This window comes from Elaeis guineensis, chromosome 3 (genome assembly GCF_000442705.2).
Source record: "Elaeis guineensis isolate ETL-2024a chromosome 3, EG11, whole genome shotgun sequence".
NCBI lineage: Eukaryota > Viridiplantae > Streptophyta > Magnoliopsida > Arecales > Arecaceae > Elaeis > Elaeis guineensis.
In genome coordinates this window covers 128,327,175-128,387,179 of record NC_025995.2, presented here as the reverse complement: position 1 = coordinate 128,387,179, position 60,005 = coordinate 128,327,175, and the positions used below count along the sequence as shown (strand labels likewise).

The following is a 60,005-nucleotide window of genomic DNA, read 5'->3' as shown; positions in this document are numbered from 1 at the left end:
ATCAATACCAAATCTTTTATTTTCTGATTTATAAATAAATATGATATGTTATAGATCTTAATTGTAGGGTTTAGTAATTTGATTACATATATTTATAGATTAAATTATTTAATTTACATATTTGTGGTTATATTTCAAAAAAGTTTTGAAATTCATGCATGAAACCCTGCACCTTTTCCAACAGACTTATCCCTGGGACTTCCTAGATATGTTTGTCCGTGTGAAGTATGCTTACATAAAAGAGGTTTTCATAAAAGGCACCCATGTCAGTTTTGTTGCGGCAGGTTAGAATAAAGAGCGCTCTCTAAAGAAAAAGGAGAGAATCTATCAGCACTCCCGATCCCCATTTCAGAGGTAGAAAAATGGGGGCTGAAATCGTCAGTCTCGGAGTCCTCAGAGAAAGAATTAACAACCCTCACCTCCAAGGCATTATACTAACTATACACCTTTAAATATTTTCAGGGGGAGGTATTGATGGAGTTCGAGCCGAGCTACCTCAGCCTCTGAGGATGTGGATGAAGCCAGAGCACCGTCGCGATTCGAATAGATACTGCTTCTACCATCGTGATTATGTTCATGATACTGAAGATCGTATCCAATTCTAAGATGAGATTGAGAGGCTCATCAGGCAAAGAAGGTTGAATCACTTTATCCAGAGGGGAGCACCTTAACGTCGACCTCCGAAAGCTCAGCAGCTATCTCCTTTGCCTCTGCAACCATTCTCCTTGCCTCAGCCACAACCAGCATCGATGCAGCATGAGAGACAGGAAATAGGGGGACAGGTGACAGTAGAAGACTGATCCATATGCAAGAAATCCACATGATAATCGAAGTATCATTCGGAACGACAGAGCTTTCGAAGGTGAAGAGGTCGAGGCTCGAGGATGCTATTGTCTTCACCGAATAGGATGCAGAGGGTGTGGTGACCCCACACAATGATGCGGTGGTTGTAATAGTGAATATCATTGATTTCAATGTATACCATGTATTTATTGATAATGAAAGCTCTATTGACATTTTGTATTACTCTGTCTTCTCCCAAATGGGATTTATCCTAGATCAGCTAAGCAGATTTGATATCCAATTCAGAGTTTCTTTGGAAGCTCAGTAATTTCGGAGGGAGTGATTAGGCTACCCATCATAGTGGGTGCTCCACCTCAACGAACGACAATCTAAGTCAATTTTCTGGTAGTTAAACTCCCTTCAACCTGCAATACAATTTTGGCCATCGAGCTTGTGGATTTTAAAGGCTGTAGTGTCAAGCTACCACTTGATGGTGAAGTTTTCAACCAAGAAGAGAGTAGGGCAAATCAGAGGCAACTAGGCCATAGCTAGATAGTGTTTTGCTACTAAGCTCAAAGTAGAAGGCTAGCCATCCCAAGCAGAGGCCCAATTCGAACTTCCAATAGGATTGGATGCCCGAGATGATCTGGTGGAAAAGCATGCCCAGCCATCTGAAGATCTCTGGAGATCCCGTGAGGAAAGAAAATCCCAAGCAAATAGTAAAGATCGGCTCACACCTAAATAAGATAACAAAAGGTTGACTAGCTGCTCTTTTGTAGAACAATACGGATCTCTTTATCTGGTCGGTCATGGACATGCCTGGCATAGACCCAGAGGTGGTGCCCCACTACTTGAAGGTAGATCTAACTCACCATCCGGTGAAGCAAAAGAAGCGAAGCTTCATCCTAAACCATCAGAAGGCTATGGCCGAGGAGGTGGACAAACTGATCAAGATTGCTTCATCAGAGAAATAATGTACCCAGACTAGTTGGCGAATATTGTCCTAATCAAGAAAGCAAATGAAAAGTGGCGTATGTGCATCGACTTCATCGATCTAAATAAAGTCTGTTCAAGGACAGTTATCCATTATCTCGATTCGATCAGCTGATAGATACAACTTCTGACATGAGCTCTTCAGCTTCATGAATATCTTTTTTGGTTATAATCAGATCCAGATGGTGTCTAAAGATAAGAAAAAAATAGCCTTTATAACTGACCGTGGGCCTTTTGTTACAAGGTGATGCCCTTGGCTTGAGAAATATAGGGGCTACCTATCAGCGGCTAGTAGAGAAGATCTTTAAAGATCAACTTAACCGTAATATAGAGGCATATGTAGATGATATGCTGGTCAAGAGCTGAGCTATTTCAGACCACATTGCTGACCTCCAGGAGACTTTCAACACCTTTCATTGATTCCAGATGAGGCTAAATCCAGTAAAATGTGCCTTTGGAGTTATCACCGGGTAAATTCTTCGGATTCATGATCTTGCGAAGAGTTATCAAGGCAAATTTCGAGAAGATCAGAGCGATCTTTGAGATAACTCCATCAAGAACTGTCGAAGAGGTGCAACATCTCACCGACAGGGATGCTTCACTTAACCGCTTTATCTCTAGATCGATTGAGAGGTATCTTCTTTGATTCCAGACCCTCAAGCAGCCAAAAGACTTTCGATGGACTGTTGAGTACCAGAAGGCATTTGAGTTGAAGCAATACCTCGGCTCTCCATCATTGCTCACAAAGCCTCAGTCTGGTGAGGAATTGCTGCTGTATCTCATCGTTTCTCCAGTGGCGATTAGCTCAATTCTTATTCATGAAGAAGGATGGGTTCAGAAGTCCATATACTACACCAACAAAATTCTTCATGACACAGAAATCAAGTACTCCAAAATGGAGAAGCTGATTTTTGCACAGGTCGTCATAGTGAGGAAACTTCGAACTTATTTCAAGCTCACATCATAGTACTACAATTGATCAGCCAATCAAAGCCATTCTCCATGGTCCGAATATCTCAGAATGGATTGCAAAGTGGACTCTTGAACTCGTGAGTTGGATGTGCAGTACCATCCGAGGCCTTCCATCAAAGCCCAAATACTGACAGACTTCATCCTGAAATGCATCATTTCGAATGGATAAAGCTCACAGGATGGAGAAGGCTTAAAAGCTGGCAAGAGCTCAAAAGCTGGAGAAAGCTTGAGAAGTGAGGAGGCAGATGCAAGATCGACTTTAAGGAGCTATGGACACTACATGTCGATGGCTCATCAAATGCATCAAGAGCAAGGGTCAGGCTCATCTTAATCGATACTGAGGAAGATGTGGCAGAATATGCTTTGCACTTCGAGTTTTCGGCTACCAACACTGAGGAAGAATATAAGCTCTGATTGTTGGTCTCAGAGTTGTGAGAGAGGCAGGAGCTCAATATCTGAAGGTCTTCAGCGACTCCAATTAGTCATTGGACAAATCAAGGAAGGATATGAGGTCCGAGAGGAAAATATGAAGAGGTATCTTCAAAAGATAAAAAGATTTCACCTAAATCTTTTTGGGTTTTGACATTCAATAGGTTCCCAGAATGAAAAATATTGAGACAGATGCATTATCAAAGTTAGTAGCCTTGTTGCCCGTCGACTTAGAAAAAGGGACCTACTTCGAGGTATTAAAGACCTTGAGCCTCGAGGAGCCTCTTATTGTCCAGCAGGTTGATGAAGAATCCTATTGGATTAATTCCCTACTAAAATATTTAAGGTCGTGTGAATTACCATCTGATCGTAAAAAAATTTGAAAAATAAGAAAGTAGGCTGCTCGCTATATCTTATATGACGACAGATTGTATAAGTGGTCATTTTTCCTGCCTCTACAGAAGTGCTTACATCCATCCGAGGTTGATTATGTGCTGTGGGAGGTCCATGAAAGAATCTATGGGAGCCACTTGGAGGGCAGATCCTTCTTCTACAAAATTCTTCTACAAGGCTATTACTGGCCCACTATGCAATAAGATGCAGACAGCTTCATCAGGAAGTATGATCGGTGCCAAAGAATTTTCAACATTCAGCATCAGTCGGCGGTACTTTAACTCCTATCAGCACCTCATGGCCATTTGCTCAGAGCGGAATGGATATTTTTGATCCTTTTTCTTGCACGTCAGCATAAGTTTCTCCTAGTGACCATCAACTATTTTACAAAATTGATCGAAGCCGAACCTCTTGTCCACATAATCGAGGCAAAAGTAAAAGATTTTATTTGAAAATCTATCATCTGCTGCTATGGTCTTCTCAAAGTACTGATTACAGATAATGACAGACAATTCAGTGATGCTTGACTCCGTAAATTCTGTAAAGAATATGGAATAGAGTACCACTTCATCTCGGTGGGCCACCCACAGGAAAATGGAGAGATGGAGATGACCAACAGAACTCTCCTATAGGGTTTAAAAGCCAGGTTAGACCGGACAGGGAGGTCTTTAGTAGACGAGCTTCATCATGTACTGTGGGCTTATCGGACTACTCAGAGGATCCCAACTAACGAGGTTCCTTTCAATCTTGCATTTGGGACGAAGAAGTCATTCTTGTGGAGTTTGGACTCCCTTCCCTTAGTGTCGAGGAGTACAATAAAGACACCAATCTGATGTGGCTCTAAGCCAACCTCAATCTAATCGAAAAAAGTAGGGAGAGTGCCACTGTGAGAATGGTTGTTTATCGCTAGAGGGTGGCTAGATACTACAACGCTCGAGTCAAAGCCAAGGAGTTTTGAGCTGGCGACCTAGTATTGTAACGAGCTACGTTTCACAGCCCACTGAGTAGGAGAAACTATCACCTAACTAGAAAGTCCTTATCAAATGGATGAGGTGGTGTGCTCTGGGACCTACTGGTTTAAGCAATTCGATGGGACTCCACTTTCTAGCCATGAAATTCGGCCAATCTACATACGTATTATCAGTGATGTTATAACATCATGTTGTTATATATATATATATATATATATATATATTATATTATATATATATATATAATTTTTATATTCATCAACTCTTGCTTATGCATAGAAATGACATAAAAAATAGAAACTTCTGTCCGATGAGCTTTACAAGAGCTCCTCTGATCAAAACTAACTTTTCAAAATTTTTTTGATCGAAATCGTACTTAATGAACGAAGGCTAATCTAAAAGAACCTTCGAAGGGCTAACCAAAAAGACCCTCAGCCTACAATAATCGACCTCTGATCGGTCTATAACTGAAAATGAGTAGAGCAAAGATGCCGCTCGTGTAACGATCAGAGCAAGGATGCCGCTCACATAACGAGCAAGCAAAATGCTGCTCATGATCACCCTTGGATAATGCCTACGATCGGCCCTGGCAAATGGCTTCTGACCGGCCTAACTTCTCAAGTTTCTTTGCTCGGAACCTAAGTTTCTTTGATTGAAACTGTATCGATTGAGGTTTTTTTGGTCGAAACCAGTCTTATTGGGGCTCGTTTGTCCAAACTAAGGCTCCTTCGATCGCAACTATTTCTATTGAAGTTCTTTTGTTCGAAATAGTTCTACTTCTTATGTTCGGAACTAAATCCCTAGCGAAACTCTAGTCCCTCAAGACATAATGGATTCATCTAAATTCTTAAGATCGAAATTGGATTAGATATCATACTGGTTAGGACAATGCCCAGTTCCCTAAATCGGAGCTAGTTCCTGTGTGCTGAATCAAAATATGCAAAGCATAAATGAAAACACAGAAAACATGAAATGGTGCAAACCTCATTCATTCATTTTCTTTAAAGTTTTTTTTGCAATGGCTTTAAAAAAGAAAAAAGGAAGAAGAAAAATAGAAGAAAAGATGAGGGGGCTCAGTCCTTATTTGACAAGAAGGTCTCCACCTCGTCATCGCTGTTTCTGACTGGAGGCCATGGAGTTTCAGGTATGACATTATCTGCAACAGGCGAGCCTTACAATCCTCAAAACTGAGAATAAAGAAGCGACAGCGATATCGATAGCCTCCCTCTCGAACTCCAAGAAGGTCTGAAACTCTTGAATACATACACTCGGACATTGAGAGGAATCCACTCTAACTGGGAGGTACGTTCATCCCCAGAAGATGATGAGGATCGAGAAGTGGAGGCATCCTACAGAGGACGGACCAGCACGCTTGGCTCTTTTTTGGACCGCTCTTACGAAGGCCTTTCTCTCCTTCACTCTGGCCTTGATCATCGACAAAGCTAGCAAAGTTGGTGCCATGGCGACAGAGGAGAGAAAAAATTTTTACAAAGGGAAGAAAGATGAAAGGTGGGGTTCAACTGACTTTTGGCCTTATTTAAAAGCGCCAGTGCCCCATCACTCGCCAATTGATCACTCGAAAGAATATAGCTATCCATTGGGCAATAAATGGCATGTCTTCCCACCATCAGAAATAAATCCAAGCAATGCTTTGTGAGTCAAATATTGTCGCGTGGCCAGCCCCTACAAGCTCGACATTCTTCCCAAGCGTTGCTCCATCAATAGCCTTCAATCGGCTCTAATTCAATAGCCTTGGATCGGCCTAGCTAACACAGAGATTTCTTTGATCAAAATCATCTCTATCCAAATTCCTCAGGTCAGAGCTAACCTCTACATGCTGAATGAAAGTATGCAAGCAAGAATAAAAATACAGATGATATGAAGAAAAGTAAATTTTATTCATTTCTTTCAAAATTTTTACAATGAAAGTTTTATGACCTTAAAAGGTCCGAGTACAAAAAGAGGAGAAACAGAGAAGTCTAAGAGGTAGCATCTAGAGCCAAGGCAACCACTGTGGGTGTGTTGGTTGCAGTGGGATCTCAGACTTCATCTAAAAAATTTAGATTTAATTTTGGATACTTGTAGCGACCCTGTCCCTAACCGACTGCTTCCCAGTGACATAAGCATCAATGAAAAATTTGATCCTCTCATCTTGGTACTTCTCTGACACTCGAAAGTCCTCAACGACCTCTATTGTGGTCTTTGCTACTTTCTTCTCTACTGCCTCAGCCATGGCTTTGCTCCCCTCCAAGAGAGCTTCAAGCTCCTTTATTTTCACTTCCCAAGCTTCTTGGATGCCTAGCAACTGGAAATTTTCTGCAACAGCCCCTCTCAAGGCCACTTGGTGTCTTCAGCCCTGCTAATGGCAGTGTCGGCCCTCATAGAGGCCTCTCCAGCCTCCTTCATAGTATTATCCTTCGTCACTTTGAGCATTTTGGCATCAGTCTTGTACTTTCTTGCCTCTGTTGAAAGCTCATGGGAGCTCTCCATATACCCATTCAAATAATGGGTAAGCTGTCAAAAAATACCTCTTATCAGTAAGCATGATAAGCATATATCTAAAAAAAATAAAATAAAATAAAATTATGGGAGCATCAGCTTATCTAGATGAAGCATTCCATAGTTGCTTTTTTCACCTCCCTACGCGGCTCGGCCAGCAGCTTATTTGTGTCAGCTGGGAGGAGCATCCCAGTAAACAGCTCATGTGCCAGTTTGTAATCTTCTAAGGCTGAAGCCTTGAGCTTCAGACCAGCTAGTGTAGTCCCGGAAGCCCCAGTTACCTAGCTGGCACCTCCTCCAAAGAAGAGTCGATGACTTGAGGGGTCGGTTGGCTCAGAATTACTTCTTTCGATAGGCTCAGAATTGCCTCTTCAGGGACTCGATCTATTTGGCTTCTTCGATCCCCATCAGAAGCCAAGGTAGCAAACAAGCCAAATTGGACCCTCACAACTCTGAAGTCATCGGAGTGAGGAGGTTTGGGTCCTTCTGACCCAGAGGCCAGCAGTGCTGGGGGACTTCCAATCTTGATGTGGGTGCTCCGGCCACCCACAAGCTTTGTCGTTTTTTTTTGATGGACCTTCTTCTCCAATTTCTTTGGCAAATTTGGGTCTATCTCTGCAACCAAAGCAGCCAAGTCGTTAGCATAAAAGAAAAATGGAGAACATAAGGCTCTGAGGCAGATGATCTGTGCGTACCTTGAGGGACGGCCTGGCTGATGCCGATGTTGAACAGCGTCTGGACCGATAGCAGCTCTTTAAAATCTGGGACCTTGAAGCTATGCAGAGTTTTCACTTTTTGCCTCAGAAGCTGATCTAGTGTGGGCTCTTTCAATATAACCTTTTGAGGTTCATCCTAGGCGACGAGCCTCCAATCTTTGCTTGATGTCAGGGAGACGAATAGAAAGCACTCCTTCCAACTGTGGATAGTGGTCGGAGTGTCTTGGATCAGTGGGCTGACATTCTTCTTTCTTCATGGCATCACGTACCACCACCAGCGAGAATCAGGATGCCTCTTGAGATTGAAAAAAGAAAAAAAAAGTGCGATATTGGGATCAATCCCAACCAACACGCACACTATGATAAAATCGCAGATATGCCACCATGAATTTGGGACTACCAAATACGGTAACATCTCAGGATGTTGGAGGAGAGATATAAAGAAGGGGTGGAGAGGAAGCCTCAGTCCAGTCCAGAAGCACTCCTCATAGAGGCTCATCTGGCCTGGGGGAGGATGGCAAATCCGATCGTTTGTTCCCAAAATTTTCAGTTGGAATGTCGGAAGAATCTGAAACTGCTCATGAATAGCATCACATCCCTCTCCATCAACGAATCGAAATCCCAACGAGGCGAAGTCAGAGTCTCCAGAAGCCATTTTTCTTCATAGGAAAAGAAGAATCTGAAGTAGAAGACGAAGGAGGAAGAACCTATGGCAAAAGAAAGCAGAGGCGAAGGAAGAAAATTATAAAACCCTAGAAGCCCGCATCTAGTCTCATCTGGAGTCTTAAATAGATCCAGAGTTCAAATCATCTCCAAACAATACTTCTTTTCAGAGCATTGATTATTGGAAGCATAAACCGACGGAGCACAAACAGATGCTTGATGCATAGCAACCATTGATAGGATATAACTCTTTCCGTCGATATGGTAGTTAATGCCACGATAGGCAAATCATGCCCTACACTACTTTCGAAGAGACATGCAGGGACATGTGACGATACCTGCCGCGTGGAAGCGATTTGAATTTTAATTCTTTTAAAATCTACACAACAGGTATGAGTTATATGGCTCAGATTATAGTTCAAATTATAATTTGGATCATACTTTGCTTGAGTTATGGCTCGGATCATACCTTATAATCCTAATTACAGTTAAACTCTTAGTTTATCTCGGGTTCAGCTAACTTGGCTCGGAATATGATCCACATCAAATCAAACACAATGAACATTAGCAATAAAAATGAATTTTATTCATTTGCATGAAATTTGTTACATTTATTTGATTACAAAAAGAAAAGAAAAAGAAATACATTATCACCTTGGAGCACCATCAGCGTGATTTGTCTCGGAACTGTCTTCCTTAGCGCCAACAGCCTCTTCTGTCTGGGTGGCTGCATCATTTTTGCTCACCTCTGTAAGACTAAGACACTGAGATATTTTTACAAATCTTCCTATGCTATCTTTTGTCTCAGCCTTCAAACTCTTGTCTGGGAAGTTTATTTGTAGAGGCTCGATATTGTCAGTAGGAAGATGCGGCTGAGCCAACACCTTGCACCTCTCGAAGCCCGTGAAGAATGCTGTCTTACAGGCCTGATTTATAATCTCGGTGCCTCTTTTTGCCAACCAATCTATTCTTCTAAGAGCACTTGTAGTCAGAAGCTCCTGATCTATGAGTCAGTGATGGAGAAAAGCCCGACCTTCCCTTTTTTCTTCAGCTTCTCCTTCAGAAACTCCACTTCTGACAAAGCCTCATGAAGTTTGTACTGAGGTGCTGACGGTTTCTGGGTCACCTGAACCCTCCTAGAAGAGTAGCCTTCACCCCTATGACTTGATCTGTCCGAAGTTGTAGCTCTCTTGGCTGAACTCCTGTCTGATTTCCTGCTGGGGCTCCTTCGAGAGTGAGCCTCGAAGGGGGTAGAATCTCAACCCCTCTTTCCTTCAAGCATCATCCTTAGATGCTCAATATCGTCGCAGGCTTGGTGACAATCTCTCTCAGCCCCGCATTTCCATCTCTCGAGGTCCTCGATCCTCTTCTCAGTCCTCATTAACTCATCATCTCAGCGGTCAATCATTTCTCAAGCTTCTTGGAGGGCTTTTCAGAAGAATTGACTTCTTTGGTCGGCTCGGAGTTAGTCTTCTCAGCCTATTCCAGAAGATATTTCAGCCTACTTATTTCTTTCCTCACTGTCGTAAACTCCAACATTGAAGCCTTAGAAGTAGAGCCTACGAAGCTGTCAGGTAATGCTCAATCTACACAAAATTTACACAGCTAGTAAACACCGCAAACTGCAGGAGATCAAAAGAAAAATCCAAAAACTCTTCACCTAGGCAAGAGACTTAAGGGCACCCATCATCCGTTGTTGGATACCTTTTTCATCCACGAACTACTTCTAGTAGGAGAAAGAAAATTGCTCAAAAACTCTGTTATAGTCTTGAGATTCTCCACCGCAGACAAAACAAAAGCATCGATTGTGAAGGACCCGCCTGATAAACAACGGGGGAAGGCACTGATAGGCACCGCCTTCTTCAGAGGATTCTCAACTTCTGTCGCCATCATTGGAACTTCTTTCGGATGATCGACCGTCTCCATCGCCTATATATCCTCCATTGGAGTCTCTTTCATCAAGATCTCCTCTATCGGGCTCCCATCGCATCCTCTAATGGTGGAAATGTGGATTCGATGATTGAAGGGAGATTTTCATCTCCCACGATCACAAGAGTCTATCTGGTGGTCAGGACCTTGACGTTGCCACCCACCAGATCTAAAGGACCAAAGGACGGAGCTTTGGCCTGCCTTTTTTGGGCCGACACCAGTTCAAGCTTTCTCAAGGACTCTGGATTCATCCTGTCACTGGGAGTCTCGACAAGAGTCTGGAATAAAAAGAGCTTGCAATCATCTTCTCAGTGCACCCAAAAGGCGATTTAAAAGAGGACGAAAGAGAAGACAGAGAGCCACGCTGGAGAAATTAAGTCCTTGAGAAAACCACCAATTGAGTGGTTCCATCAATCACGATCGTTCATGACAGTTGTCTGTCAGGCTGACATCATTAACTTTAAATATTAGGAGCATATATGGAAGCATGAGAGCATGTACCCCCAGATCTGAGGTATAACTTTCGGAATACTTCTTTCGCCTGATTCTTAGACTCAGGAGTAGGAAGATAGTGTTACGGTGGTACCGTAAATACCTCGAATCTTGTGTGTTTGTACTGAGAATGCCTTGAATCCTATGTGTTATCACTGATACCTTATATGCCAGCGAGCTATCTCCATGATTGTCGATCCAAACATTGAACTGAGGTACATGGAGTTGATCTATTTGTATCCAGTATATTGTGCGACCTATCTGGCATGTGGGCTCCCTCTGTTTCTCGGTCCGCTGGCTGTCCACCCCAAGTGGATAAGCTCGGACGGAACTAACTCTTCATATCTTGCGGGAGCAGATAAGGACTAGAATATTTCATCCATATCAGTACGTAGCAATACGTCCAACAATCTGATAACCTCAAAACTATACATTCCCATATTTACTCAACCACATCTTTTATAAATAACTAAAGCTCCAAGGACTCAGATAAGTAATCCCACTCAGAGAATCAGTAGTTGTTCTATTGTTCTTTGATTTTTGACTTGAGCATCGAAGGATAATCGTCGGAACGAAAATCTCCGTTCGAATTTATTTTATAGGTCATTCCAGCACCACCGCACAAGATTTGATCGCATATGTTCTAATCTCAGTCGAAACAAGCAACATCTTGCATATTTTCTGAGAACCTATCTTCTCGTCTGACATATCATAAATCATCTATATTCGTTCGACGATGCATGCAGCCAAATCTTTTATATATATATATATATATATATATATATATATATATATATATATATATATATATATATATATATATATATATATATATATATATATAAAAGATTTGGCTGCATGCATCATCGAACGAATATAGATGATTTATGATATGTCATACAAGAATATATATATATATATATAAGCGGTGGTGCATCCAAAGTTGTGATGTTCATCAGAAATATATTTGTCATAGAAATTTCTAAATGCTTAATAATTCACCTCCGCATTACGTTCACAAATATTGCTGGAAATGTGTAAAGATAGAATTCCACATCTAAAATTTGCGTGGAGTGGAATTCATGCGATTGGGCTATCCACATTAACGTCATCTGGTGAGAAAACCAAGAAGATGAAAAGCCCATGAATAAAAAAAAAAATGGTGGATGCGAAATGCTTGTATGGATAGTGCTCGTCCCTATTCTCATGTGTCCCGTTCAGCGGACAAATTCTCGAGCACTTACAAGTTTATTTGCTCCACTTTATCATGATTAGCCTCGTCTTAATCTTTGAAAGGATACAAAAGTAATATAATAAGCAAAATTATTCAATATCTAGTCAACCCTGTCATGCGGGCTTAATTCTCCAGGATAGAGACTCCCAGTCCTATGAACCACCACCCACTGCCACAGGCGGGACCCTTAATTTGTCAGCTTCTAGGTGGTAAAATGACCCCCGAAGACCCGCGTACGAAAAAATTCCTATTTTGAACCTAAAACTTAAGAGGCAGGTTGCTGGACCGAGTCACAGCTTGGAAGCTACACGGATCTGATGCAAGAACACTAGATGCCTATGTATCGTTATCTCATTGCTGGAGTCCCCCATTTCTGAAATCGTTTCTGGACACGTAGGCTGTGTAACTTTGCTGTGTGAGGTTGTGCCGTCGCACCGGCACAGCATAGAGTCCGAAGAAGAAGATGAGTCCTCAAATAATTCACCGACAGAACAGATGGCGCTGTCAAAACGAGAGCGAGGAAAGGCGGGCGACGAAGATGCGTCTATTGACGTTTTGGATGCGACGTATCTCGGTGGTGGGAAAGTGGTTCCGATACAATGATATCGACACGTGTACGGTTCAGGATATCGGCGCGGAACGTCCGGAAATTTTAATTTGTGTGCCGTGGAACAGCTCAGCAGCGCAGGGATAGTGGATTAGGCGGCGATTGTGATGACACGTGTCATCGATGGATTTGCTAGCAATGTCTGAGGGCTTGCAGCTGCAATAAAAACTATCATGCTTATCGAATGCTTTTTTTTTCTGAAAAAAAGATTTTTATCCTTCGCTCAGCTGAAAAAGTACATGAAAGTATGATTATCAAATATCAATTCACCCAAAAAAAAATCAACTCACCAAACGTGCAGGGGTGGTTCGGACTGCCTTCCAGATGTCCAAATCAATATGCCGAGCTAGCCAGCAAATTTGCAACCACGAGCAATAAACAGATGTTGGGAATATTCTCTATTTGATGCGCGATGTTTGAAGATGAACCGATGCTTGTAATCACCGCGACCCTATTACCAATAAAATACTTTAAAGATGAAACTAAACAATATGTTGTGAGCCGGAGGAAAAAGATATATATATATATATATATATATATAATTATACGTATATTATTATGATAAAAAATAAAAATTTTTAAAAAATTTAAATTCAAGCAATAGAACTGGTAGTTGTTACTTACCTCTAAGATCAGACTAAGGCCTATAAGACCGAGGTGATAGTGAGTTTGGTAACCACCTAATATACTGCATAGGCTAGAGGATGTAGATGCCGCTGCTCCGCAGTTGACAGTTTGATTTGCAATAAAATTATTTTATCAGATTTTTTCAATGAAGATCTTTCAATACTTAAATTATCCAAAATTCAGTGAACAGTGGAAGAGAAAGAGAGTTGAAAAAGAATAAATACTCTGCCATTAACTTATCTAAGGATCTCCTTCTCTCCTTTGATTAAAAAAAAGAGTTTGATAGTAGTTGCGAGATATGTAGTAACTACACAGCGATGGCTATAATAATGATTATGTGCGCTATAAAAACTATTAATGAAGCTTTGTGGTTATGACTGCTTTAATGGAATAATAATGATCGAAACAAGCAGTCATAATTGCATCACTAATATTATACTAATATGATGTGTCTTTATTCGTTTACATTTGAGATAAATTAGGTCAAATATTATCGAGATAGCTCTATCTTAGTTATCACAATATTAGATAAAATATTCGCCACATCAACATTAAATATCATTATTAAATAGGTAAGAGAGAGAAAATTCTATTTTTATAAAATTTAAAAAATAAAAAATATTGAAAATTTGAGTATATTATAATTTTAAATTAATTGGATTGTGCTGTCCTAATCTCACTAGGAAAACATATACTTTTTTCAAGAATGTTACAGAATTAAAAATTTTTAATTTACATTCTTTGATTAGAAGTTTGATTTATATATTCAACTCTTTTTTATTACATCTGAGTTCGTATAATAAAAAAAAGTTCATACACTAAAAGTATAAATCAATATATATTGTTCTTAAAATAAAATATTTTTAAATAAAAATATAGCGGCATGCAGTGCTTGCAAAACATTAGTGTTTCTTGAAAAGAACTAAACCATATTAAAAACCCTCTCCAAACTCATGTATTTGATAAGCACAAAGCCACGTTTGGAGTAACATCCAGTATAAAAGTTTAACAATCAAGGTCTATTATTAATAATACCAACATGTTTTTTTTTTGTTATCTTTATGTGAATATACCAACACTTTCAAAATATCTATATATGAGTGGTGTCCGCTTTTCATACCATCATCTTTTTGTTTTTTTAATACTTTAAAATACGTAATTTTCAAACTTTATATAATAATTACTATTATATTTTAGATATATTTTTTATTAAAAAATAAAAATATAATCACATATTATTTTTATATTATTTTTTTATAAAAAAATGTGCATTATCCATAGATCCAAAAAAACCATAGTCTTTCCTTTCTATTTTCATTTTAACTTTCTGATAGCCACCGGACTGTATCTGTTGATTTTTTTTTATAAGATTTTTATGCATGAATATATTCTTAAATATTTAAATTTATATAAATATTTTTTTTAAAAAAAATTATATTCAACGATTTTCCTGATATCATTAATCAAAATTATATTTATTTAAATTAAAAATTAATCATAATTATAAAATTATTTTTCTAATCTCAGGTGACGGTCTAGCCGGAAAACCCGAGCCCATCATCTTCTAATCGCGATCTCTCTTTTGCTCGTGTTCGCTCTGCTTCCTAACCAATCTCACGCCCCTGAAACACTATTCCTTTTCTCTCTCGATCAAAATCCAGCATCTCCTTTCCATGACTCGATTCTTCACCGCCGGCAGCCCTTCCCCATCTCTTCCCTTCACCAGAGCTCTCCTCGCCGCTCATCCTCCAAGTTCCTCGCCTCTCCATTCCCTTCGTCCGAGATCTCCCCGCCGCTCCTTCCCTTTGCCGGTGATCTCCTCGCCACTCCCTTCCCTTCGCCATAGGTCTGCTCTCATCGCCGGTTTTCCTTCCTATGAGTTAGATTTATTTATTTTTTTTTGATGGGATATGAGTTTGAATTTTTACTCTTGTTTGTTCTTCATTATAATCTTTAAATTGAATGAGATTGCATATTGTGTATGTCTCGATCATAGCTTGCTTCCGTTCCACATGTCAGCGTTGAAAGATATTCATGTTTGAATGAATGAAGATTGGCAACTAGTAGACCAAAATGTGCGCCTAAAATTTTAAGTACATCTCAATTTTAATTGCTTCAAACAACCTTCCAGAAGATAGGTAAGGCCCTCTGCTTCTCCATCCTTTTTTTCAGATGTTATTGATGGGCCATGTTTCAGATGTTTAAAGTTTGGGGGCACCTTTTTACTTCAAAGAGTTTCAGTCCCTCGCCTTGCATGCCGGTAGGCCAAACATTTCCCCTGGTGTGCTGACACTTTGAAGGCACTTCTTGATGCTCTTTTTGGTTGGGTCTCACTACCGAGGAAGTAAACCACTGCTTACACTTCCATAGGTCTTTCGATTATTCTTCAATATTCCCTTCTCTCTGTTCTTATAAATATCTCTAGCTAATAAAATTGGGTCGCTTGGCCTCCCTTCTGCTTAAACAAAAAGTTTCAGTTTCAGAGCACTCTGTTTCAGATGTTATCGTTGGTGCAGGTGCTGCTTGCTCTCTGTCCCTTCTTATTTTCAGATTTGAAACTTTTTGTTGAAGTTTTATTACGGTTGTTCGGTTACGTAATATTGTAATCAAACAAAGATTCTATACATTCTTTTCGCCTCCTTTATGTAAATTTTATCATATCAATAAATTTTTGTGGCTACGGTTCTCTGGTAACAAACAAGTGGCCAGGATAAAAGCAAAACTCTTGAATGGACATGTATACAGAATGCATCCTTCCAAGTTCATGCCAAACTGCCCGCAGATTGATAGAAATTTTACGGCGACTGTTTTTAGCTCAATGCATTTTGACGATATTGTTTGTATGGTCGTAGAAGCCACATGGCTCCTCCTAATCATGCCAGTGGATTGGCTGACATTCATGATTCATTGTCCACGTATAAAATTCGGAAAATGTTGAACAGAAAGGGAAGTCGGTTCCTTGGATTAATATATAAAATTCTACCATCAAACCTTATATTCTTTTGAGTTTCGGATGTTATATACCATGTTTTGATTGGTATTTTGTTTAAAATGTCTCAAAATACTCTGTCAATTTTACCCCTATGTTTTTTGTGGCTGGGTCATATGAATCGGTAAAAGCATTATTCTTCCCCCTTTTGTTTTCATTTTGTTAGTGTAGTTTTAGTTGATGAGCTCTCTCTCTATGGGTACATTATGAATATATTTACTTATTCTATATACAGGTTTCCTAAAATGGAGCAACCACTGTTCACATTGAAGATGAAATTTGGAGAGTATCCAAAGAAGGTTAAGAATTCTACAATGATAAAATATTATTTTGGGAGACAAAAAAGGTTAGTTAGTTGATGGGTCTTGTTAGTGCTGCAAAATCCATGTAATGGTGCGGTGCACATTTTCAATTTGAAATTTGAAGAAGCTATAAAGATTTGATCTATCATTAAATTTTTTTATACGATATTAACATCGATCATACATTAATGAGTTTGTTTGAATAGATAAGGATTCGAAGGAATGCTTCTTATTTATTAGAAAAGAGATCAATGCCATACAATCTTCGCGATCAATACGGGCCGATATTATGCAGTTTCTTTTCACAGCAAATAGCTTGCTGCACTTCCTCTACTTGAAGGGCTTATATCCATGTTTCCTTCTAATTGAGTTTGAAGTTCCAAAATTCTTGAATAGCTTTGTTAATTAATGTTGTTTGACTCATGAGAATAATGGTAGCAAGGAAGCTTGATTTTAGAGATTCGGATCTCTTTCTAATCCATACCCACATATGTGTATTTATAATAATAAATTTAATAAATTGGTTTTCAATTAAATAAGATTAATAGTAGTTTTAAATAAAAAATTAAAGTAGAACAGTCATATGATTAGTGAAAGAATATCTATAATTTTTTTGTTATATAATGTTAAATTTATTTTTTTCTAAGCCATATTTTTATAGAAGACAAGGAGAAATAGCACTAGATTAAACTGAATATCACGACAAAATGGAATAGATAAAAATTATTAAATTTTTTTTATATAAATATTTTTTAAATATCAAGAAGAAAAGAAAAAAAACAGAGGTAGACTAAACTAAATATTAAAACAAGATGAAATATATAAAGACATATTAATTTTTTGCATATATATAATATGAGTTTTGCTGTGATACTTTTTATAATATTTTATTATAAAAAATATTTAAAATATTTTATATTATTATTTTTATATATTTTATTTTTTAAAAATAATATTTTATATATTTTGCTCCAGTGTTCGTCGGCCTCTCCTATATCGAGCACGCCCGCATCTCCCCCTCAACATCGGTGGCTTTGCACACCCACCATCCCTACACCCCACCTTGCCCCCAACCAGTGAGGCATTGGTGGCTTCTGTGCAAACACCCACCTCCACCCCTACTCTATACCTCCCACCCTGCGTTGGTGGTTTTTGCTATCTCAACCACCACCACCCAACCCCTACACTATGCCCCTGCAGCCCATAGTTTCACCACCACAACCCCCTCCTCTTCGAGACGCCTGCAGCTTCTGTGCCCAACAATAGATGTGCTTTTGCACCCATGTGCCACACACCCATCACCACTACCTTATGTATCATGGTTCCCCCATCTTTGGCATCGGTGGCTTTGGTGGCCTCCCATTCAGCGGTGCCCAAGCTTCTCATAGGCCCACGGTTCTCCATGGCACCGTCTCCCCCACGCTTCTCCATCTTAGTGGTCATTTTTTTTAAAAAAAATTATTTAATTATGATACGTAATAGTTTTAATCTTTAAAATATTTACTGTACTAATTATTCATAAAAATATTTTAATTAATTAAAATTTAAATAATCAATATTTAATTTAATTATCAGAAATAGATAATTAATAAAAAAATTAAAATATCCTTTGGAGCACCAGCAAAACTTATGTAACGCTCTACTAGATTTGGAGGGTATCTCAGTAATTTTATCTATTATTTTATTGCTTAAGATAAACCTTATTAATCGCCATCATTGGCGGAAGGCGATGTTTGCTGTTTTAGTCTCCCATGCGTCGCATTTTCCTCCGTCCTCCGAGCTCTCTGTTGCCCGCCAACGCCCGTTTCGAAGCCCTCCGTTCCCACTCCCACCACCAATTGCTCGACGAAATTCCTATTAGAAGAAGCCATGTCGGAGCCATCGTCTCCCAACCGCTCGAAACCATCCGCGATCGGCTCCGGTTCCACCTTGGCCTCGACCCCACCACGGTCGCCATGGCCCTCAGGAAATGCCGGGGCAAACCAGGTCTCCAGATCCACGGTCTCGTGGTCTCCTCCGGGCTCGACTCCTTCCTCCCGGTCTCCAACTCCCTCATGAACATGTACGCCAAGTCGGGATCCTTGGACCTGGCTCGGAAGCTCTTCCAGGACATCCCCAACCGGACGTCGTTTCCTGGAACACCATCCTTTCCGGGTTCACCTCTGGCATCGAAGCACTGGAGTTTGTCACGGAGATGCGTCGAGCCGGAGTCTCTCTGGATGCCGTGACCTTCACCATGGCTCTTTCCTTCTCTGCCGACCTTCAGGATCTGGAATCCGGACAGCAGCTGCATGCCTTCGTGTTCAAGTCCGGGTTCGGTTCTGATACCTTCCTAGGGAATGCACTCATCACAGCTTATGCGAGGTGCCAATGCATCAAGGATGCCGGCAGAGTGTTTGATGAAATGATAGTCAGGGATCTGGTTTCGTGGAACTCGTTGCTTTGCGGGCTTACCCAAGAAGGGAACTGTGGGTTGGAAGCGATTCAGGTGTTTCTTGAGATGGTGGGAGGAGGAGGGGTGAGACCCGACCGCATCTCAGTTGCTAGCGTAATATCGGCCTGTAGTCACGAGGGAAGCTTGCAGTTTGGCGAGCAGGTCCATAGCTTCGCAACAAAGGCCGGGCTCGAGGAACATGTCTCGGTCGCTAACGTTCTCATGTCGATGTACTACAAAAACGGGGCTGTTGATGGTGCCAAGAGGGTTTTTGAAGAGATGAAGGAAAGGGACGTAATTTCATGGACGACTATGATTTCTATCGATGCAGATAATGCTTTTTCTCTCTTTAATGACATGAGATCGGACGGGATTCCACCGAATGATGTCACATTTGTTGCGTTGATCTACGCTGTATCCTGCAAGCATTTAAAGAGAGACGCTCAGATGATTCATGGGGTGTGCTTCGTGACGGGCATCTCGGCAGAGGTGAATGTTTCAAATAGTCTTATAACCATGTACGCAAAAATGGGGTCCATGGAGGAGTCAAGGAAGTTGTTTCAAGGCACGAGTCACAGGGAGATCGTCACATGGAATGCTCTGATCTCGGGCTATGCCCAGAATGGGTTATGCGAAGAAGCCTTGGAGATATTCTCGTCTTTGCTCTTCCACTGCAAGCCGAATCAGTATACATTCGGAAGCATTGTCAGTGCAATCACCGCAGTCCAAACATTTTCGCTGATATATGGTCGGAAGTGCCACTGCCACATTATGAAGCTGGGTCTCAACACCAAGGAGTACGTCTCTGGTGCCCTTATCAATATGTATGCAAAGCATGGGAGCATCGGAGAGTCTCAGAGGGCATTCGTTGAGACAGTTCAGAAGAGCCTGGTCAGTTGGACGGCGATAATTTCAGCCCATGCGAAACATGGGAACTACGGATCTGTGATGGACCTGTTTGAGGACATGGTGGCTTCGGGTGTTCATCCTGATCATGTCGCATTCCTTGCGGTCCTTACAGCGTGTGGCTGCAAAGGGATGGTGGATGTCGGTCGCAAAATTCTTGACTCGATGGTTCGTGAATACAAGATCGAACCATGGCCCGAGCATTATGCTTGCATGGTGGACATGCTGGGGCGGGCAGGGATGTTGGTCGAAGCAGAGGAGCTTGTAAGACGAATACCAACAGGGCCGGGGCTCTCGGCATTGCAGAGCTTGTTGGGGGCTTGCAGACTGCATGGGAATGTGCAGATGGGGAAGAGGGTGGCGGAGGCTCTGATGGAGATGGAGCCAAGGGAATCGGGGGCCTATGTGCTGATCTCGAACCTGTACGCTGAGAAGGGGGAATGGGAGAGCGTGTCGAAGATAAGGAAGGGAATGAGGGAGAGGGGGGTCAAGAAGGAGGTGGGGTTCAGTTGGGTGGATGTTGGCATCAGGGGTTCCATTTATATGCACAAGTTTTCATCATATGATAAGACGCACCCATTGGCAGAAGAGATTCATAGGGTGGCGGAGAATTTGGGATTAGAAATGAGAATATGGGAAGATGGTGTAGAAATGGACGGTCGTCTAAATTAACTGCAGTAGCAACCACTCCGTGGATGGCATCATGAATATGAAAAGTTCTTGTTCGTCATGTGTTCCTATACAAAGGTGTTTAATACAATTCATACAATGGTCTTCTCTTACCTCAAACAAATATGAGCGACCATTAATCTTGTTGCATCGCACTTTTCAGCATAATAGACTAAGGGACAAGAAAGGTATGAACCGGCACCCAATTCTATTCTAGTAGCTCCTTCACATTGCAACTTGCTATTTGTTCACAAGCTATTGTTAAATTTTACCCTCAAGAAAGCTCCCATACTCTACATTCTCTTTCTCAGGTAGATGGACTCAACACAACTTCAAAAATAGCAAACCATAAAACCTCAAAATTAGTTTAAAAAAAAAATCATAAAACCTAGTTTTAAACAGCCACCTCTTATTAGCAGATTAGTCTTCCCATTTGAACAAGGGTTGGAGATGTGAGAAAGCCCAACCGATCATAATTTACTACCATACTTCAGCTTATCTCTATATTCTTGGGATGATGTTAATCACCTTTCTAACAGTCTCTATCGTCGAAAAAAAAGATATTGCTATGTCAAATCAGGAAAGAGGGCCTTGGATGCTATTCTCTTCCAAAATTTATGGTAAGTATTCACCGATCTGCTTAGAATAGCACCTCACGCACGAAATTTCGGAGTTGGGAGACCATAGCCAGATCAAGCCTCGTTGATTTGGCTTTAGCAAAAACCGAAATTTAGTTCCCGAAACGTAAGCATCTTATGGGGCATTTTCAGCAAATTCTGCTCCCAAATTGTAAGCATCCCGTACAGCATCCTTTGCACCAAAGAAAACATAGCCGGATTCCTTTAAATCCTTCTAAAAGCCCTAGCTTCCCGGTATCATTGTCCTAACTCACTTTGCACCTGCCACTGCAGTCATTCTTGCCCATGCAAGATTGTGTTTCAACACATATGCTAGAACTGCGTATCAGGATTTACCAACCATCCCACACTAGCAGGTTTAAGACGTGCAGAACCATACCAACGGTCGATCGACAGATTCTGATAGTAAAAATGAAATATCAGATGAGAAGGATAGGAAGAATAAAAGAGAGAAAAAAGAGAACAGAACATGAGAGAGAGAGAGAGAAAGGCTTTGGAAGGGCAGCCAAGATCATTGCACATAGCAAAAACTGAAGGACGGTGGAGGGAGGAAAGAAAACAGAGAGCAAGAGGAGGAATCTGATGGGTACTTTATTGTCGCCGAGGCCTTCACAAATTGCTGATTTCAATTGAAAATACAAAAAAAAAAAAAAAAGACAAAATAAAAGCCAAAATTCTTATTTTGGTATGACATCTTTGTGCCTCTAATGTCTTCAGCGGACCTCTGGAGGCCCTCTCCATCTCCTTCCCTCCACTGGCAGCCATCGAGGCTCGCCCGCTCTTTCTCTCCACACCCCCCACCCCAACGGTAAGAGGAAAGAAAAGAGAGAGCGAGAGGAGGAATCGGTACTCTATTGTCGCCGAGGCCTTCACAAATTGCTGACTTCAATTGAAAATACAAAAAAAAAAAGACAAAATAAAAGCCAAAATTCTTATTTTGGTATGACATCTTTGTGCCTCCGGTGTCTTCAGCGGACCTCTGGAGGCCCTCTCCATCTCCTTCCCTCTTCTGACAGCCATCGAGACTCGTCCGCTCTCTCTCTCCACAAGCCGCGACCCCCCCCCCCCCCTCCCTCCCTCTTTTTTACCTCTCTTTCCTTCATGAAATTAGTGCATGGATCAGATCCAAGTCGATCAAGATAAATCCCGGAACATACATACGATGGATGACACACAATCAGGAATTGGTGAAATGCAACGGTAATGTGGCATGTTATTCCCCGGGGGGTTTGGCGCCATCCAGTGGACCTAGTCCAAGTAATAATCAGATTTTTTTTTCTTCCTCTGTTCTTCAGTGTCAATTCGAGCTACGGTATGATTCTATTTAAGAGCATATCAAATTATACCATCAGTCGGCCGGCATGAAATCTGATTCTAATTTGATGATCTTTGCTGCAAACTATCACTATCATTGCTGAACCTGAATATTTTGTTGAGTACAGCTTAATAGAGCATGATCCTGTAGCAGACTAAAACAACCTCCCAAAGTCTCAGAACAACCTTGAGAGGTGGAAGAAAACCAACTCGGAATACATGGGAAAAGCCACGCAAGCAATCAGTCATGCTGAGAACAGTTTAATACAAATGGAACAAATCAGAAACATATTTATTTCTATGCACCATGTAGGCTGGAAGAGTTTAAAATTGATCAACGAAAGGCTGAAAGGGATAGGCACAGTCTCATATGGACATTTAATACTACCAGTATCAAATTCCTAGCAGCAATGAAATCGCAGGTTTGAAAGGGATAGGCACAGTCTCATATGGACATTTAATACTACCAGTATCAAATTCCTAGCAGCAATGAAATCGCAGGTTTTTAGGAGATAGTATAGACCAAACATGGGTCATGCAATGCAAAAGACAAACTACTTCACCTAAATTTTCTCGGTTGCAAAAGAATATAAAAAGCTAGCTTGATGTTCCTCAACGAGTCATCTCCAAATCTGAAGCATATTTCTTGTCATCTGCTTAAATAAAAGCACTTAAATTATAAGAATAAAATCAATAGAATTGAATACTATACATGTATTAAAAGAAATTGAAAATGATGCCTGAGATTAATCATTAAACAATAAAGAAATGCATATATTGCAGCCAAAGACATAATGAACTTTATTCATCAAAATTCAATCAAATCCCTTGTTGAACTTAGACAGATGCATAGTTAGTCAAAGGTGCAGGTTTGCTGTTTTTTTTAAACAGCCTTGAAACTATTCAGTTGATTATAATTGTTCATGGGACTTGACATTCGGGTCAGCTAAAAGTAGGTCAATAAGCCTATTGACATCTGGATATCATACTTTGACAATCAAACCATTGGTAGCCTTTTCAACTACACATCTTCCTTGATGTTCATAAAAAGATCTAAGCACTTGATAGCTAAAATCTTGAATTAAATGGCAAAGGTCAGAAGGTTGCTGAGAACTCTCCCAGGAACATGGCAGTAACAACTTCCAGAAAAAAAGCTATTTTAATCCCTAAACAAATAACAATGGAGGAACAAGAAGTTGAGAACCCTGATAAAATCTCTCCAGACTAAATCTTCAAATGGTCTGTTCCAAATCCCCTAGATAACCATGGGTTTTGCAAACTTGTCCCAAAACCCCTGAAAATAAAGAGATAATTATAAATAGTAATTGAAGCTCAAAAAAATTCTATGCCACTAAAAGAAAATTATGGAAAGAAAATATTTGATGAAATCAGATTCTACCAGAAGGCTCATAGTTACCAGCCATCGATATCTGCAGTATTCAATCCATTGAGATTTAGCAACCTTCTGATTCTCAGTTGGATTGAAATGCAACTAGCATCGATGGCCACTCATGATAGCTACTACATCTGTTGATGATATCTATCTCAGGTTTTCCTTGTTTCGATTCTACTGATAGAACAAAATTCATGCTCAATGTCTACCAGCATGTCCATCCATGTTGCCCTCTTTCCTTTTTTGTTAAAGGGCAATGATGCCCGTATAAGCTGATCTGTCACTGTTGTATGAAATAATATATGTTTCAATGTTTCTTAATTCTCAAAGCAGTTCTCCGCACGAGTGCTCTGAAAAAAAAGGCATTTTGAAAAGTTCCTTCACATGTGAACAAAATCCAATGTGTGGTTTCAAAAGATGTGCTTTGGCAGTGCCTGTTCTTATCCTCATAAAAAACAGCATCACTTATGATATTTTCCTGCATTTTAGCACAATTGTTGTTGTCAACCACTATTACACATTGATTTAACAATGTGAACATGCATATATGGATGGGCATTTGATTATGCACATGCATACCATGACATCCATATTATTAATATGAAGATATATTTTCGACTGCTCGTGTAAGGTGTAAGTGTGCTTCTTCAGAAAAGTATAATGGGAGAAATCACATAAAATATAAGAAATAAACTATTGACCTAGTCAGACAATACATGGCTAATACATGAAAGAGATTTCTTAACTACAGATTTAAACCATCAAAGTATGAGTCCGCATAGAAGCTATGCTGGGACCATTTATTTCTAATAACTAAGTTCCGCTGCCTTCTAAAATACAATATATGTTTCTTACATACGTTCAAAAGTCAAATTAATAGGTGCTAAGAAAAAATCAAAGAATGTATTGAATTACAAGAATTTCATTCAAAGGATTTTAGATTTATTTCCCAATAATTTGAGATTTTTTTCCATCCAGAGCAATAGTTAGAAATCCTGCAAGTATTAGTAAATATATGGGTGACAGATATATGTTGATCATCAATAGTTTAGAGAGGTCTAACTATACAGTGTGGGCCACCTCTGGTCATTTCAATACACAGATTTTGCATATTGGGGTATAAGTATTCAAAACACCAAGCCTGATCAGCACACTACATAGGAAATATAAAACTTACTAAAGTTTGGTTTCCAGCCATCTGCCTCAATGTGCAAAGGGCGATTTTTACTTACTAAAGATCAGTTTCCACTTATCTACTTCAATGTCGTAATGGGAGAAATTCTCTCAAGGAAATAAAGAGCAAATTTGTACAGGAATCTTCCCATAAACCCATTTCAAACAGAAAATCCATATTCAAAACACAAAATTCTGCATCCTTTTTCTTCCACATAATGCCAATAGCCAGTGGCTCATAAGATTGATAAGTATCCCATAGCCAGAGGCTCATTAAAGTTAGCATTATTGTAGATTCAGATGAGATCCAAAGATATCATTCACTAAACCTATTTTCTGAGTCTCTCTTATTTAGTAGACAGCATCTTGAAGCTTTTCCATTTGAGCGAGTGAAATGTACGACTTAAATGAATGAGACCTTCATCATCATGAGGAGGAGGGTATCGTTTCTGAAAATTTAAAGGCAAGATTAGCTCTCATGATGATGTTCCTGAGCTTGTGAGGCTATGATTGGTCACCTGATTGCTCAATCTACCTATTGATGCCTTCCCATCGTCATCATCATCATCACGGGTAAGGGTATCTTTTCTCATAATTTAAGGGCAAGATTTGCTCTCATTATGATGTTCCTGAGATTGTGAGGCCAGAAATGATCACCAGATTGCTCTACCTAGCAATTATTGCCTTCCCAATACACAATACAACTGCATCTAGCAAGAAGTGTGGATAAAAATTGGTTAAAGAAAAGGAGACAAACTCTACATAAGTGCATTAAAGACCATGTATTTCCCAGAATGGAAATTGAAGCACAAGTTAGAGCTAGACATATATGAAAAATGAAGAATCCACACCATGTCATGCCAAGATTACAGCATGCGCTCAGGTGCTTAAAAATGGAAAGAAAGTTGCACGATATTTTAAAAATTGCTATGATGAACTCTATTGTGCATCATAAAATAGAATAGTAATGAAGAAAAAGAAAACAATATAAATTAGAAATATGGACCTAGAGCCGATGAGATTAAGATGCTGTTTCTTCGAACTTCTGAAGTGTGTCACAGTTAGGCGTTTGGTATGATAGACCCCATTGGCGCCGCTGCAGCTCAACTCTACAATTCTGTGCAAGGATCGTAAGATAGTCCCTCTCAACATGCTGCTCCAGAGAAGTACGTTCCGAGCTTTGGTAAGGGTACTCCTGTTCAAACTTCGGTGACTTGACAAAATAAGGCACGCCTCTTGCAGTCACAATTTTGTGTTCATAAGGATATGCACGAGAAAATGAATAAACGGGATCCTTGGAAGGGAGGAAGTTCAACAGAATCAGAATAATAATAGGCAGGATCTGAATCAGAGCACGGAGGTTGAAGTTACCACCCCCTTGCATCTGGTGAAAGCTTGGGCCCCCCATGCCGCCGACTTTAAATTGGAATGGGCCAAATGAAGCGGCTGCTGGAGCCATTCCTCCAAAGAAGAAGTTCCTAAATACTTCCTCAGCATCAACATCGGCATCATAAAAGCCATCGAACCCACGCGCATGGCGCCTTGCCGCAGCCCTATCGCAAGCAGGCTCCTCGGACCCAACAAGATCATACCTTTTCCTACCTTCTTCATTGCTAAGGCACTGGAAAGCTTTAGAGACGGCCTTAAAGGCTTCCTCGGCACCGGGAGCCTTGTTTTTATCCGGGTGGACCTTGAGGGATAGTTTTCGGTACGCCTTCCGAACATCTTCCCCGGTGCAATTGCGTTCCAACCCCAAGATCTGATAGTAATCCTTCTGCTTCTTGATTTGTCCGACGATAATTATCTGCTCCTCTGTGTAAGCCCTCGAAGACCCTTCGGAAGAAGCAGAGGCCGCAGACCTAGCAGTAGCGGAAGAGGAGGCCGAAGCAGAGGCCGGGGTCGGCCTCTCGGGCTCTTCGTGGGGTTTGCCAGGACCATCCGGCGGGGAAGAGTCACGGGATCCTCCATCCGCAGCAGTGGATAGGAGATCATCGATCGGAAGAGAAGGGTCGAGGCGGCGGGCTTTGGTCAGGAATTTAAGCGCACGGGTTTGGTCTCCCGACTGCAAGGCTTCCTTTCCGATCCTCAGACATTTCAAAGCGTCGTCTTTGTTCCCATCCATCGCCGATTAGATGATGAGGGTTTCAAATCCAGGAACACGAACACCTATCGAAGAGGAAAAATTGGAGTTTCCACATCGTCATATATATAATTAAAAAGAGAAGAAAATCCAGAAAAAATCGAGATACATACTGCAACAAATATCGAAAACGATCGATCTATTAAGAGAAAGAAATAAAATTTAGGAAGGATCTGAGAAATAGGGAGGATAATTTAGGAGAAATCCGGCTTACCGGAGAATTGAAATCCAGACACGCGGAGGAGGATTTCTCCCGCTACCCCTTTTCCTTTCGATATCGATTAGGGCTAGGGTTTGAGAAGGAAAGGCAAGAGATAATTATTATTCCAAAGACTCCGAAGGTAACCCCATCGGAGACGGGAAGGGGGGAGGATAGGGACACATTTTGTGCGGAAGTTTCCCTTCACTCTCAAAGCAAGCAGATCGTTTAGCGGTTACCACGTCTCCCTACCGTCCAGATGTCGGAACAAGTGGGTCCTCGTGATGGTGTAAAGCAGAAAATCTAGTCCGTCCAATTCGGGTCCAAGTACGGAATGTGGGCCATTCGTCGAGTCAAATTTTGGCGGTGTTCCGTGATTCGTGGCATGGGTAAACTGAGAGGAAAAAAAAAAAGCATTCTCCTATTGGAACCTTGTAAGGATTTTTATTCATGGTCTTTAATAATTTTTATATGCTTTGCACCTTCTACATATATTATGTATCATGCACTTACATCTATTTATTTATATAACTGATCAAATTCTAAGATTTGTATTTGATCCAATGTTAATCTCTCCTTCCAAAATAAGACACAAAGGTAGATCATTTGCACCATTGTTACTGTGGCCGCACAGAATATTGAGATTTGAGGACCCTTGGGCTACTTACTCCCTATCCCAGAAGAATAAATTCTGCATTGCAAATTAAATGCAAATTGGGGGAGCGCAGGATGAAATCTTCCGTTATAACTGAAAGTTACCCATCTTTTTTCGGTGGTTCTTTATTTTATTCCTTTGGCTGGTGGGGGTGGGAGTGGCAAGAAGTTGTTTTTTACTTTCCTCTCTCTTCTTTTTGCTGACTTTTGCTGACTATGCTTTCCACAGCTTCTTGCAGTCTGTGCGTGCGCTCGTGTTTCGCAACAACATTCCTGTCCACAATCATGTTTGGCCATTTGTTTTAATCTATGTATTATTTTGCTAACACTAGTTACTTTGGAATTCTTTGATCATAACGTCAAAAAACTCTTTGGAATCTTACTATCAATCGATCCCTTAGTTGACTGTATCCTTGTATCGAATACAACCGGCACAAGAGAGTGTCACTTCCTCCCATCAGCATCCTCGTCATGTGCACCATCTGGAAAATCATGGTGTAATTTCGTTTCTCTACAGAATTGAAGAAAAATCATACTTGGCCTTCTCTTGACATCTTTATCTGCATGTGGATGAGTTTTTTACGGGTCTGTAACCTATTCGATGGTTACACGCCTTTTGTTTCCCCACAGTGACGAGATGTTAGGTCGAGCAATTTACATCTTTTTCGAGGTCGTTGGCTTCTTTGACTTTTTTCAGAACATGAAAGATCGATCATTTTTCTGATACTTTTGGTGCTTCGAGTTCCAATTAGCAAAGTTAATCGACTTCTTGCTTGATGTCACACTCACCACATGCGCTTGACCGGTGATTGACTCCTTCTAGTGGTGGTCAGGTGGTCAATCTGAAAAGATTATGTGGGTAAAACCTTATGGATTAATATATGTCAATGGGAGCCAGCATCGATTGCTTAAGTTGATTATAATTTATAATAGAAGCACATGAGTATTAGTTTTATTGGGAAATAGGAGATTTTTGACATCACTATTTTCTTCGGATTCTATTCTTTTCTCTTTATTTTTGCCAGTATTGTGCCGAATGTCAGCCGCAAGCAGCTACATCTTCTACTGGTTATTAACCGAAATGATTGTCCAGGGGCCTGATGGAAATTTGGGGCCAAGGTACTGTTTGACTCAAAATTGCGATGTGCAACAAATCTTTGACAATAATATACATAGGTGACTTTGATTATCCCACCATTCTTGCAGCGGGAGTTACTGTTATTTCTTTGCCAATTTCTGATTTTGGATATCGGTCATACTACCGATATTGCCTTTTTAAAATTCACTACAAGATTCTTGTTTCATGAAGAGCTCTGTTGAGTATTGACTTTTCCATCCCCCCATTACACTGCACAATTAAAAATTCTCAAATATGTTGCTGTAGACTAACTTCATCCGTCCTGTAGACAATAGGCAACTTTCATTCCATATCCACTGTTTTTTTCTACTTAGCTCTGAGCTTCATCAAAGCATCCACAATCATAACTAGTACTGCTTGCAAGTCATTTGATATGTTATGAAATCTAGTTTTCGAAATCACAATACATTTGGCATCACATTCTCAATGTGATGCCAAATGTAGCTATTTTCTGGTGTGGACATCAATCACCATGATTCATGATGACTCAGATTGTTGATAGAGCCTTTTATTTTGAGTCATGTAATTTTTATTTTTGAGTTCTGTAATAGGATTGTAATCGGATCCTTAAATTGAATTTAATTGAGTCTTAGTAGAGTCAACTATTTGGAGTTTCATGTCAGCCATTTGAGGAGTTTCATATCAGTTCGAATCGCCACTTGGAGGAATTCAAGTCGATCATTTAGGAAGAGTTCTTATGGGGCATACCACCTGATCGTGTGTCCAGATTTCTTCACGTGCATGGGAGTTGAGATCTTCATGCAGCAAGGATTGATGCACGGAACTTGAAAAACCAAATATATTAGTTTTAACTTTTGAACGTGCTCATAAAACTTGGAGAATCAAATGCAATGAAGAATCGAACGCCATCCGAATTGACGTAGCCCATCTCCAACGCCCTCCTCATGCAAATCTTGGGATCACACCTTCTTTCTATTTATGTTGTTAGAATTTTTTTTAAAAAAGAAAGAATAGAGGGTCTTGTAATAAATAGATGATTGAGAAATAAAATTCTGTTTTTTCTTCTCTACGTGCTCTCTTCTTCCTTCCCCTCTCAGTCTACTAATCTCCCTTTTTTTTTCCCTCTCTTCCTTCTCTTCTTTCCATCCTTCTTCCTCTCTCTTCTATCTCTCTTTTGAAATCTCTCTCAAGGCTTGAAGATTGAAGGACGAAGAATTCTCGACAATCCACCTATCTGCAGGATCCAATTTCAACATCCATAATTTTTATTCTCCCAAATCTCCATCTTCCTTTCATGATTGCTGATTTATTTCGGTTGGGTTGGTAATTCTTCGCATGCTCGGATCGAATCCCCATGATTTTGGACAATGAAAGGCTTTGCTACCAACCACGGCCTGATCTGACATCCAATTCCTCCCTCATTCAGAAATCTTAGTCGGCATGTTTGTAAGATTCTTTGCTTCTAAAATATATTTTTGAATAGATCGTTATTATAGAGAGTTAAATTCTTATTTCTTTAATAATTAGATCTAAAATTTTTAATTGTGATCTGATACCTTAATCATGGATGATTTCTCAATCGTCTACAGTCCGAATCTAGATGTAGGGGTTGATCAACATGCATGCAAATCAAGAATCTTTTCCAATTTTAGAATAATCCTCTCCATAGTCTTTGGTTTGCTGGTTATCTGTTGATTGTGAATAAATATGATTGCTTCTTCCTCTAAATCTAAATTATTCCACATCAGTTTTGTATCAGAGCATGGTTAGATTAGGGTTAGAGTTTTATATTTAGGTAGTTTTCTGCATCAAAACCTGCAAACTGGTATCCTGCACAGTCATCGGAGAAACTATGATTCCTATGTTCAGAGACTTCAGAAAATTTTTAAATTTCTTGTGTAGGAGACTTGATTGGTAAGTGAGATTTTAAATTTTATTGAAATCTGAAACCATTTGGTTTTCGAAAATCCATCTGAAAAAAATCCTACACTTCCTGACTTCTGCACCTGAAATCTGTTCAGAACAATATTTGTGCACCCTTAGAAGTAATAATATTTTCCATCCATAAAAGAGTCATAAATTCATGAACTTTGTTGATTTGGAAACTAAATTCGATTGTGAAGATTTTCACAAGTGGAGATCTGAAAAATAGATATGAGATTAGTACCAAATTTGTATGTTAGTTGGAGGTCAGTGCGAAATTCTATGACCAATTTCATGTAATCTTAGAAAAAAAAAAAGTATCCCACCTATTGAAACTTTCAAAAAATTCAAAAATTTAGTTTTCTGAAATCTTTACTTGATAAGGAATCCAATTTTGCTTTGAAATCCATAAAATCTATCTTCTGAGAACCTCGTGGCAGAACTTCAATCAAAGGGCTCTGCAATCCAAAAATAAAATTTTGGGAGTAAAATTTCATGCACTTAGGAGGAACTTTAAGGGTTGATTAGAGTCTCAATTTCATTTTATGTTTGTTTGAAGTTCATAATTTCAATAATTTAGTTTCATTTTCTGGTTTGTCAGCTTAGTTGGTACTATTTTATTTCATTTTGAAATCAATGTATGCATTTTATTTGCATCTGTAAGCTATCTTAAGGGTACTCCCAACATAAGATAAGGGAAGGATTTCATCATCTTTTCTTAGCCCATAAACCACCAACCTCATGTACATTGACCTAAGCCTAAGCTAAAATCAATTAGACATTAAAGGATGGGTCAAAACAAGTCAAGTTCAATTGCTATGATGAGTCTTAGTGCGAGTTTGGTCTGTAGTTGATTCCGTAAACTGGTGTCTAAGGCTAGAGATATAAGACAACGCCTAAGTGAATTGTGGTTATTTAATTAGGACCTCGCGAGAGCGAGGAGAGCCTCCCACAAATTCCACCTCTTACTTGACCAGCCTAAGGATGCGAATGTTCATCTACTTGTACTTCGATCGATTCATAGTGATTTAAGCTTTAGATCTAGAAAAACTCTAGAGTCAGTTGTATTGCATGTCTACTATATCTGGAGCTAGATATCACCCAAAGAGCCTAGAATCAAGTCACAGATTAGATTTTGATTTTGTTGTAGTCTTTAAAGATGTTACTGAGAGGTTAAATACCATAAGTGGTTCCATCCAGAATTTGAATACGAGAGTAGAGACCCTAAAAGAAGAAAAGATGAATGGCATAGAAGAACATGCTAGGAATGTCCTTCTCCTAGATGACTATCCTAGAGGGCAACTGACCATCCTAGTTTTTATAGAGGTCATAATCAAGTGGTTTGACCCCATCACGATCATAATGATCCAGATGAAAGAATACTTCAAAGTGTCAAGGTCGAAGCCCCAAGCTTTGTAGGCCATCTGGACCCCAACGAGTACCTTGATTGAAAGGCAGACACGAATAATTATTTTGAATGGTACAACATGTCTGAGGATAGAAAAATTAGATTCCTAAAATGAGACTTTTAGGTCAAGCCAAACTTTATTGCATAATGTGGAGCGATTAGCCATGCATAGGAGATAAAAGCCCATAAGTATCTGGGACGAGATGAAAGATAAACTTCATGAAAAATATCTTCCTACCTCCTATCAGCAGCATATCCTGGATCAATGGCAAAGGTTGACCCAGGGTAGCAAGTTTGTTACTGAGTACATCATCAAATTTGACGAATACCTTATGCGACTTGATGTTAGTGAAGATCCATCTGTCACCTTGTCACGATTTAGAGCTGGTTTAAGAGATGACATATGTTATGGCTAATCTCCTATTGTGCCTAGCTTCGATGAAGAGCAACCTGCAAAAGAAGTTCACTGATCAAAATTATGTCCGACGGAGATCCTCTAATACTTAAGTCAATGGGAGTGATGAATAACAGACAAAATATTCAAAGTGACAGAGTATCAGCCTAGAAGTGTCTTACCAATGCTATTCATTTACCTTTCTTTTATAGATGAGTTGTTGGTAACTGTTTGTAATGGTTAGACACGTAGGTTCCGCTTATTCCGGTACTATATGATCGTAGGATAGACAGTTAATGCTCACTGATAATCATGGTATATGATTGTTATATACTTTCTATACTAGCGATTTTTGATATACCGACTTTACATTGATAGTCTGAGTGCACCGACTGTATGTCGGTAATTATAAAAATCTAAATGACCATCGATCGGTGACTCTGATATACCGACTGACTATCGATTATGAAGTCGGTCGGATCATCATGATTGACTTGATCCTGCCAAGGGACTGATTGAGAATTTTTGACTGTCAGTCAGCTTATTGGTTGATAGTCGATTATCTGTTCTCTGATGTTGATATATAAAATTGGATGATGCATTGATTGACATTTCACCTTACAGTCGAGATGAGCGTTATAAGTTGGGGGAGGCTGATACTAAGTCGGAGGGAGCAGATCCGATTGCCCCAACAGTTGTCCTCTACTCCCAAGTTCAAGGTGGATGACACGTGACTTGACATATAGCCTGACATGTTGGATGATGGAAGTTATCATATGTTATCTTTATCTTCGATTCTACAGTCGATTCAGCTATAGATATTAATGATTCTCTCAAAAATTGAAAGGTTTCCAGCTATTTTATCATTTCGATGATCGTGCAGCCATCGTTGGGATGTCGATTCGAAGAGATGATTAGACAGTCGGATGATTCGATCGATTTGATTCTGACTAGTCAATTGCCGTCATGCGTCCATTTATTATTGGCTCTCAACCGTTCACACAGATAGTGGTGCTGTGGCATGATTAGATGATAGATGCATCGAACCGTCCAATCAATGGTCGATTTCAATGTAGCCACGTGTCAAAATCTAAGGCAATCTCATTTTGAACGAGTTTATCCTGACCGTTGAGGGATTCTATATATATGAGATTATTTTCTTTCCTTTAAATCTTTTGTCATTTTATTCATCATTCTCCTACAATCAAAAACTGTTATGTGAGTGTTAAGAGCTTCAGGGGTTTAAGAATCCCTTTCTTCCTTGTGTCATTATGGTTTTCTAGGCATCTCTTAACTTTCAGATTAGGCTTTCTTCATCCCTTTGCTTCTTCAATTTTTCCTCCTTTTTTATTTTCTTTTTTCGCCATTATCAATGGCAAGTAACAATAGGAAGGGTAAAGCTAAAGTTAGAGATGGAGAAGATAGAGCCCCTAATCCTTTCTGGGATAGCCGACCGACTGGTTCAGTTGGCAATTCCCTTCTGGGGTTGGTAGTGGAGGTTTTCTCTCTGACCGACTCCGCAGTCATCCATCTTTGGAAGCAATATCACATCCTGGATTAGTTTCGGTTGTTTATGCCTGGTTCGGATCCTCCTCCAGATCAGATCACTTTTTATGTTGAAAATCTTCAATCTGATCTTTATTTTTTGATTTCAAAATTCATTCGAAATGTTCTAGACTATTACCGACTCTGTCCAGCTCAGCTCGCGTCGAATTCCATTTGGCTCGTTGTTATCTTTGCCTTATTGTGCCATATAATCCCAATCGTGCCTCGAGTTTCTCTCTTTCGACCTTTCTTCGTCCTTCGCCCCCACCCTAAGGCCGAAGATTGATGGTTTTTTCTCCAAGAAAGGGTCTGTCTTTCACCACCGGCCTTTCTTCTTTCATTCATAATTGGAAGACTCAGTTTTTCTTTGTTTCTTCTTCCTTATCCTGGAGATTTTTTCTACCTAGAAGAGTCCGAATACAAGTTGGAATGAGAATAATCGGGTTGACATTGCCGTCAAAGAAGACTTCCTCTATCTGAAGGACATGGAAGTTTTTCCATAGAAGAAACTATTGACGGAGCAGGCTCTCTACGATGCCAGACTTGGTTCAGCACCCATCATAGGTATAGCATAATGTAGTTCTTTAGTTTCTTACATTTATGTGTCTTCAGATTTTAACAAAATCATTTTATTTTCTACTTTCAGCCATGCAATCTTTGGTGCAAGTTTCGGCAACTGATATCCAACAATTCGCCGCTAAGAAGAGGTCTACGGTCGGTGCAGGGCTCTCTGAAGCTTCAAAGAAAAGTTGGACCGACACTAGTCGGCAGTGGTGATCGAGACCGACACTCCATCAGTAGTCATCCCTGGGCCTAGCATTGAGCCAGTTATAGCATTGTTGGCTCCGACAGTGCTTCCATGATTTGAAGCACCTCCGTCAGGTAGGGAACAGGATGGAGACAACGATGTTATTATCGTCGAACCACCACTGGCCAGAGCCACACCGACCAAAGCAACGTCGATGGAGTCTTAGCCAATTTCTATGCCTGAATTAGGATCTAACCAAAAGGGACCCACACTATCTTGGGTACCTTCAACATCCGAATGGATGGTGGCATCAAGTGATTGGCCACCCATTGGAGAGCGAGGAAAAGCATCGATTACTTTGGCTGATGATGGGTTGTCAATGGGCTTTATGAAGCTCTTCGATGTTCGGATTCCAGCAGGTGAGTTGGCTTTGGTGAACCCAAAATTAGCCAAATGACTTATTAAGGCTGCACTTCTTTCGACCGACAGGGAGAGCAGAAAGAGTCGGACGGTGTCCGAAATGTTCTCTTCCTTTTATTCGGTGATCCTCAGTGTAAGTTGGTATTTTAGTTTTCAATTGTCATTTCTAACTTATTTTTTTAACATGTTCTCTCCTTTTTCAGTTCGCGCATGGTATGTCGGTGCTGGAGAGTGGTTATCGAAAGATCGTGGACTTCCACCCAATGTGGAGCGATAAGGTTTCGACCATGAATGCCGAGAAGGCTGCTGCCATTGAATGCTCCAGTTGACAACAGAGCGGGAGGAGAAACATTTGGAGGAGATCTCTTGAATAAAGGCTGAGTTAGAGTCGGCCAAAGCCGAAGTAAAGTCGGCAAGAGCCGAAGTGGAGTCAGCCAAGCAGTCAATCACATCTCAAGAAGCCCGGATCAAGAAGAAGAAGCACACACTCAACAAAATTCGGAAGGAGCATGATAACTTCTTCAAGGAGTCAGAGGAGTGGGAGAAACATCGAGCCATCGAAGCAAGTTGGCACTAGCCGATGTAGAGTCGGCCTCCGCCAAGGAGGAGGTGAAGTTGGCTCAAGAGGTTCTCAGTCGGGTGCGGGAGCAACCTGTCGAAGATTACAAGAACTCAGAGGATTTCAAAAATGAGATCCTCGAGGGTGGTAGCACGTCTTATTGGGTCGGCTATGAGGACAATAGGGATGCAGTCGAAAAGTTTTATCCGGACCTAGATCTGAGCTGCATCACCATCCCGACAGCTGAAGAAGGGGTAGAAGAAGAGCCGACCAAAGGAGCAGCTGCTCCAATTGAAGAAGCTATACTGGCTGTCATGGAGCCCACCCCAACTGCTGAGGAAGTCGCACCAGCATCGATCGGAGTAGAATCGACTATTTTCGAAAGCCAGAAAATTGGAGTCGCGGTGGCTACCGACATAGTTGTGGAAGAGACTGACTGGTGATCGATGTAGATGTGATAGGCTTTCTTTTCTTTTTACTATCAGCCTATAGTTTGACTTTCTTTTTATAATCAGATCTTGGTCCAATTTTGTACTCTTTTGTTGAAAGAATGAATGGAAAATTTGTTTAAGTATTGAAAACTTTCTGAGTGTTGAACTCCTTGAATGTTGTCTTTTTGGTCATCTTGTTTGTCGTAGATGATCATTATTAATGTAGCCGAACGTCGATCAGGCAATCGATTATCAATCGGTATGCTGAATGACAATTAGTAGTCTGTCGAATAGTTTGCCTACTAGTCGGGTACTAGCTGATTGAGCTTTAGGCATAAATTTTCTTAAGTATTCGATATACGGTGACAAATCTAGTATCCTTCAACTGATCGAAGTACAGTCGGTATATTTTTTGATTTAGTCGAGGTCAAATTGACTTATTCTTTCACTCAATCATAGTTGAGTCAGCATATTGTTCCGTTGAGTCGTAGCTAAGTTGGTATATGTAATTGTTCGACTGGAGTCAATATGTAAAGTCATCTAACTGAGACTAGGTCAGTACATTTTAGTCGATTGGTTATCGATCTATTATCATAGTCGAATGTCCAAGAAAAGTCAAAATCTGATCATTTCATTTCAAATGTGTCGTACATATGGACAACTTCATTGATAATATATTTTTAAATTTTCGATATTTCATATCCAAAGAATAGTCGTTCCATCGAGAGTCTCTAGTCGGTATGCACCCGGACAGAGTGTCTCGATCATCCTGTAGAATCTTTTTCAATTTGAAGATAATTTTTTCTGATCCAAAGATTTTAAAATTTTTACCTTCCTTAAGATTAAATCTTCTAGATGGAAGACCTTTGCTTTGATCCTTGCATTGTAATATCAGACTACTTTTTATCAGTATGCGGCCATCCGAATTTGAGCTTGCTGCCGAACCTCCGGAAGCAAGTCCAAGTTGGCTCTTTGACATTCGAAGTTATTTGACTCTACATACTGTTTGACTCTCATTGATGGTAATTTGATCTCTATTGAGATCACTACTTCCATTCCATAGGCCAAGTTGAATGATGATTTTCTTATTGGGATACGAGGAGTTATCCGATATGCCCATAAGATTGGATATAATTTTTCTATCCAGAGATCTTTGGCTTCATTCAGTCTGATCTTAAGACTATATAAAATCATCCAATTTGTCACCTCCACCTCATCGTTAAACTATGGATGGTGGACTGAAATGAGTTTGTATATAATATGAAGCTTTACATAAAACTCTTTGAAATTTTGATTGTCAAATTATCGACCATTGTCAGTGATGATGGTATGCAGCAAATCGAATATGCAAATGATAACTTCTGAATGAAGTCTTCCATCTTATTTTTAGTGATCTGCACCAGTGGTTCAGCTTTTACCTATTTGGTGAAGTAATCTATGACGACCATCAAAAATTTTTTCTGATCAGACGTTGGAGGGAAGGGACCGAGTATGTTGATTCTCTATTATGTGACTGGTCATGATGCAATGATCGATGTCAACTAACTAGCCGATTGATACTGTATGTTGGTATATTTTGACATGGTTCGTACCTCCGAACTATCTTGGTAGCATCTTTTTTCTTTGTGGATCAGTAGTATTCCTGTCACAGGACTTTGTAAGCCAATGACTTACCTCCCAAGCGATTTTCATAAATTTCTTCATGAACTTCTAGGAGAGCATAGTCGGTATCAGTTGATCCCAAGCATTTAAGCAGCAAAAGGAAGAATGACCTTTTGTAAAGTGTTCATTCATCAGGACGTATTATGAGGCCATCCATCTTAGACATTTGGCTTTCAAAGGGTCTATAGATAAAGTCCATCGGTCAAGTATTGGATGATCAGATCCATCCAATTTGGTTCATCATTTATTTATAGCACTTCATCAACTTTGTCAATACTCGACTGTTCGAGATATTTAATGAATATTCGGTTGTGTAAGTTGGATGAAGTGGTTGCGAGTCGAGACAACGCATCAGCTCAGACATTCTCTATTCTCAAAATGTGTGAGATCTCAAAATATTTGAAGATTTGTATGAGATCTTTCAGCTTCTGAAGGTACTTGATCATAGTCGGATCTCGGACTTTAAATTCATCCTTGACTTATTCCATAATCAATTGTGAGTTAGTGAAGACTTTCAAGATGTCTATGTCGAGCTCTTAGGTAATCTTCAAGCCGGCTAGCAAGGCTTAATATTTGGCTTGATTATTTGATGCTTTAAAGTCAAATCGAATAGCGTATTCGATCACATTTTTTCGAAGTTGGTGAGGATGAGGTTGGCTCTGCTTCCTTGGGCATTGGATGCTCCATCAACATATAGCATCCATATTGATGTATATTCGGCCTCAGGATTCTTAACTTATTCTAACTTATCATCGAATTTATTATCAGATCTGTCATCGAGTATGGTGTACTCGACGATAAAGTCGGCTAAAACTTGAGCCTTCATTAATGGTCATGGACGATATTGGATATCGAACCCATTGAATTTGATTGCCCATTTTGCTATCCTATCAAAAGTATTTGGTCAATACAAAATTATCTTCAATGGTTGGTCAGTTAAGACCACTATTGAATGTACTTGAAAGTATAGTTGAAATCATTATACTGATATAATCAGAATATAGATCATCTTCTCTATTCTTGAATATCGTATTTCAATATTGTGGAGTACCTTGCTGGTGTAGTAAATTGATCATTGAATTCAATTTTTATCCTCTCAGATAAGCACCAAACTGACCACCTTTGCAGAAGTCGCTAAGTAGAGATATAGTGTTTCTCCCATCTTCAATTTTGTGAGTAGTGGGAGAGATGTCAGGTACTTTTTTAGATCTTCAAAGGACTATCAGTATTCATCCAATCATGAGAAGTCCTTCATTTGTCGCAAGATCTTGAAGAAGGACAGACATCTTTCTACCGACTCTGAAATGAATCAGTTAAGTACAGCGATCTTTTCATTGAGTTGATGTATCTCTTTCTTGGAGCTGGAATGCTTCATGTCGATGATGATCTTTATCTTCTCTGAATTAGCCTCGATTTTTTATTGCGATATAAGAAATTTAAAAAAAAAAATTGACAGTCATTCCGAATATATACTTGGTCAGATTTAGCTTCATCTGATATCGTCGAAGTATGTCGAAAGTTTCTTCTAAATTTTGAAAATGATTAGTAGTTTCATCATTTTTTACCAATATATCATCGATGTGGACTTCCATATTACGTTTGATTTGTATCTTGAACACTTTGTTGGCTAGCTGATGGTAAGTCGCTCTGACATTCTTTAAACCAAACGACATCATTTGGTAACAATAGATGCTGTTGGTGCAAAAATCCACCTGCGTCGGAGAAGCTGGAGTCGAGGGAGTTACGGTCGCCGTCGGGACCAGCAAAAGAAGTCTAAACCGGAGTTGGGGTTGTTCCAACAAGATCCTCCGACGCTCAAGTCAGTTCTCTACCTCAACAAGAATGGAGTGCTCGAACGAAAATTTTAGCAGAGTTTTGGGATAAAAATTAGAGCTTAGAGAATAACATATCTGGGGTCCCCCTTTTATAGGCGGAGGGGGCAACAGACTGATAGCGATGTCTGTAACCATCTGGCAGTGGGCTGCCCAGGGTCAGGAGGAGTTTGTTTCGAAGAGTAGTGGAGTGGGATCGTGGCCATCACCGGAACATGCCATGTGGAGTGGAGCGGCGTCCATTGTCGTGACTTGCCAGAGGGTGGAGGAATCGCGTGGTATCCATCGCAGGAAGTGGAGCAGAATCGTGGTCACTATTGTGGTCTGCCAGGGAGTGATGGAGCCACGCGGAATCCATCGCAGGAAGTGGAGCAGAGTCGTGGCCGTTACTGCGGCCTGCCAGGGAGTGATGGAGCCGTGCGGAATCTGTTGCAGGAAGTGGAGCAGAGTCGTGGCTGTTACTGTGGCCTGTCAGGGGGTCCAGGTCTCCGTAGAAGCCGGATGGAGATCATTTGTCGAGGAGTCTCGGCCAAGGCCGCTCGTGATAGAAATTTGAAGTAGATCATTTGTAGCGAAAACTCGGAGTGGGTCGCTTGCAGTAGGGGCTTGGACTTCGGCTCCCGTAAGAGTCCGGACGAAGTCTTCCTGCAGTCGAAGTCGGAGATGAAGTCCGACTTTCGTAGGAGTCCGGGCGAAGTTCTCTTGCGGTTGAAGTCGAGGATGAAGTCCGGCTCCCATAGGAGTCCGGACGGAGTCTACCTGCGATCAAAGTCGGGGGCGAAGTCCGGCTCCCATAGGAGTCCGAACGGAGTCTACCTGCGATCAAAGTCGGGGGCAAAGTCTGGCTCCCGTAGGAGTCCGGACGAAGTCTTCTTGCGGTTGAAGTCGGAGACGAAGTCTGGCTCCCGTAGGAGTCCGGACGGAGTCTTCTTGCGGTTGAAGTCGGGGATGAAGTCCGGCTCCCGTAGGAGTCCGGACGGAGTCTACCTGCAATCAAAGTCGGGGGCGAAGTCCAGCTCCTGTAGGAGTCTGGACGGACTCTACCTGCAATCAAAGTCTGGGGCGAAGTCCGGCTCCCGTAGGAGTCCGGACGGAGTCTACCTGCGATCAAAGTCGAGGGCGAAGTCCGGCTCCCGTAGGAGTTCGGACGAAGTCTTCTTGCGGTTGAAGTCGGGGATGAAGTCCGGCTCCCGTAGGAGTCCGGATGAAGTCTTCCTGTAGCCAGAGTCAGGATGAAGTCCGACTCCCGTAGGAGTCCGGACGAAGTCTTCTTCCGGTTGAAGTCGGAGACGAAGTCCGGCTCCCGTAGGAGTCCGGACGGAGTCTTCTTGCGGTTGAAGTCGGGGACGAAGTCGGCTCCCATAGGAGTCCGGACGAAGTCTTCCTGTAGCCAGAGTCGGAGATGAAGTCCAGCTCCCGTAGAAGTCCGAACGAAATCTTCTTGCGGTTGAAGTCGGGGACGAAGTCCGGCTCCCGTAGGAGTCCGGACGGAGTCTTTTTGCGGTTGAAGTCGGGGACGAAGTCCAGCTCCCGTAGGAGTCCGAACGGAGTCTACCTGCAATCAAAGTCAGGGGCGAAGTCCGGCTCCCGTAGGAGTCTGGACGGAGTCTACCTGCAATCAAAGTTGGAGGCGAAGTCCGACTCCCGTAGGAGTCCGGACGGAGTCTACCTGCGATCAAAGTCGGGGGCGAAGTTCGGCTCCCGTAGGAGTCTGGACGAAGTCTTCTTGCGGTTGAAGTCGGGGACGAAGTCCGGCTCCTGTAGGAGTCCGAATGAAGTCTTCCTGTAGCTGGAGTCGGAGATGAAGTCCGGCTCCCGTAGGAGTCCGGACGAAGTCTTGAAGGGGTCGATCACCGTGGAAACTTGGGTGGAGTCCGTCCGTCGCGAAGAATCCGGTTGACATTGGTGGGGGTTTATCCATCGACAGAACTTGGGAATGTTGCGGAGGCTCGGCCGTCAGAGAGGTTCGGCGAGGTGTCGTCGGAGGTCGGACGTTAGTAGAATGCCTGGAGGGTCGCTCCTATCACGAACTTCGACTGGGAGGTATTTTATACCCAACAGATGCCTTTGTCGGTTGTGAAGGCAATATGCTCCTCATCTTTAGATATCATTCGAATCTGATTCTAGCCCGTGAAGGCATCCATGAAGCTCAGAAGTCGATGTCTTGATGTCGTATTGACTAATTGATTGATTTTTGATAAGAAAAAGCTATTTTTCGGACAAACTTCATTTAGATTGGTGTAATCGATGCAGCTTCATCATTTTCTATTAGTCTTTCTCACCATTACTACATTGGCGAGTCAACTGGGATAGTTGGCCTCTCTTATGAAGCCAACTGCAAGGAGCTTATCAACTTCTTCATCATTGATCTTCTGCTTTTTAGGGACAAAAAACTTTTCTTCTGTCTCATTGATTTAACTTTAGGATCGATGTTTAACCGATAAGTTATTACTTTCGGAGGAATCTCCGACATGTCGGTCGACGATCAAGTAAAAACATCGGCATTTACTCTCAATAAGTCCACTAGCTATTTTCACTTCGGATCAGATACTTGCAATCCAATTTGAACTGTCTTTGTAGGGTCATCTTCTCTTAGTAGGATCGAAATTAGTTGCTCACCTGGCTCATCTCATTTTTCATGTTTCCTCTGATCTAGCTTGTCAACCGACAGAGGGTCTTCAAGCTTATTGTTTTCGATAGAAATCATGAAGTAGCGTCGGACTAGTTATTGATCCCCATGCATTTCTCCAACTCCGCTCTTTGTCGAAAATCAAACCAGTAGATGATATGTCGACACCACCAATCTCAATGCATTAAGTCCCGATTGTCCGAGCATGGCATTGTAAGCCAAAAGAACTCGGACAACTATGAACGTTAAGAGGACAGTGCTTTATCATGGATTTGTTCCCATAGTTAGTGGGAGAGTAATTTCTCCTTTCATATTGATTATGTCTCTAATAAAACTGACTAAGGGTGTAGAAATTCTTCTAAGTCGGTCAGTCGGTGTCGTATTTGGAAGAAAGTCAAGTAAAATAAAATATCAATTGAACTTTTATTATCAACTAAAATTTTTTTTACATCATAATTTGCTATCATCGTCGAGATGATGACAGCATCATCATGAAGAGTCTGTATTTTCTGAATATCATTCTTCAAAAAAGATATTACATTATCATCAAGTCGTTGCTTTTTTGCAGACTCTTCTTCGAAAGTTGCCCCCTATCTCTCGATCATCCAAAATCATGTTGATAACTCCTACCATCGATCGGTTGTCGATCACTTTCTTGGGTTGAGGCTATGGTTGTCGATCGACAGGAGCATGAGTCGGACGGTCGCATCGAAACTTACAAGATAGCCTTATCGGATCAGGACTTCAATCTCATCCTTGAGTTGAATGCACTGTTCAATATCGTGACCATGATTACAGTGAAATTGATAGTACTTTTTCTTATCGTGACTCCTCAGAGGTGCCTTCATCAGTGGAAGATGACAGAGGTACTCTTCTCCCTCAATCTCCATTAGAATCTGCATACGAGAAGCAGAAAGATGAGTGTAGGAGTCATACCTGTTACCATAATTATTTGGCCTTGGACTCTTTCGGTGGGATGAAGCTCCTTTATTAGTTGCTGGCCGACTTGATTCGGTTGGAGCTCTATCTTTCTTTTATTTTTTCTTCTAATCTTTTTTTTCTGTTTAACGTCGGTCAGTAGTGCCTTCATCCATGCGAATGTACTTGTACGTGCACTTCGAAAGTTCAGCATAAGTCTAGGGGGGAGTCTTATCTAGGGAGTAAGTGAATCTGGATCCTTGAGACCTCTCTTTATAGCTGAGATGGCCATATCTTTGTTAAGATCCTGGACCTCAAGTGCGATGGTGTTGAAATACACCATGAAGTCTCTCAGTATCTCTCCTTCATCCTGCTTGACGGAGAAGAGACTGTCGGATGTTCACAGTATCTTTTGACTGGTGTTGAAGTAGGCTACGAACGATTGTTCAACCTACTAGAAAGAATGGATGCTTTCTGACTGAAGCCCAGAGTATCAGGCTCGAATAGTTTTTCGAATGGTAGTCAGGAAGCTAATGCATAAGAGGGCGTCGGTTGCCCCCTAGATCATCATGAGAACCTTGTAGCTTTCCAGATGATCAATCAGATTAATAAAGCCATCATATGGCTTTATTTGTAGCATCTTGAATCTTGACAGAATTGATTCATTCAAGATGCACTGAGCGAAAGGCGGAGTAGTATGGATGCTAAGGTCGTTGGAGGACCCTCGACCATCCACTCAAAATTAGGTGACTGCCACGAATGGCGAGCGACATGGTGAGAGTGTCGGAAAGGTGTTGGATGGCACGGCGACTGTGTCTGGATGGCAATGTATGCGCTACCGACTCCTCTGCCATCGATTGTTGTCGCTGCTGTATCTGTTGCTGTTCGAAGCTGTATATTACCTCCGTCAGTATTTTCATTTACTGTATTAAAGTAGCGAGTTGGATATCCGTAGTGATAATGAAATGCGAAGAACTAAGCTCTGCCATTGAAGATGGAGGGAGGTCTTTCCAACGAGAAAATTGCCTGACGAAGCCGATGGAGTTATTTTGAGCTCTTATTTTTACTATAATTCAATTCATTTATTGTCTCCTCTCTTCTTGGTGCGCCCATCTATTTTGGCCAATTTTTTATTGCACCTAGATCTGACGAAGAGCAACCTGCAAAAGAAGTCCACTGATCGAAATTATGTCCGACGGAAACCCTCCGATGTTTAAGTCAGTGGAGAGTGATGAACAGCAAATAGAATATTCAAAGTGACAGAATGTCAGTCTAGAAATATCTTATCAATACTGTTCATTTACCTCCTTTTTATAGATGAGTTGTTGGTAACCATTTGTAACGGTTAGGCACGTAGGTCTCACTTATTTCGATACTATGTGATCATAGGATGGATAGTTAATGCCCACTGATCATCATGGTATATGGTCGTTATGCACTTTCTATGCTGGTAGTTTCTGATATACCGACTTTATATTGATAGTCTGAGTGCGCCGACTGTATGTCGATAATTGTAGAAATTTAAATAACCATCGATCGGTGACTCTAATATATCGACTAGCCATCGGTTATGAAGTCCATTGGATCATCATGATTGATTTGGTCCCACTAAGGGGTCGATTGAGAATTACCGACTGTTAGTCAGCTTACTAATTGACAGGCGATTATCTGTTCTCTGATGTTGATATATAAAGTTGGATGATACACTGATTGACGTTTCACCTTATAATCGAGATAACTGACTATAAATCAAGGAGGCTGATACTAAGTCGAGGGTAGCAGATCCGATTGCCCCAACAACATACAGAGAGAATTATTCATGCACAAGGTTTATAGCTTAGAACAAGCTTATTAATTAGCCCAAGATTATAAGAGATTCCAAAGATTTTCGGTGATCCGACAACTTAAATCACATAAATCTGATATTCTTGGTTTTAGACCCGACTTTAATCAGACCCCTAAATCTGACTATAGTCAGATCCTAACCAATCATTCCCCACCTATTGGTCGCCCACTGAGAAAAGATGATAAAGACAAAGGAGCCTTTATAGAGAACCCAAGAGGAAGCAGTTCAGGAACCCGATGCTTCAAATGCAACGAGTTAGATCACATTTCTAGTCAGTGCCTATCTCGAGCTCTACACACCGGAGAGCTCGAAGAAGAGAGCCTTGAAAATCATTTAGGAGATGAAGAGTATACATAGCAGATATGAACCCAATACTTTGGAAGGAGTTGGACCTGAAGAGAGAATAGGTATAGTGAGATACATTTTAACCCAACCAAAAGAAAGTAAAGATTGTCAGAGAAATAAAGTGTATAAGGTCATCATTGATAGTGGTAGCTGCATCAATGCTATTTTGATCGATGCTATTTCAAAACTTGGTCTAACGCCCATAGATCATCCGAACCCATACAAGATAGGCTGGATAGATGCATCATCCATCCTAGTTAGGCATCATTATCTGATCTCCATTAAATATCAGTCTTATCAGAAAAATTCATGGTGTGATGTTATGCCCATGGATGTAAGATGCATAATCGTAGGAAGGCCTTGGTTGTTCGATCAGGATGCAATGCTTCATGATCGATTCAACTCGTGTACGTTTATGAACAGAGGCAAAAAAATTACAATATACCCTTCACCCCCTAGGAATGTAAAGAAGAATGGCCCTTTAGAGTCTAAAAAACAAAAGCAGAATAAGAGTTTACAGTTAATCAGTACAAAAGAGTTTGAAAAAGATTTAAGAAAAAATTCTTCTATTTGGATTCTAACAGTTAAGAAAGTTAGCACAAAGGACACAAGTCATCATCCTCAAGAAATAGCAAGCTTCTTTGAAAGCTTTAAAGATGTTTTTTCTGAGGATCTTCCAAATCACTTGCCACCCATGAAGAGTATCCAACACCCAATAGATCTTGTTCTAGGAGCTATCTTACCCAATCTACTCTACTATCACCTTAATCTCATAAAACATGCTAAGCTGAAACGTCAAGTAGAAAAACTCCTTAGGAAGGAATTTGTTAGAGAAAGTCTAAGTCCTTGTGCAGTACTCGCACTCCTGACTCTCAAGAAGAATGAAACTTGGAGAATATGTGTGGACAGTCAGATAATTAATAAATAACGATAAGGTATCGATTTTTGATTCTCCGACTTGATAGTATGTTAGATATGATTGCTGGATCTAATGTGTATTTCAAAATCGATCTAAAAAGTGGGTATCACCAAGTACGAATTAGATTCGGAGATGAGTGAAAAACAGCTTTCAAAACTAAAGATGGTCTCTGTGAATAGTTGGTCATACCGTTTGGTCTGTCTAATGGCCCTAGCATGTTTATAAGACTCATGACTCAAGTGCTACGATCATTTATGGACATATTTATGGTCGTGTACTTTGATGATATTCTTGTTTATAGCAAGACTAAGAAAGATCACTTAGAATATCTCTGTTAAGTGTTCCAAACTTTTAGAATCGAAAGCTTATTTGTAAATTTCAAAAAATGTGACTTCATGACCCCACGTGTTGTTTTTTTAGATTTTGTTGTGACCCCTAATGGTATGTCCATGGATCCTAAAAAAGTTCGTGTAATTAGTGAATAGTGTGTACCCCAAAATGTTCACGATGTCAGGAGTTTTTAAGGTTTAGCAGCTTTCTATCAAAGATTCATTAAGGGGTTTAGTACAATTGTGGCTCCTATTACGGACTGTATAAGAAAAAGAGCCTTTGAATGGACCAAGACTACTAACCGAGCTTTTTATGAAATTAAAGATCATGTGACCAGCACTTCTGTGTTACGTCTGTCAAATTTTTCTAAGATTTTTGAAGTTACCTGTGATGCATTTGGGGTAAGAATTGATGGAGTCCTTAATCAAGAAGGACACTCTGTGGCCTTCTTTAGTGATAAGCTAAATATGAATTGAGCACAAGTATTCCACCTATGATAAGGAGTTTTATGCGATGGTCCAAGTTCTTAGGTTCTAGAGGCACTACTTACTTTCACAAGAATTTATCCTGTATTCTGATCATGAAGCTCTTAGATTCCTCAACTCCCAGAGAAAAGTTAAACCCCAGACATGAAAAATGGATTGAATTTCTTCAGTCTTACACCTTTGTATTGAAATATTATGCTGATGTTGATAACCATGCTACTAATACGCTCTCTGGTAGGGTGGACCTTTTATCAGTAGTAGTCATTGATAAGAATTGAACTATTTATGTACTCCATCAGAGAGTGGACCTTCTATTAGCAGTAAGTGTTAAGATCATCGGCTTTGAGAAATTGAAAGAGGATTACGATGACTGCTTAGACTTTAAAAAAAATATATCTTCACTTGGATAAGGATCGTTTAGAGAAATTAGTGAATATACCTTTCAGGACAGATATCTTTTCAAAAACAATAAGTTATGTATCCCATGTACCTCTGTCCGTGATTTTCTGATATAAGAATTGCATGTGGGAGGTTTGTCCGATCATTTTGATAGGGCCAAAATCATAAAGGCTGTAGAACACCAGTTTTATTGGCTGAATTTGAAATGAGATGTAGCTAAAGTTGTTGTCCAATGTCGAACCTGTGCTGTAGCTAAACAGTGTAGACAAAATACTGTCTTATATACCCCACTACTTATTCCTGATTATCCATAGAAAGATGTGAGCATAGATTTTGTTCTAGGATTGTCATGTATAGTTAAAAAGAATGACTCTATCTGTGTGGTAGTAGATCGATTTTCGAAAATGATCCATTTTTTTTTCTATTCCAAAGCCTCCGATGCCTCTAGAATTGCTCGTCTTTACTTTGATAAAGTTGTCTGATTGCATGGATTATTCGAATCAATTGTATCTGATAGAGACGTTAGATTCGTTAGTTATTTTTAAAAAATTTTATGGTACTTAATGGGGATGAACTTGAAATTTTCGTCTGCATATCACCCCAGACTGATGGTCAAATCAAAGTTGTAAATAGAAGTTTAGAAAATTTACTTTGATATTTAGTTGGTGAGAATATGAGAAATTGGGACTTGTTATTATCTAGAGCCGAATTTACGTATAATAGTTCTGTTAATAGGACTATTGGCATGAGTCCCTTCGAGGTTGTGCATGGCCATCACCCTAGAAAACTGGTTTACCTCATTTCTATACCCTTGCATACTAGAAAGTCTGAGATAGTAGAATCATTTGCACAACACATTAGGAATCTGCAAAAAAAAATTGTAAAAAAAAATTAATATTAGCAATCAAATTTATAAACAATTAGCAAATCACACTGTCGAGCCCATGATTTTACTGAAGGTGATTATATTATGATTCAGATTAGATCAGAACGATTTTCTTAGAAAACTGTCAAAAAATTACATACACATGGAGCAGGCCCCTTTAGGATCTTAAAGAAAATCAGACCAAATGCATATGTTGTACATTTACCATCTGATTATAGTATCAGCTCTACTTTTAATATTTCAGATCTGGTTAAATATAAAGAACCAATAAAGATACCTAGTAATCCATTTGAGCCTAACCAATCCATTGAGAGTAAACCTCAATCCGAATATCCACAGTCAAAATTTTAAAAAAAATACGATCGTATTGAAAGAATTCTGGACGAGCAGATAACCTCCATCAGAAGGAAAGAATATCAAAGGTACCTGATTCGTTGGTAAAGCCGATCTGAGTCTAAGGATACATGGATAACTTGAGAAGAGCTGCAGAAAATTGATCCTGATCTACTCAAACACTATTAAAGCCGAGGCGGCTTTTGTTCAATAGAGTCGAATTCTACCCAATCCGAGAGAATTGGTGTGGACACTAGTCATCGTGATTCATTATAGCTTGATTGTTGATAGAGCCCTTTATTTTGAGTCCTATAATTTTTATTTTTGAGTTTTGTAATGGGATTGTAATCGGATCTTCAAATTGAATTTAATTGAGTCTCAGTAGAGTCAACCATTTGGAAGAGTTTCATGTCAGCTATTTGAGGAGTTTCATGTCAGTTTGAATTAGCCACTTGGAGGAATTTAAGTCGACCATTTAGGAAGAGTCCTCATGAGGCACACCACCTGATCGCGCTTCTAGATTTTTTCATGCGCACAGGAGTTGAGATTTTCATGGTAGCAAGGATTGACGCACGAAACTTAAGAAACCAAACAAATTAGTTTTAACCTCTGAACGTGTGCACAAAACTTGGAGAACTGAATGCCATGGAGAACCGAACACCATCCGGATTAACGCAGCCCATCTCCAATGCCCTCCTCACGCAAATCCTAGGATTGTACCTTCTTTCTATTTAGGTTGTTAGAATTTGTTTTTAAAAAAGAGAACAGAGGGTCTTATAATAAATGAATGATTAAGAAATAAAATTCTGCTTTTCCTTCTCTACATGCTCTCTTCTTCCTTCCCCTCTCAGTTTACTAATCTCCCTTTTTTCTTTCCCTCTCTTCCTTCTTTTCCTCCCATCCTTCTTCCTCTCTCTCCTGTCTCTCTTCTGAAATCTCCCTTAAGGCTTGAAGATTGAAGGATGAAAAATTCTCGGCAATCCATCCATCCGCAGAATCCAATTTTAGCACCCATAATTTCCTATTCTCCCAAATCCCCACCTTCCTTTCATGATGGCTGATTTATTTCTGTTGCTGTAGGCAATTCTTCGAATATTTGGATCGGATCCCATGATCCTGGACAATGGAAGGATTTGCTACCAACCACGGCATGATCTGATGTCTAATTTCTCCCTCGTCCAAAAATCTTAGTCGGCGTGTTAGTGAGATCTCTTGCTTCTAAAATTTATTTCTGAGTAGATCGTTATTGTAGAGTTAAATCCTTATTTCTTTGATAATTAGATCTAAAATTTTTAATTATGATCTGATGTCCTAATCATGGATACTTTTCCAATCGTCTATTGTCCGAATCTAAATTTAGGGGTTGATCAATCTGCGTGAAAGATAAGAATCTTTTCCGATTTTTGTATAATCATCTCTATAGTCTTTGTTTTTCTGGTTATCTATTGATTATGAATAAATATGATTGCTTGCTTTCTCTAGATCTAAATTGTTCCACGTCACTTTCATTATTAGTTGCAAGAAATTGTGCTACAAAGGCTTTTTAACAGGTTAGAAGAGCATTGTTTTGGAGGAATGATTTTATGATGCCACCTGGCATGCCACAATATAAGCAGAGAATACCAATTTCAGTACATTTGTTGAATTTTAGCAGGCTTATAAGAAGGCATCAGTTACATTGAATAGCCTATGCAAATTCAGAGTCTTTCTGCTGTTATCAACGTGGGAATAAAATGCTTAAACTAGTTCCCAAATTTCCTTCTTTTTTTTTTTTTTATTGGGGTTGGGGGAGGGAGGGAGCAAGGGAGTGGGGGAGAGAGAGGAGCATATAGCATACATTCTGGAAATGTACTCATATAGCATATACTCATACATCATAAACCTTGGTCCCTTCATACGGTCTCAATGTGTTTCTATTGGTAACTCTGCTTTCTTCCGCTTCTATTTGTTTGTTCATCAAGAGCATTGCTTCCATGATTTTGAAGCATATCCATCATATCATATCCTGAAGACCCATTTTAACACAAGTCAGCAAGAGTGGAAAAGTGTGCAATATATAGTTGTAAGCTTTCATGCTTTTGTCATTTATAAATATTCTATGCAGAGAGAGAGGGAGAGAAGACGATGTAAAATGTGTTTAATGTTATTTCACATGTTATTTGACACCATGTACATAGAAATATGTTGTTTATCGGTGGGTGAATATTGAAAAAGGGGGACTTACTGTGTGTATTCTACGTTGATCTTTGTATTTGGAATCTTAGATACAGCGTCAAAGGCTTTGTTGGATAAGACCAGGGTTGAGGGGCATGGACTGTTTCTGCAAAGATCCACGACTTCGACTACTATAGAGCCACCTTTGCATGGCCGCCTGAGGCCGCTTAGGCAACGGAGCCGATACTTTCTTCCGCATGCTGCACCATTGTCCCAAATCCCACCCCCTGCTGCAACAAAGAGACCATTCCCTGGCATCTGATCCTGGTTGTAGCCCGAGCATTTTGTCGCTGCACTTGAAATGATCAACATGTCATCAAGGTGCTATATCTACCATACACACACATGCACATATATATATATATATATATCATGAGGCTCTTAAACTGACACAAAATCAAACAAGGAAAATAAGAGCGTGGGGGCTTACAAGGTGCGAGGATCTGGTTATATAGGCGTGTGTTTAAACAAGGAAAAAAGAAGGATACTTAAAGCTTATTGGATGAGGACCCATATAGAAGTATGTTTCATTCCACATTGACTATACACTAAATAAATTTTGGATGCTTAGAACCTGTACTGCACTTTTTGGCTCTTATTTTTCTTTGGATCAAAACAAACCTAACGTACGGTCCATTCGGACTAGGGGATATTGAATCATGAGCCTAGCAAGGAAGCCGAAGCTTAAACGGCCTAGAAGGTACTTTTTTTGGGTAGAGAGAGAGGAAAAAAAAATACCTTCTAGGCCGTTTAAGCTTCGGCCTAGAAAGTACTTAAATAACACTTCCCGACTACCTTTTTTGATAAAATCAACCGACATGGTTACTTATAATTAACATGGTGTGGGCCTGCTCAATCTGGATGATGACTGGCCCACGCAGTGGGGACTTGCATGTGGTTCCACAGGGCGGACAAAGCACACCACCTACCGGCACAGAGGATGTGATCCTCTGGTGGTGGTGGCCACAGAGGATCCAGAAGTACCCATGGGTGAAAGATTTGCTGACGAACGTGGATTTTTCTCTGTTGATATTAGAACGAGGGGATGCAGTGCATGCCGTCACTCACATCCCGTGCCTGCGCAGGGCATGTGACGCATGTATGTTCATGAGTGATTGTACTGGATCCTCCAGCAGGCAAGGAGAAGTTTCTTGCTTCTCCCGGCTGTTTGGGTCCCTCACAGGTCCTCTAACCACAAAGAGGAGGGCTGTAGGATTTTAGTTGCATGGTTATAGATGGAGGGAGAAGAGGAGAAACGCACGTAGATATGGAGGGTCATATGATGTAGCCGTGCCGACATCAGCTGAAACCCTGGTGAAACAAAGGAATCCGATCATCAGGAACAGGAATTTGAGTAGCTTTCTCTCCATCAGGAACCCAACCCTAGCTAGCAGCAGTACGAAACTGAGATGATTTTGTTATCATATCCTGCTTTTGCTGGCCACTCTCCTGTTGCACCCAATTTATACTGAGCCCCAAGCTTGATCCCGTGGGCCATGGGCGGCGGCGAAGATCGTGTCTCTCTCTTTGGACCGCATGAAGCACTAACTCACTTCTATCAGGATAAGCCTTGTTCTTATTTTTTGCAATCATCATGATAAGTTTCAATTGGAGAGCAACTAGCACTCTTGATCTCTGTATCTCTCTCTCCCCAGTAGAGTCCAGCTTCGCACCGTGGTGAGATGATATCCACACTGTGGGCGGCCAGGGAATTCAGAAGGCGCACGGCACTGAGGCTTTCTCCACTAATTAAGTGGTGCCGGCGTGCATGCGCCAACTCGCTTCTGTCGTCTGGACAAACAGTAGTGGTGGGTTTTTTTGTAATGGAGCAAAGTGTAGAGTTCATCCGTTCATCGTGATCAAGTGGAGATGGGATCTCTCCCTTGCCGGAGTTTTTATGTGGACAAGACTGGTGCCCACCAACCAATGACGGAAGCATGCGGAAGGCCAATTAATGGACCCAGCGGATGTGTGAGAGTTGGACGCAATTTCCTCCAATACGAGGTGGAATTAATCCGCATCCACCGCAGATCATAGGATGGCGGATGCTATCCTCCACGCACGTCACATCTTTTGGTGGATCGAGTTCTTTCCACTTGATGCTCACTCGAATTTTATATATCAAGATCGGCTCGTGGTGCCTCTACACCACAAAAAAAAAAAAAAAAGACAAAACAAAACCATTCTCATCTCCACCTAGTCCACCACATCAGAGGGATTTGTAGTGGTCCTGCCCTTTTTTTTTTTTTTTTTGGTAGAAGGTCCTGCCATCTCAATGTCCTTTCTACATCTTCAGAGCATGCAAAACGAATGAATGTCAAAATGGATGGAGGAGGCATATTCCCCAAAACCCCCGAGAGAGAGAGGGAGAGAAGTCTAATTTCACTTTAATTACGTATGTTCTCTCCTTTTTTTTTTTTTTTTTTTTAAAGTACTTCATTAATAGATAACTAGAGTTCTTACAAGCCAACAAAAATCCATAGGCTGCACACGTACAAACAAAGCAACAGCTAATAAAATGGTCCACAGAACATACAGGACTGTCATTATAGAAAATACAGTAAAGAATAGGAGTGGGTTAGAAGAAAAATTAGCCCTAGGAGTAGAAGTAGGATAAGTAAAAATTGATGCAGCCTCAGTGATTCATAGTTGCGGATTGCACTATCCAAGGTTGAATCCATGAAACATTTGATTGTTAGGTAGACTATATGACCATTTATGCATTACCTAATTCATGGCAAGCTTCCTATTCCAAGGAGCGTCGCAAAAAATTTATAGTGTCCAATTTACATGAGATGATCAACTGAGCTAGTATTGTTCGTCCCTTCAACTTATACAGCAAGTACTGCTATTTTATTTGTGTGATTTCGCAAATAAAGACTAAAGCTTAGTAGTTGCATCTATCTTTCACGGAGGTTCCTCGTTTAAAACTTGAAAACTGGATGCTTGATACATGTAATGTAGAATTCCTATACAAGGCACTCCAACAATTTTTTTTTTTAAAAAAAAGAAAAAGAAAAGGTACTATTTGAATGCACGTTAAACTGAGTTGAAGGATATGTTAAGTAAATCTCTAATTACGTAGGAAGAGATACCTTGTTGGAGAAATATTGATATTATCGGCAATGCAGCCATATTATCTGTCTTTTCCTCCTAGCACTAATGCTAAAATTAGATTAAGTGTTTATGTATGTAGTATATAATGTTGAATTCTAATTCATGAATTAAATTATTGAATGATTTCACCGATCCTAGTCTTCTAATTTATAATTTTTTGGAGCAAAATGGTGTTAAGCAATTTCATATAAAAGAAATCTAAAAGGAGAAGAAAGAAAGGAAAAAAGAAAAAAATGCTAATCTAATTGCTCTAGCTGAATCCTAATTTGATTTGGTCCTCATCTAAAACCCAAACAAATTGTACATAGATTGCATGGCCTATATTGACCTGTATTACCTATTGAGCAAGGATCCAATGTGATCCCCTGTGATACGCACAGCCCATGCTCGTACATGGCCATCTATCCTATAATGGATGTCATTTACTAGTGCACTATATCCTATGATGCTGCGCACTAATGACACAAGATCCACACTCTTACCTATTTTGCACCATTGAGGGCTGAACATGCCTCGATAATTGCCAAGTCATCCACCATGGAGATGGACAATTGTCGCTTATGCCAACAATCCACTATATCCAACACCTTGACACGACAATCTCTATTCCCTCGATAAACAATAGTCATCTATCTCTGTAGATTAACGATGTGGCAGCTGTATATCCAAATATATACAGTTATGCCAAATATGCACTATAAAAATTAGCCATAAAATATTATTTAGATTATTTAAATCTATATAAGTATTTAAAATTTTTTACGATGAATAATCGATGTGGGACTAAACACGTATCTGTAGGTATCCACGTATGTTTCTCCATTTAAACTCTGATGTTTTTGTTAGACCAATGATCCATATATATTCATGTGTCCATTTATAAACATCACGATTGGTTCGTGGTCAGTCCAAATGAATCCGTACTATAGTATTTCCTAGCATACATAGGTTATGGACTAGATCAGCTCTGATACCATTTATAACAACTTAGGATTTTATTCAAAAAGACTAATTGGAATGTATTATTTTGATTCTTTGATCCTTTATAAGTACTCGAGATATTTCATGTAAATAATCGATGTGAGACTAAATATGTAGTTGTATAAATTCTTATATCCTTCCACCAAATCTACGCATGCAGCATGTTCCTCAGTTTAGGGTGCCTTGTGTATATTGTGACCAAGCATACCATTTTTGGTAATTTCACTTTTCTGAAATTAAAAGGTACAAGTAAGATTTGTCACGCTGGGGCATTGGTAATTTTACTTCCTTTATATGCTTTATTTATGTACAGGTATTACAATCATTTTATCAGCGGACTATGGCCGCTTTTATGCACGATAAAGAAAAAGGATTTAGTTTCTTCGACATAACAATATATTTCCAGCGTTCCTTTAATTAAGGTTACATGCCACCGGCGATCTTGCAACTCTTCCTCGTTCAAATCCTGCGGAAACAAAAGAAAGGGGTTAGATAGGCGGCATGGATGGCCACGAATTTGGAGCAAGTGCGTTGTAAGCGAGTGGAGCACAAACTGAGTGTATTCAACGTTAATCTTTCCATCAGAATAGCGTGAAACAGCTCCGAAAGCTTCTCTGGACAGGAGGAGGTTGGCAGGGCACGGATTGCTCATCTGGCACTCATCCACCACCACCACCACGATGTTTCCATTCTTGCAAGGCCGATTGATTCCGCTCAGGCATCTCAATCTGTACGTCCTTCCACAGGCGGCACCGTTATCCCACAGGCCCCAGAGACCGCCGCAAACATGTTGCTCGGAGGGAACTGGCCCTGGCTGTAGCCGTCACACTTTGTGGCTACAGCAAAGAAAGAAGAAGAAGATTACATCATAAGCAGAGCTTGTCTGGATTGAAATTTATCTCCTGTGATTTATGCATGGGGTTTATATATATATCACAAAATTTGATTCAAGTTCGAAATAATCGGCAAATCACTCACGAGTATAAGGGGGCCCATAAGACATTGCGGTGCCAACGTCGCAGCGAACTTGGAATGCCTGGTAGAATAACTGCAAGCCGAGCAACGTTGCAATCACTGCAAGCCTCATGGGAGAGGGCAAGAAGACCATCTTACTTTCTTGCCTGAGTTGGCTTCAGAGGCACCTGTATCATGCTAATTTATAGACTCCACGAATTCGTACCCACGTGGAATAACTTCCTTCTAAGGAAGGAGCTCTCCTTGTTTTGAAGTGCACGTCCTACTCGAAATCTTAAATGGTTGCTTAAAATCAGTAGAAGCAACTTTATCTTTTTAGGCAAGGATTAGCCTCGTCCAAGCTATCGTGCAATAAGCTGGCCCATGCTTGGGAGGCTTGCCAAGTGGGTCGCGTGTAGAGAACCCTGCTAAATTATTGCTGACGGTGTAAGCATATCCGCTCAAGCAGTAAGCATGCATGATCCTTTACCACCAAGAAAATGCCGCAGGCACCATGATGGATCAAACATTTGATGCGTCGGCTGTTTCGTAAGGAACCATGAACCTGGCCGATAAAATATGCCACTAGAGTTCATTGCCCATTGGAAAATTTTTTGTGCACTGCCAGCGGTATAGAAAACCCGATGTAGAGGGTACCATTTTATATGATTGGTCCACGTAGCTTCTATTTCTCAACGCATATCAGTTCTATTTTTTCGTTTGAGAATTTTGAATGATGAAAATATCTCTACTCTTTGAAAAAATTATGACATGTTATATCTATATCATGACATCCTGCATGCAGAAAGTTATAATTTTGATGCAGGAAGTCATAATGTGCTACAGGATATCATAATTTTTTTCAAAGAGTAGAAATATTTTCGTCATTTAAAATTTTCAAACGAAAAAATGGAACTACAAACATTAAATGCACGTGGAAAAATAGTTGGATAAAAATGCCCCTTCTATATTATGACATCCTGTGGCATATTATGATATCCTGGATCATATTATGATATCCTACATGCAGGAAGTAATAATTTAACGTAGGATATTATAATATGCCACAAAATGTCATAATTTTTTGGACCATATTATGACGTCCTGCATGCAGAAAATCATAATATACCACAGGATGTCATAATTTTTTTCAAAGAGCAGAGATATTTTCGTTATTTAAAATTTTTAAACAAAAAAATAGAACTATAGATATTAAATACGCGTTGAAGCGGTGGCTATATGAACCAATTATACAAGTGGTATGCTCCACATCATATTTTCTACACCGCCAGTGGTGCACAAAGAATTTTTCTTGCCTATATTACTCAATCCTAGCCATAAATGGTGTGACTTGTATGCTGTTGAGAAAAATTTCATTTAGGCCCAAGATAAGGAGAGACTGGAGGCCCAGCATGTTATTAATTTAATCAGCCCACTGCCGGTGCCCAAAAGATTTTCGTTGACCACGCTGTCCCATGTATTTCATTAATTCTCGACCATACATCATCTACTATACGTGTGTTACGAGGATTGTCCTAGGTCATTTGAACTTGATAGAGGCGTTAATTACCCCTCTCCCTCTCGTCTCATCCTTTTATGGGAATCACAACAAGATAAAAGGAAGACATAGAACAGATACCCATAGTCAGGTCAACTTTTTAGCCCAAAGATGGCTTTCGGACTTCGGGCACCGATCCAAGAGATACCGTGGCTCAAGCTTCTTCTTCAAGGATCTTCGGCCGATCCTTACTCCTAATCATATGTCATGCTAGTGACTATATCAAAATATTTTGGGATGCCCGATTTCGATCCATGGATGCTCGCACCCCCTGCGCGTGTCTAACCCCATCTCGGCTGCCGACCTCGATTCCTGGATAAACGGACTTTCTACTTTGGCCACCTGGCTTCGTCCATCAACTGGAACTTCGACAGATGATCTCGGCTTGGATGGCTGATGCTTGCCTTGGTCGAGCTCTTAGCCATAGGCCCAGATGTGACATCCGGACATTGGGTCAAGAGGAGCCCCAGCTCTGGCATCTTCTGTGGAGGTCTTTGGCCGATCCTTATTCCTAATCGATCTCAGAGCCATTCATTATTGAAACTTATTATTTTGCTGAGATCGGCCTTCACCCGATCCCATTAGACCGTGTCACCCTGTGTGGAAACAAGCCACACCAGCATTCGACCCAGACTAGCGGATCTCGAACTTCGACCTTCGACCCCAACTCCAATATTCACACTAAGGTCGCCGCTTGCCGGCACATGATCAGCTTGAGGCCTATCTCCGTCGATCTATGGTTCGGCTACCACACCTGGTGGCATTCATCCGAAATCTTTATGCCACTATCAAGTCATGCCATTAAAGATAGCAGCTTGTCATGATGACTATAAAAGGCCTCTCCATGATTCAGTCATGTCATTCCATTTAATGATAAGAGTGGCTATGAACAAAGCCACGCCATTCTCTGGGCTTTAGTTGCCAATCCATGCAATTAATAAAAACGGCCCCCACTGGCTATGAGGTGACTTCACTCACCAACTCAAAAAATCAAGAGATGAGATGCGGTGCTCAAGAACATGATAGGGGGCAAAATAGTCTTTTACGATCTTCTCTCTCTAAGGCTTCCACTTTACCTATAAAAAGATAATTTGGGGATCCCAAATGGTATGCCTCTTCTCTCTCTCATAAGCGATCATTTTTTTTCATCTGTTGCAAAAAATCTGATTTGAACATTGGAGGATCTCCATCGGAATATAAGTCCGATCATAACTGATCTGTTGGAGGTTGTGCCGCTTCAATACTTTCGGCCTAGGACGGATTCCAACCGTAACATATGCCATCTTCTCCGATGGGCATTGCGAGCTATTGAAATCTAATATTTCTATGCAATCGTGATCGGAATTTTTTTTTCCTTATCCCTCAAAAGTGACGAGGGAGGGGGGGCCTCCCACGTTGTCATTATTGAAGCTAATTTGATTATGAATTTGAGGGGATAGATATGGACAGTGTGTAAGAGGCTGGCACACTGGTTACATGATCATGTGAATAAGATTTCCCACCTAACGCCTTACGTTGCGTAGGAAACAATGGATCTCAAGACATACAAACAAGGCTCCCTAGGAAGTTACTCGGCAACAACGCAGTCTTCGGCTCCTAGCACTTCAACTCGAAGAACAAGGAAGCAGCCTGTTCCGCTAATACTTTTAGGCGATTTTGCTTCAAAGTGAAAAGCCCGCTTATATCGTGACTGGTATTTTTGTACCATGTGTAGTGCGTTACATCGCTACCAATCAACTATGTCGACTTGCAAGTTCTTTCACATGATAGTAATCATTCTTCTCTTATTTTTGTGCAGTTATCTACCTTTCAATATCTTTTGGTGCAATTACCTGCTCTTTTATTATTTTTATTTGTTTATAGCAGAGGGACAAACAAAGAAAACAACAATCAGCAGCATTCATCATTATAGAAGGAAGATCAGTGCCCGCAGATAATGATCGAGAAGAGT

General features: G+C 40.4%; 3 protein-coding genes, 1 long non-coding RNA gene and 1 pseudogene across 9 annotated transcripts; 2 read left to right on the top strand and 3 right to left on the bottom strand.

The window, feature by feature from the left end:
• The first annotated feature begins 14,933 nt into the window (after nucleotides 1–14,933).
• LOC140856727 (uncharacterized) lies at nucleotides 14,934–16,742 on the top strand. The gene is made up of 2 exons (XR_012140316.1): nucleotides 14,934–15,154; nucleotides 16,533–16,742. It is a non-coding gene; the product is annotated as an uncharacterized lncRNA (long non-coding RNA).
• Nucleotides 16,743–18,198: 1,456 nt separating this feature from the next.
• LOC105040166 (pentatricopeptide repeat-containing protein At4g32430, mitochondrial) lies at nucleotides 18,199–20,748 on the top strand. Its single transcript, XM_010916571.4, is given in 2 exon segments — nucleotides 18,199–18,714; nucleotides 18,717–20,748. Coding segments are annotated over 2 exon segments (2,259 nt in total). The 5' UTR covers nucleotides 18,199–18,350; the 3' UTR covers nucleotides 20,612–20,748.
• Nucleotides 20,749–22,831: 2,083 nt separating this feature from the next.
• LOC105040167 (chaperone protein dnaJ 49-like) lies at nucleotides 22,832–27,687 on the bottom strand. Of its 6 annotated transcripts, none has more exons than XR_012140313.1 (4): nucleotides 27,481–27,687; nucleotides 26,133–27,292; nucleotides 23,960–24,431; nucleotides 23,414–23,854 (listed from the first exon to the last, which is right to left on the bottom strand). XR_012140313.1 is itself a non-coding variant. In XM_073254979.1 (3 exons), exon 2 carries the CDS (start codon nucleotides 27,246–27,248, stop codon nucleotides 26,148–26,150), a length of 1,101 nt encoding a protein of 366 aa, XP_073111080.1. In that variant the 5' UTR covers nucleotides 27,249–27,292; nucleotides 27,481–27,687; the 3' UTR covers nucleotides 22,832–23,213; nucleotides 26,133–26,147. The 6 variants fall into 6 exon arrangements, 3 of the variants coding, with proteins under 3 accessions (XP_073111080.1, XP_073111083.1, XP_073111081.1); XR_012140314.1 differs by having other exon boundaries at nucleotides 23,978–24,431; XR_012140315.1 differs by lacking the exons at nucleotides 23,414–23,854; nucleotides 23,960–24,431 and adding exons at nucleotides 24,438–25,575; nucleotides 25,645–25,830.
• A 23,763-nt stretch (nucleotides 27,688–51,450) lies between these two features.
• LOC105040168 (EG45-like domain containing protein) lies at nucleotides 51,451–52,957 on the bottom strand. Its single transcript, XM_010916573.2, is given in 4 exon segments — nucleotides 51,451–51,734; nucleotides 52,706–52,829; nucleotides 52,831–52,887; nucleotides 52,889–52,957. Coding segments are annotated over 4 exon segments (519 nt in total). The 5' UTR covers nucleotides 52,943–52,957.
• Nucleotides 52,958–55,814: 2,857 nt separating this feature from the next.
• LOC140856166 (EG45-like domain containing protein) lies at nucleotides 55,815–56,687 on the bottom strand (annotated as a pseudogene).
• Nucleotides 56,688–60,005: the final 3,318 nt, after the last annotated feature.

Coding starts and splice junctions, on each gene's coding strand:
- LOC105040167 (XM_073254979.1), bottom strand. CDS start 27,248: ATGGATGGGAACAAAGACGACGCTTTGAAATGTCTGAGGATCGGAAAG.